Below are 72,089 nucleotides of genomic sequence, written 5' to 3' on the forward strand. Positions count from 1 at the left end.
TTTTTCACTTTCCTATCTTCCCAGAGAAAATGCAACTACAAACCAACAGAGTCCACTAGGGGCTTCTGGGGGAAATTATTCAAGACCATTAGCATGAATGCTTATCTCTAAATTACTATTATTAGTCAGAATCCTTTGATTACAAGTGACATGAACCCCAGCTTAAACAGGCTTAAAAGGATATTACATCTCCCTTAACTGAAAAGTCGGGTGGAGCTCAGGCATAGCTGGATCTAGGTATCCAAGTGATATTGTCAGGAACTTGTCTCTCTCTCTACCTCTTTATTCTGCTTTCCTCGGCATTGGCTTCATTCTTGGGCTGGCTCTTGGCATGTGGTGACAAAAATTATCTCTAGCAGCTCCACGTTGACAGACTTGGCAGAAAAAGAGATCCTCTTTCCTGAACAATCCAGAAAAAGCCTCAGAGCTGACTCTTACTGGCAGGTTAAGTGATGTGCCTATCCCTGAGTAAATTGCTATAACCTGCTCAGTCCTGTATGACATGTCACCCTGGAGGCAGGCCACCCAATCACTTCAACAGAGTAGAAGAGTGATGTATTCGTTTCCTAGGGCTGTCACAATACAGTACCACAAACTTGGTGGCTTAGACAACAGAAATTTATTCTCTCACAGCTCTGGAAGCCAGAAGACCAAAATCAAGGTGTCAACAGAGTTGGTTCCTTCTGGAGGCTCTGAGGGAGACTCTGTTCCATGCCTTTCTCCTGGCTGTTGGTGGTCACCAGCAGTCCTTGGGGTTCTTTCACTTGGAACTGTTGTTACTGGCCAAACTTTGGGTCTGCTTGCGTGCCGTGCAGCAAAGCCAATTTACTGACACCAGGTTATGGTGAAGGAAAATACAGCGTTTATTGCAGGCACCAAGCAAGGAGTTCATGCTCAAAAGACCCGAACTCCCTGATGGTTTTCAGGGAAGCGTTTTTAAAGGCAATATTTGGGGGTGAGGGTGGCAGGATGCGTGACTTTCTTCTGATTGGTTGGTGGTGAGGGCACATGGTGGTGTTCTGGGAATCTCAATCATCAACCTCCTGGTTCCAAGCAGCCTGGAGTCTACGTGCTTCTGCTCAGTTGTCACCATCTTCTACTTTGGGGAGGCGGGGAGGGGACAGGGAATCTTGGATCCTGAAGAATAACTCATAGCTATCTGTCAGATGGTTATGCATGTCTCTTGAGGAGGAACTGGGACTCTATTTGAGCGCTGAACTGTAGTCATTACTTTTCTTTTTTTTTTTTTAATAAATTTTATTTATTTATTTATTTATTTTTGGCTGTGTTGGGTCTTCGTTGCTGTGCACGGGCTTTCTCTAGTCGCGGAGAGTGGGGGCTACTCTTTGTTGCTGTTCACGGGCTTCTCATTGCAGTGGCTTCTCTTGTTGCGGAGCATTGACTCTAGGCATGGGGGCTTCAGTAGGTGGCTCACGGGTTCTAGAGTGCAGGCTCAGTAGTTGGGGCTCACGGGGTCGGTAGTTGTGGCACATGGACTCAGTTGCTCCACTGCATGTGGGATCTTCCCAGACCAGGGCTCAAATCCATGTCCCCTGAATCGGCTGGTGGATTCTTAACCACTGTGCCACCAGGGAAGCCCTGTCATTACTTTTTGAGTTTAACTGCTTCTCCTTTCTCTCTGTACTCCCTCACTTCCCTACTTAGTAACTGCATGAGCCTGCTCTTTGGAACTCAGGGAAGGACTAGGAAACTAAAGCCTTTTTCTACAAACAAGAAACTGGGGGGCACAGAGGGACTTTTGTAGCCAGGAAGGCCCTGCAGGGTCCTGCTCAGCTTCAATCCCCCCTTTTCTTTGATTCTCCTCAATCTTAAGGGGAACAGGTATGGGACAAGAAAGGGAATAAAGTTTTGGATAGAGAGTTTAATCATAAACTCGGCAGAGGAACTCAGTTTTAGGGGGACTCAGTTTTGCTGTATCACTCTATTCTCTGCCTCAGTTATCTTCTATTTGTTTCTCTGTGTCTTCACATGACCGTATAATGACACCAGTCATTGGATTAGGGCCCACCTGATCCAATATGACTTTATCTTAATTATTACACCTGCAAAGACCCTATTTCCAAATAAAGTCACATTCTGAGTGGGAGTCACATTTCCAGGTGGGAGGAGACCATTCAACCCAATACAGGCAATAAACCAGAAGGAAAAATTGGGTACAAATACCAGAAACAACAGGATGCATATGCTTGGCAGGTAAAATCCAAAACCAACAGATATCCATAATACCACATGAGTTACCAATCATCAAATCAACAAAATAGAGGAGATCTTAAGCAAATCTGTTGTCCCACTGCCTAGAAACCACTGGGCCTAGTTAACTGCACGGGGGAAATTCCACAGGGAACCCAGTTCTACAGCAACCAGGAATCTCTTTTTAATGGGAATCCTTCTTAGAAGCAGAGCTAAATTTGTAACAAGCCTAAAGACTGGAATTCTCTTCAGGCAAATTCACAACCTCCCCAACTGTTCTGACTTCACACGTGTCTAAGATGTTGGGAGCCTTACCCTCCAGGGAATTCAACTTCCGGGCCATAGAGCCCAGCTGCGTCTAAAAATGTAAAGTTCCTTTGTGAAGGCAAAAAGTCAACAGTTTCTGAATCTCCAGCTTCAGGAGACATATGCTCCAACATGCCTAAACTGGACCCAACTCCTCAAAATTACCATCACCAAGATTCTAACGCAGTCATGGATTTTACTTCTTTTCCTCCCTGAAGAAGGAAATTCAACTTTCAATTTCTTAGGGGAAAAAAGATCTGGGAGAATTTCAGTTAAACGCTTAACAGTAGTTATCCATCTCTGGATGGTAGGATAAAGGAGGGTTTCACTGCAGTATAAAGTATTTTTAAATAATAAAAAAAAATAAAGGTACTTCTAAATTAAAAATATCTCCTAGTGGTTCTGTTAAACCCACTACAGCATGTTGGCAAGCTAACAACCATTGAATTAGGCTGTCCAGTGAATAAGAAAATTTCTCCCTCAACAACAACCAAAACAAAAAAATCTAAGTGAAAAGAAAAGCAGTGGAAACAGAAAACAATTCCAGCTAAGTGATATTTTCCATTCTCATTTCCTCAAAGAGGCAAAGATTTCCCATTTGGTGCAGTGATACTCCCTGGGTACCTGAGACCCTGCACAGGGGTCCCAAGTCCCAGGTCTGACTCACAACGTTGCCACTTCCCAGCTGTGAGACTCTAAGCAAGTCACTTTATCCATCCGAGGCTCCGTCTCCTCATTTTCTAAAAATATGTCTACTTTTCAACTATATTTATATAGCTGTCATACACTCAAATGGGTCCACCTATGGGCAAGAGCTCTGAAGACCCTATAAACATTATAGGGGATTATTATTAAAATTCCTAATTATTTCAGCATATGTGGCATCCTGCCAGAACCCATTAAAGCACATACACAAATAAAAGGAAATCCTTTTCCTCAAAATGATGGCCTTCTTTGCTTGTTTATTTTAACTTCAGGTGTTCTGAAATCATCTCACTTCTCAGCCCATGGAGTATGATCACCTTGACCCTTGAAAGCTTCCACTCTTAGTATTTATTTATTCCCTTTCAGCTCCATTTCCCACTCCCCTTCGCTTCCTCCCTGCCTCCAGGCAACTATTTTATCCTGTTTAACTTATAGCCTTTCGTACATATTCCTTAAAAGCTGTATATATTTGCCCACGTATATTTTTCATTTACGTAAATGGTGTCATTTAATGTTTCATTTTGCTTTCTAGAGTTCTCATTACGTTCTCAAGGTCCAGCTCTGTTGCTATTGTATATGGGATCTGTTTCCACTATTCGCAACGCTGAACTTCACGTGCACCCATGGCACTTTGCCAGCCTGGTCTTCTAGCTTGATGGACAGCCCCCTACCACTACAAATAACACTGCAGTGAACATCTTTGTTCAGACCTCCAGCTACAGCTACAAGCTGGCTTCCAAGGTATGCACATACTCAGCTTGCTTGTTCTCCAGCCTAACTTCCTCCCAGCAGTGGGGAAGGCACCTGTATTTCCCATCCCCACCACACTTGGCATTATCCAGCTTTCTGAGAGATAGAAAGATATAGTCTAATACACATAAAGGGACATCTTATTGTTGTTTAATTTTCATCTAACTTGTTTCTAATGATAGGAAGCACCTCTTTGTGTGTTTATTACTTGGGGTGGGGGAATTCTTCTTCTGACACTTATGTGTTCATATCCTCTTCCCATCTTGTTAGGAGTTGCTATTTTCTTCTTGTTGATTTGTGGATTTCTTGCATACCCTAGATATATCCTCTCCCATTCTGTCATCTGTTAACTTTGTCCATGGTGACTTGACCAGTGATCCTGCATTTGGGTGTAATCAGATTCATCTCTTTTCTGCCTTGTGGTTTGCACTTTCCACTAGATCTTCCTCACTTCCCACACCTGGTCCCCACATCCCAGCTGGCCCTACACCATGGTAAGTATCCCATCCTGGCAAGTAAAACTCAGCTTGTGGTTTCAACTCTCCTGCTGGCTCAAAGATAAAACCCAAGCACCTTGCTCTGTTATACAGGACCCTTTCCAACCTAATCCTAAACATTCCCACCTCTTTCCTGCTATGTTAGCCATTTCCATCTCAGCGCCCTCCAGCCCCCTCCTACTAGCCTGCCTTGCATATACTGTCCACACATCAATAGACCCACATCTGCCTTCTTAGCAGGCAAATGCAAAGACACTTTCAACTGTTGCTTTTGCTTTTGAGTAGTGGGGGGGGGGGGTTCTCCTATTCAGTGCACCAACAACATTTTCACATTTAACAAATGTGGTTTCCACTTTGGGAGAGAGTCTTAATGGCCCGTGACCTGTTACTGTCAGTGTAGTCATATTCATAGAGTAATGTGTAGAAGAAGAAGGAATGCTCACATCTCCATTTTACAGGTCAGGAAGCTGAGTCTTGTCAAAGAAAAACAGTGCTGGACGTGTGGTACTGATGGCAAGACAGATTTTATTCAGACTACTGCCATAGAGGAGAGAGACTCCAGCATAAACCGAAGTCAACTCCAGCTAAAACAGAGATAATTGAGGTTTTTAAAAGGGGGAACAGAGAGGGAACCAAAAGAGGCAGTTATGGGAAATGAAAAGAGGGACTAGAAAAAAGGGACTAGGTGGGCTGTAGGGAAAAGGAGCAATTACAGAAGGGGGTGAGTGGAGAATTACTGGAAATGGTTTGGCAAGTGGGTTGGGAAAATGTGCATTTTGAAATTTGACAGCACTGCGCTTTTTTGAGCAAGAACTCAGCCCAAGGGCTGGACCACCTTGAGGTGACCTAGCGCAGATGGAAACCGGGCCAAAGCTTCCTAGCTGTGGTATTTGGCCAAGTCCTTTGTGCTACAGGGAGTTCGCTGTCAGGCATCCCAGTGGTTAGGTCAAACACATACGGCTACATAAGCAACAAGACAAAGCCTAGATTTAAATGGAAGCCTGCCTGACCACAAAGCCCAAATTCAACCCTTGTTTCTGGCTGGTATTTGTAATTTTGCTGAGGTGCTGATTTGGAATGAGCCCTGTGGGAGCCTCAAGAGCAGGAGGGAGGCTCTCAGCTGGTAAGGCCGCACAGCTGCCCTCAGCGTCCCGGGTCTCCTCCGGTCCTGAGGTAGCAGGAACTCTTGTGAAGGAACATACAAGCCATTTTTTAAAAATCACTTTATAGAAATGTGCCATGAAGTGGGAGGCACACACACGCACCTCATGGGAAAGTTGGAGTGATTAAGGTGTAAAAAAGTGCGAGAACTATATGCTACTTGATGGGAACGTAATTTAGGAGAAAGCTTGAGCCTTCCTTCACAAACATGGGAACTCTCAGAAGTTTCTAGAAGCAGCCCTCCCAAACACCACCATCCTGAGATACAATGAACTCTCTGAGTAGGTTTTAGCAAAGAGTGCTGTTTTAGGAATCACCTGACATTGGCCACGAGGCACTTTGCTGCAAGCCACACCCTTAGCAAAAAGAGACACCAGCAGCACTGCTTTCTGTGGCGGAGAACATCAGGTTGTAAAACTCGAGTCCCCCTCAGAGTTTAATTTATATAATTATAGTTTGCCTCCTAGGACTCTCCCTGTGGATACAACTGGCTTGGTTGTCATCGTTACTGCTGTTCATCCAAATTACTGGGCAGGGCAGGATTACAAGGCTGAGCCTCAGACAGGGAAGCTCCAGGAGGGAAGGTGGTTTCCTCCATCAGCTAACAAGTCCCTGTCTGACAGGAAGGATTCTTTTGCTCAGAGCACAATGCATCTACATTTGGTGTAACATCATCAGAAAAATGAGAAAGTGCCTCACGTGTTTTTTCCTGTCCATAAGCCTTTGCCAATGAGAGGACCTCTTGCAGTGTCCTGGGACCCCTTGCAGTGTCCGGGGACCCCAGGTTCTCCAGGTTCTAGAACACCGGCTGTCCTGACTCAGAGACGGCATCAAATTAGAAGAACATCTTGTCAGAGCCAGGCTGTGTGGGTCTGAATCCTTGTTCTCTGTGCCGAGCCTCCTGGTCTGTCACGCCTCCCTCCCAGGCAGTCATGAGGAAGAACTGAATTCATGCAGGCACTGCATCAGCTCTCATCCATCCATCCGGGATCTGGCTGCCAGCCTCTCTGAGCTGGGCTGAGGCCAATATCACACGGTCATTACCAATGATAACAGTGGTTAGCGTGTATGTATACCCCTTCACGTCAAGCTGTTATGACAAACTGCAGGCCCTTGGCATGCAGGAGGCCAGGGTGGAGGAGAATGGGCTCCATCACGTACTGGCTGTGGGGTCTTGGGTCACACAAGTCCCCTTTCTGTGCCTCCACTTCCCACACTGAAAAATGTCACAGGTTGAATACCCCCTTTCTTAATTCCCCTACTTCCATTCTAAGACTTCTAACCACTGCCTGGGCCTGGCAAAGGCATTCTTGCAAAATCAGATCTTATAATCATCCCAACTTGTGATGTTTATATCTATTTGGGGAACAAACTGCCTGGAATAAAGACTAAAGTGTGGCACATCAACTATACTTCAATTAATCTTAAAAAATTAAAAATAAATAATAACAATTAATTAATTAATTAGAATAAAAAGATGAAAATATGGTGGTCAGGCCACTCAAGATGGCTGTTCTCTTGCTCTCTGTACATCCCCTGCTTGATCAGTGCCTGCTTCACCTACACCTACCCACCTAACTGACCTTCCTACATACCTGTCCCAAGGCCCCAGCTAATAATTGTTCTAGCTTTAGATCAGAACTCTCCACTATGCTTATCAAAGGGGTGGTGAGGGGTGTGCCCCTCTACCGGTTTCTCTGGTAACCAGCGAGCTAACCTGACCTCAATTCCCCCTATTATAACTGGTAACCTCCCCCTCCCCCACCCACAGGAGCAAAGACTGCCACCATGTCCAGCCTGTCATCCACCACACACGGTGGGGTGTCACTCCAGGACCTTGCTTCAGATGTGTAAGCTCCACCATTCATTAAACCATTGATATCTCCGTTGCTGACTCCCGGCTCTTTCTTCTTTCTTGAAGTTGGGCAAGCGCAGGTCTTGTAGGCATGTGGGGTGCAGCCTAACAGAAACCTAGAAAAGAGGTACCAAGAGACCCCCTATACAGATCTCCAAGAGCCTTACTAAGACTGGGGATAGAGGGACAGGGAGAGGTGAATTCCTCAGGCCATCTGACAAAAGATGAGGGAGAAAGACCCTTGCCAGGAGGCATTCCAGAAATCAGGAATGGAAAGGGGCATTCAAAGGTACTAGGGAACCTGACACCATCACTGCCATAGCCCAAAGTCAGCGCCATAATTCTAAGACCTTTGGTCCCTTGGAGAAGGACTAGCCCTCAGGGCACTAGAAGGTTTCTGACTTACTTGTTCTCAGCGCTGGAAGACTCAATGGTGTGGTCTTCTGGCCCCTTCATGACAACCAGTTTAGACAATCAATCTAAGCATCAGTGAAATCTACTCACTATTGGACTTTGCCCCACCTTCCTTGCCTGGGGGTTGTGGCCTGACAGCAAAGAGGAAGGAATTAGACTATGAGAAGGACAGGGCCAAGGCCAAGGACAGTAGCCTAGAAGCCACCCGCCCAAGTCAGCTGAGGACAGCTGGGGACCTTGAGCTCGAAGGCAGATAACCAGACTTTCAGGTGCATCTGTATCCTGCCTTTCAGTTCACACACAGCAGAAAGAAGAGACAAATGCTTCCAGGCAGTGCCCTCCAGAGAGGAGGCAAGTCTCCTTAGAATGGGAATGAGTGGCCAAGCCCTCACTGGCCAGGGCTGGAGCCTGGGAGGGTGGCGGCGGGGCATCAGACCTGCACACAGCAGGTTGGCAGCCGCCAAAACACGCCACACACACACCTGGTGGCAGCCCTGGGACTGCTCTGCATGTTTCAGCTCAGCTGGGTCCTCTCTGTCCCACCCCAGGGAGAAGAGAACCTGCAGACTTGGAGAGAAGGAATGGCACCCATCCTACCTTCACCCCAGGGTCAGGTCAGTGCCCTCTGGCACCTAGAAATGTGTCCTCAGCACAGGCTCAGCCCTCAACAGATGCTGGAGAAGGAGGGCACAAATGCTCACCAGGATCCTGGTCCTGTCTGCCATCTTGGACAAGGCCCTTTACCTCTCTGAGTCGCAGTTTCCCTCTGAAAACTGTGACAACCACACTTGCCTCTGGGGCATGTAAGAGACAGAATGGGATAATGCAAGGGAAGCTCGGTCAAGAGCTTCACGACAGCAAGAGATAAAAGACTAGAAACTGTCTCCTTCTCATTCCTCTCTAGTATGGCCAGTTATCACCTTTGATGGCTAATCAAGGGCAAAATTCTCTTTTTCTCACTTTCTCCTATTAAAGTGACCACAAACTGGGTTCATCATTAACATACACATACTTCAGACACAGACACACACGTGCTCACACATACACTTTGCCACCTCAGCCCTGCTGCTCCCCTACCCGTGGCCCCCTCTCTCAGTGAGTGGTACCAGCACCCATCCATCCAGGATTCAGCACCCAGGGAGTCCTTACTGACACCACTTCCACCCCCTGGTCCAATTCCACCTTGTGAGTCTATCGGAGCCCCTACAGAGCTTTTAAGTTCCTCCTCCCGCTCTGATCTAGAACACCATCCTCTCTTGCCTGGATTGTTCCATTTGCCCCCAGGCTGGTTCTTCTGCATTTTCTCCTTTACCTATTCTGGCCAGAGTGAACTTTCCAGGAAGCACATCTGATTACATCACTCCTTCAAAAATCCTTCTATACTAGCTGAAGATGGGGTCAGGCAGGGCCTGGGGAGCCTGGCCCCGGCTTTCTCTCAGGCCTCATCCCCTTTTGCTTTCCTGACTGCCGCCCTGTGGGCCTTCCAACAGACCTGCAAAGAAGGGTCCCTCTCCCTCAGATGTTTGCAGACCCTATTCTCACTCTCTCCTTTCTCTACCTGAGAGCTCCCATTCTTCTCTCTGATTCCCATACAAATGTCCTTTCCAGGGAGAATATTTCCCTGACAATGACCCCTGACCCTACTCCATAATTGCCCAACCCTCCAGAGTGGGACCTTATACGCTTCCTCTTTGCCACTTATCACAGTCTTTAATTATATATTTGGGTAATTTTTCTTACCTGGGTCTCCACCTCCAGACTGGAAACTACCGGAGCTATAACTGCATCTATTCTGTTCACCTCTGTATCTTTAGAGTTTGGCTGGGCACATTCGAGGCAATGACTGCTGAATAAATGATCCCACAGGAATCAAAACTAGCTCTATGTCTATGTTAACATTTTTAAAAGCCTTCCCATAATTTTTTTTTTTTAATCTGAATGACCTTTGAGGAAACATGCTGTTTACTATTGATCTAAGGTGGTGGTTCTCAAACATGGCAGCATATTATATCCACAGGGGAGCTTTCAAAATATACAGAAGCCCAGTTCCCATCCCCAGAGAGTTTGTCTTAAATGGTCTTGGGAGGCACCAGGTCCTTGTATTTTTTTTAATTTCTTCCATCTGACTCTCCTGTGCATCCAGGACTAAAAACACTGACCTAAGAGGCTCAAATAAACTCAACATTTGGAACTGGACCAGGAAGTGGATATGGGGGTACAGTTTGGGAGCCCATATGACCTGAAAAGGAAGCCCAACCATCAGAGAGTGGGGATGGGGAAAGAGGATCCGGCCCTCAAATAAGGGGCAAATAAGATCCAGGCAGTTGTCAGCACTCTTACTAAGCAACGGAGAGAGTAGGAACCAGGGCAAAGGCCAAGACCTGTAGAAAGGCTGAACATGGCAAGGGGCAGGCCGGCTACCAGGGAAGAGCACAGCACATGCACACATGCCCTGGCCTCAGCCTCAGCAGAACAGGGCCCAGGAGGCCAGACCAAGTGCGGGCACCCACCTGCTCTCAAGGACAGGGTCCTGATGAACTGCCAGTGCCCTCTGCTTTGGCTCAAGCCCAGGATGTGTCTGACACATCAGCTTGAAATTCTTCAGGGCTTTAAGCCTGCTGAATCTCGGGACAGCTTAATTATGGCCAGAGAAATTCCTCTATAATTTTTGAGCCCATTTAGAGTTTGATACTTAGAAAGCAAACTCTTTATTTGTTCAAAGCTAGAGTGTTAAAAGCCCCCAACAGACAAAAGAGCTATTGATGAGCCTGCCCACCCCCCGACCCCTTCCCATCTTCCGGGCTTTGTTGGTCAGCTCAACGTTTCGATTGTTTTTGTCTGTTTGTGTTTTGTCCTTGTTTTCAGAGTTGGTCCTGTACCCCAGGAAAGAGACAAGATCGACAACTTGAAAAGAGAATGGCCCTCTCCCCTCAGTCCGGAAGGGCCACCATCTCCTTGGCAATCAGCCAGACTGATTTAATGTCCTTCCTAATGATGGGAAAGGGCTGGTGATTAAAAACCCTCAGACAAGACCCCCGTCAGGAGGCAAGGCAAGCCCAAGGGAACTCCAGTGGCTGCATAGAGGGGGCTACCCATCGTTGGCACCCCAAGTGGCCCTCATCAGCGGGGTCAGATTGCCACAAAGCAGCACTACATTCACCCACACCAGGCATCAGCCACTAGACACTGGGGCACAGGCCTGGGGAGGCACTTATGGTAAAACTGGGCTGTACCCTGGGTAGTATGGACAGTAGGGAATACCCAGGGCCTGGTGAAGAAAGGGGGGTGGGTCAGAGGGACCCAGCAAAGACATGTTGCTGGGGAGCTGTATTCCTGACTAAGCTGACAGACAGACAGATTGCAGGTAGAGGGGAGACAGGCTGGAGAGCAGAACTCCAGGTCCACACAGAGGTGAAGGCAGTGTGCAAAATGGAGGAGGGGGAACCAAGGCCGGGCACCCCGCGCAAGCCACACACGTGGCCAGGGGGTGCAGAATGAATGCACAGAAATAGCCTCAGCCTGTCAGAAGTTACCTCCAGGAGGCACTTGGAAGGCAACTATGGAGACTGGCAGTGTCTGACATGCCCCACCACAAGGCACAGCCTTACTTGCAGGTTCTGGCGTAACTCCTCATGGTCTAAAGAGGTTTGTGGATTTTATCGATTTAAGGGAAAAAAGCTACAATTCACTCTCCCTGAGCCCTGCTCGAGGAATGATGGCTCAGCAGGGGGGCGGAGGGGAAGGTGACAGCGTATGCCTGGCTGGGGGAATGGACCCTGGAAGACAGCCTCAGGAAGATGCTTAACCTGCAGGGCCTCGTCTCCTCCTCTGTGCAGAGCGGAGGTTTGACTGAGATTATCCTGTCTTCCACTGGCTCCCAGGTAGCTGGAGAAGAGAACATTCCTTTGGGTACTACCAACCAGGCTTTCCTTTCTCTTTTATGACTTTATGACCCTCATAAGTTGCCTTCGACGTTCATTTCCCTGATTAAACCCTACTTCCCCAAAATAAAATGTGAACGTGTGAAAGGAACCCAGCAGAGTCTGACTTAGACCCAACCCTGACTCACAAAAATTCCTATTATCATGAGCGTCTACTGAGCAGTAAAATCCAATGCCACCTCTAACACCTGTCACAGCCCCAAGGATAAAGAACATTGTTGAGTGTTGACCACAGGCCAGATACACATGGAGGACTGTCAGCCCATTCACTTAATCCTCCCAGCAACCCTTCGAGGTCCGGACTCTTATTTTCCCACCTAACACATGAGGAAAATGGGGCACAGCGCTAACAAGTCTCACAGCTAGGAAGTGTGTAAACCAGATTTTCAACCCAGGAAGTCAAGCCCCTAAAACCCAAATGTATAGCTCCTACTCAATACTGCCTCCCAGAAATCATATTTATATATGATTATATAATGATTATATATAAAATGAAAGAAAAAATTTGTGAGATATGCATATATCACCTAGCTTTTGCTGTGCAACAAGCTACCCCAGAAACCCAGCTTAATGACTAAAACAGTATTTGTTGTTTCTCATGATTCTGGGTGGTCTTTCTGGGCTGGCTCAGCCATGGCTGGGTGGTCGAGGATGGTCTCAACTTCTGGGTCTGGCATTGGCACAATATCAGCTAGGGTGACAGGAGCAAACTCAACACCTGGAAGGCTAGCCGACACCCATTCACGTGGCCATGATCCAGGATTCTCCAACAGGAGAGTAGGCCTCAATTCACAGAAGCTCTATAATGAAATCAGTATAATATTGTAGATCAATTACAATTCAATTTAAAAAAGAAGTTTTAGAAACTATATCACCTAGATCACATTCGATAATGTCACACAGCCAAAGCCAGATTCAAGAGTTGGAGAAATAGATTCCTCGCCTTGATAGGAAGATGAGCAAAGTCATATTACCAACAGGCATACCAGGATGGGAGGAGTTGGGGGCTGTCTACCACATATACCCAGAGGTGAACATGCATGCACACACGCACGCATGCACACACACACACACACACACAGGCTTACGGTGCTCAGGAATTTAATGCAGTGCCTCGTCTAGTAGACACCCAGACAGTTATTTTGATGACAGCCTCTACTGTAAGACTCAAGTTGTCCTGTCAGTTGACCAGACACTTATAAGCCCAAGGATCATATGATTCTTGATATTATTTAGGAGAAAGACCTAGATCAAGATTACAAATTTCTTTAACTTGAACACTCTTCAGTGGGGTAACAGCAGGAGTCACAAAGAAAATGTCCCTTTTTCACTGGAAAGGATCCTAATGCTATTGCTATAATCATGACCATGAAATGCTTATCACTTGCTGCCTCTGAGCTACCTCTCGGCTACCTACGCAACATCTCTCCTTGGCTGTAAAAAGCATCTTAGGTGTATGCACTGTGCCAGTTACCCACTATTCATTCCCCTTTATTCCTTATGACGAGAACCTTGGTTTTGTCTAGGGTGTAGTATGCTCCCCAGACTGCCTTCCCAATAGGGGTGGCTGTGCACACAGTTATGGCCAGCAGGACAGAAGCGGAGGGTCTGGGGGAAAGCTTGCACATTCCTGACACAGGTTCCTGTTTCCTACACACACCCCTCACTGCCCCCTTCCTGCTTCTTCCTGCCTGCAGTGGGGATGGGAAGCTGGAGGGACAGCAACCACCTAGGACCACAAAGCCACAACCATAAGCCCAAAGTGGCAGAGCGGAAAGATGCAAAGAGTCTAAATTTTTCAAAGCACCTTGGAGCCACCACTCCAGCCCTGGACCCAATACAACAAGCCTTGTTACACATGACGCACAAACCCCTCACTTGTTCAAGCCACTGTTTATGGCATTTTTCTGCCACTTTGCAGTGAATTCAATACATCCAAAGCCAAACTCATGATTTCCCCCAAACCTGCTCCTCAGCCAGCCTCTGCACATCTGCAAGCCAGAAATAAGGGCCGTCATGAATTCCCCACCTCCTCATCCTCTGTGCTGAGATGGGTGAATGATCTTATCTCTGTCTTTATCTCCTCCTCCTCCTACAACTGACCACACTCCCCCAAATTCATTTTCTTCCCCATGCCACTAGAGTCATCTTTTCCAAGTACAGATCTTCTCGGGTCATCCCCACTCTTACAGCCCTACTTGAGCACTCCCTGCACTTAAGAGAAAGACCTGCACCCTTCACCTGGCCCCTCATCTCCTCTGCATACCTCTTCCCTTCTGGGCTCCGTACACTCTCACCTTTCAGTTCAGTGGTTCTCAAACTTGTCCCATGTTAGAATCACCTGGGCTCTTTTAATATTTAACTGAATCACAACCTCTAGAGGTGTGGCCCGGGCATCGGTATTTTTTGAGGCTCCCCAGGTGATTCTAGGGTGCAGACAAATTTGGGGACCACTTTTCCTTAGCCAGGTGGTGCTCTCCCCACCCACTCATGGGCTTCACATGAGCTCTTCCTCTGGCCTGGACCCCCCCACTCCCTCCCTCACCCACATCCTTCTCACCCTTCTCGTCCTTCAGTTGACAGTTCAAACGTCACTGTCTCAGGGAATCTTCTTCAAGTCCCCAAACTAGGCCAGGTGTGCCTGTTCCAAACTCTCAGAGCCTGTGACTCTTTCCTCCAGAACGCTCACTGCAGTTGGTCGATATACTTTTGTTTTCTGATGATTCACTCAATGTCCGTTTCCCCCCACCAGGCTTTAAGGTCTCTGATCTCAAGTCCTTTCTGGTTTTCCTTTCCACTGTCCTGGCTCAGTAGCTTTCCAGTACATATCTGTTGAATAAAGGGATGGTCAGTATCACCTCCACCTTGTAGATGAGGACTCAGAGATGCTAAATCTAAGATCCCTCTGTTGGAGTGTAACAAAGAAATACTCAAAGCCAGATGTTAGTACTCTTCTAAGCCAGCAATTTGCAAACTTCTGCTACATCAGTATCACCTGGAGGGCTTGGTAAACACAAATCACTGGGCCTCAGCCCCAGAGTGTCTGCTGCAGTAGGTCTGGGGAGGGGCCCAAGAATTTGTGCTTGGGTCAAGTTCACAGATGCGGATGCTGCAGGTCCAGGCCCTTGAGGACCACGGCCCCAGCTCCCCTCTCTCCTGGCCACTGGGTGCATTCATTGACAGGGAAAAGCCAAAGTGAATTCAAATCCATCTTTAACCTAAGAACTGTCCTTTTTCTCTTTTTCTTTTATTTTCTTTCTTTCTTTCTTTCTTTCTTTCTTTCTTTCTTTCTTTCTTTCTTTCTTTCCTTTCTTTTTTTTTATTTTTTTAATTTTTATACAAAGGTTATGTTCACATCGTTAGAATCTGGTGTTCGTCCCAGCGTTAAGAAGGGCCTCCTTTCTCCCCAAGGCCCTGCTGACAGAGAGATCCCAGCTGTGGCCAAGCCCAGTCTCCCCAGGGGGGCTGGCAAAGGTTCCAAATATACTGGCAGCCAAGTGGCAAAGGGGCCTGGCAGGCCCACTCCAATCCCAGCACACCTGACTCGTGTCCAGAAAAGAGACAAGCATGAAATCCTGCCTGGAGGAAAATGGGCAGGGGCGGTCCTCCCTACAGCAGCAGAGATTGCCAGAAGATTCCCAGAGCCACACTTCCAGACCCCCATCTGTTTAAAATCCCCTTTTCTCCACTTTTTTCTCCCCTTCTGTGTATTCCAACTAATTGTTGTGAACAAGCCTACACATATCTTTAATGCACATTTGGGCGTGTGAAAACAAAAGGTACAGATTTTGTATCATTCACAGCTGGTTTCACCCGGAAAATTAATACTTTCATCCTGTGAGGTTTGTTTGTATTTTGAAGTCCCAAACCACAGATCTGACATGCATACTGACTTTCTTGTCAGAAACAGTGGCCACAAAAAAAAAAAAAAAAAAAAAAAAATCCGTAGTTAATGGCTCATTTCAGGATTGAGATTCCCGTGTCAGAGATATTACAAGTAAAAGGAGTTCCATAGAAAAAATTGAGAAATCTGAAACATTTTGAACAAAACCCATTAGGTAGGGCTGGACTGAGGATGGGGAAGATGCCTGGAGTTAATGTTTTTTCAGCTCATTACTAACCAGAGCTAAGACCCTGTCCAGCACTCATTCATCTGCATTTCACACACCAGAATTTTGGAAATAATTGTGCTGTGACTGAGCTTTACCCCAGTACAACCTGGGAAGAAAGAATTTGTGTCTATTATTCTAACTGCTAATTAACTGTGTCAACAAGATTGTAGTGAAAATGTTTTTAAAGCCTCTTAAGAGTGCAAATACTTTTTAAGAACTTTAGGAATACACAAGGATTTAAATTGGCAATGATAAACAATCACTAATTATAGTCATTCTTAACTGGTTCTCACCAAGGTTCTCTTTATTAGATAACACTTGTTAACCTAGTTTCTACTACAGTATGTATTTAAAGAAGATTAAGTTCAATTTAATTCAAATCTGCACTTACCGAGTTTCCTATAATACGTCAAGTAATGAGACTGATTATTCTGAAATATGCTATCATTCAGGGCCTTCCCCAGTTAGCTAAAAATAGTAAGATTTAACTCTGCTCCAAAAACCTATAACCACAGAAATGTAACTTAATTTACATTGTATTAAAATTGCTAAGATGTCCCATGAAAGGAACGAGGTATCATCTTTGTACCCCAGCACGTAGCACAATGCTTATACCAAAAAAGGTCTCAATACATGTTTGCTGAACAAAGGAATCACAGAAAGAATGCAACCTCCACAATGGATTGTTCCAGAAAATAAAAGGAGTGGAATTCATGTCACCATTTGAAAACAGGACTCACTCTCTTTCATTCCACAATTCCAATGAGCAACATTGAGTTACTCTCTTTAGTTGCTTTTTCTTATTCAAGCCTTAGAACAACATATGAGGCACATTTTCTCAGTGTACCCATTATACAAATGCAAGACTGTGTGGGAGAGAAAAGAGAGCCCAGGTCTGTTGGGCTCCACTTAGATCCCCTCAACCACTGGGCTCCACGCCTCCCATGTGAATCCAGCCCAAACTGAGCCTGAGTCCACACACCCTGGGTCCAGGGTCTTTATCAGTTGTTACAATTTTAGAATGTAAAAGATACTGGAAGTAGCACCAGTTATCAAGAGTGAGGAAGAAGGAAAGCGGAAGGAGCAGGTCAGGGAATGAGAGCCAAAGAGAAGGAAGAGAAGAGCTTTGCGTGAAACATACAAAGGGTGGCCTCACTTTATGAAATTAGAAGAATTTTCTCACACCGTATACAAAAGTAAACTCAAAAAGGATTAAAGACCTATATATAAGACTGGAAACCACAAAACTCTTAGAAGAAAACATAGGCAGAACACTCCTTGACATAAGTCGTAGCAATATTTTTTTGGATCTGTCTCCTAAGGCAAAGGAAACAAAAGCAAAAATAAACAGTTGAGACCCAATTAAACTTAAAAGCTTTTGCACCGTAAAGGAAACCATCAACAAAACAAAAAGACAACCTATGGAATGGGAGAAAATATTTGCAAATGCTATGATTGATAAGGGGTTAATATACAAAATATATAAACAGCTCATATAACTCAATAACAAACAAACAAACCCAACCTGATTAAAAAAGGGGCAGAAAACCTGAATAGACATTTTCCCAATCAAGACATACAGATGGCAAACAGGCACATGAAAAGATGCTCAACATCACTAATCATCAGAGAAATGCAAATCAAAACCACAATGAGATATCAACTCACACCTGTCAGGATGGCTATCATCAAAAAGAACACAAATAACAAACGTTGGTGAGGGTGTGGAGAAAAGGGAACCCTAGTACAATGTTGGTGGAAATGTAAACTGGTGCAGCCACTATGGAAAACAGTATGGAGGTTCCTCAAAAAATTAAAAACAGAACTACCATATAATCCAACAATTCCACTCCTGGGTATATACATGAAGAAAACAAAAACAATAATTTGAAAAGACACACATACCCCAACGTTCATAGCAGCACTATTACAATTGCCAAGATATGGGCGCAACCTATGTGTCCATCAAGAGATGACTGGATAAAGAAGATGTGGTGTGTGTGTGTGTGTGTGTGTATATATACACACACACACACACACACACACACACCATGGAATATTACTCAGCCATTAAAAAGAATGAAATTCTGCCATTTGCAACAACATGGATGAAAAAAGAGGGTATCATGCTTAGTGAAATAAGTCAGACAGAGAAAGACAAATACCATTTGTTATCACTTATATGTGGAATTGAAACACATAAAAAATGAATGAATATAACAAAATAGAAACAAACTCACAGATATAAAGAACAAACTAGTTGCTACCAGAGGGGAGAGGGAAGAGAAGAGGGGCAAGATAGGGGTAGGGAATTAAGAAGTACAAACTACCATGTATAAAACAAATAAGCTACAAGGATACATTGTACAGCACAGGGAATATAGCCAATATTTTATAATAATTTTAAATGGAATATAATCTGTAAATATATAGAATCACTATGTTGTACACCTGAAAATAATATAATATTGCAAATCAACTACACCTCAGTTTAAAAAAAGGATGGCCTTATTTTGCTCTCCTTTGTGTAGTCAAAGTACTGTGCCCATGCAGAATAACGGCCCTGGAAGGAACCCACGTGAGTCCCTTTCTCCACTAAAAAAAAAATGGCTTTCTTGTCATTGTCATGTTTGAGCAAATTATCTGGGTAGGAAATTCCTACTGAGTAGGAAACCAAGCAGATTCCTATACAGATTTCTAGGGGGAAAGCATTCCAGATGGAAGGGACACCAAGTGCAAAGACACTCGAAATTCTGGTGCAACTGATTTAGACTGATTTCAAGAGCCCTTGCTGTTATGCTAGATGCTTTACAGCAATGATCTTCTTTCAGAGATACAGCAACTCTGCGCCACTAATTATTATGACTCCCATTTTATTCACAATTACATGGGAAGTTTGGCCACAGATCTAGAAAATTTTGGATGACCGAGGTGACTGATAGAATTTCCCCAAGCACCGTGCTTTATAGGGGAATCCATCAGTGGAGAAAGGATCCCTCCTGATCGGTGGTAAATATGCCTAGGGGTTAGTAAGCCATGATTTAACTCTATGGTAGTACATTAAAGCAGCTGTCAAATGATATTTAAGAAGAGTTTTCTTGAACAATTTGGGTAAGTGCAATGCCATAGGAAGCAAGAGTATACAGAATTATGTAGATAGAATGAGCTTAACTATAGAAAGTCTGCACAAGAATATATAATGAGATGGAAATATGCCAAAATGTGAGCTTTGTGGATGCCTCTAAATTGTACATTTCTTTAACTCTTCACTTTTCAGTACTTTCCAAATGTGTCTATTATGATAAGCAGATATTTCTTTGATAATCAGGGGAAACATCATGAAAAATATTACATGTGAGATATGCATAGCTTTCTCCTTCATCAGCCCATGCTTGGAGTTTTGACCATGAGCCCATCTGCAGGTGTGACTGGCCACTCCACTCACAGTAAGTCCTCCGTGTCACCCTCCCTTCCTACTCTTGTCCCTTCAGGGAGGCCCTGAGCCAGGCTCAGCCAACAGTCCCCAGATCCAGGGTTTGGCTGGTACTCACCTGGCTGCTAAGGGCGGGTGGCAGGGAATGAGCATGCACTGTCCTCATCCATCACTGGCCAATGGAGTTACACTTGACAACAGATATGAGGGCTGCACTTGCAAATCTTTCAGCACTTCACTGCTATAAATTCTCTTGGCTCTTATTAATAAAATATAATGGTAATTCATAGAATAATGGCCTATTATCCAAAGTCACAGAATGACAGGGCAATCAAAATCAGAATGAATGATAGGGCCCGAGGAGGTGGAGGAAGGGTGGGTAGATTCTGGCTTCTGCAGGAGCAGCATTAAGGCTCATGCAGGAAATCAAAGGAATAATCTCCAAGCCAGTAGTTTAAATTGCTCAAAGAATAATAACGATACGTTTATAAGGCAAACACTAGCCCAGAAATGGATGATGCACCATGTAATTTAGGGGGACATTTGATGGGCTACAAACTGACCCCAACCAGCCACGACAGTTTCATTTTTTGTATTGTGTTTACTTCCTTCTTCTCTTGAAGTGTTTTTATTTTAATTTTGCTTCATCTGAGACTGAGTTCTAGGTTGACAGTTCTGGATATGGTCCCATCTTCCATCAGGTAAAAAATATATTTGACCCAGACCTGATTGGGCCATTTTGAGGGTAAAAGAGAAGTCTCTGAAGTCCAAAAAGTATCCCTCTAAAAGGAGAATAATAGTAACTAGGAGGGAGCTTCCCTGGTGGTGCAGTGGTTGAGAGTCTGCCTGACGATGCAGGGGACACGGGTTCGTGCCCCGGTCCGGGAAGATCCCACATGCTGCAGAGCAGCTGGGCCCATGAGCCATGGCCGCTGAGCCTGCATGTCTGGAGCCTGTGCTCCACAATGGGAGAGGCCACAACAGTGAGAGGCCCACGTACCGCCAAAAAAAAAAAAAAAAAAAAGTAACTAGGAGGATCCAGAGTGAGGGGAGATTTGTAACAGTCTCCCACCACTAAGGGACATGTTGACCACAGAAATCCTTGACATGGATTTGCTGAGAGCACCCAGACCCCACACAGTGAACCTCTTCTCCAAGAGAGGCCAATGCCACCTGCTATGATGAATTATCTCTGGCTCCCCCAAGCAAACTTGGAGATCCTTCTAATTCCACACAGGGGCGGTGATCCCTCTCAGACCATCTGTCACATCTTCACAGTGGTGTGAACGTTCATCATGGTGGCCAGCAAGTTCCTGAACTCCCTTGCTTTATTAGGCTCTAAGGTGATGGGTCTCAACCCTATAAATCTGGGAGTCTTTTTAAAAATCCATGACTAGGATCCACCCCCAAGAGATTATGATTTAATTGTTCTAGACCCTTACTACTCAAAGTATGGTCCTCAAGCCAGCAGCAGCAGCAGCATCACCAGGGAGCTCAGTGGACATACAGAATTTCAGACCCCACTGGAGACCTCATTAATAAAAATCTGTATTTCACTAAGATTCCCAAGTAATTCTAATGCAGAGTAGGGCTCAAGAAACGTTGGTCTAGGGTAAAGCCCAGGATTTTTTTTTTTTTAATTTCCCCAAATGTTAGACCAAGACTAAGAGCCCCCACCCCACTTAAGTTCTATCATTGGTCTTTCCTTCTTCTTGTCAGCCACTGCTAAGCCGAGTCCTAGGCACCAAACCAGCCAATCCCTACTTCATCCCTCACAAGAGGGTCTACTGTTAACTGTGGAAAATTCCCTCATCCCACTCCTGCTTCCCTGAGGTTTATCCCAGCCAACCACGTGTAGGTTGGTCTCCCCCCACCCCAGGAATTTCTTATTTCTTTCCTTATCCTGTAGTTGACATTTCCCTGTCTTGTCTGGGGATTGGGCTCATCCCCAGCTCCAGGCCTCTCTCCGTCATTTTCGTTTCTTAGCAGTTTTCAGTACAAGTGTTTCCACAATAAGAAGCATTAAATGAAAGGAGGGTAGGCTTTTCTTTTTCTTGTCTTGACAGCACCATCTCCTCACCTGCACATGGCTTTCTACATGACCCATGGGTAAGTAATGAATGGTATAAAAGAGGAAGAAGAGAAAACCAGGAGGACATAGCAAATGGGATGCTGTGAGGGAGGCATTATTTGACATCTAAAGATAAGAGCAGCAGTAACTGTTAAATAACAGTTATTGTTTTTAACAATAACAATAAGCTGATGCGAGGGCAAGTAGGAGACAGAATCTTGGGACAAAGGTTGCATTCTAACATTAGGAGATTCCACAAAATGACTCAAAATATTAAATACAATCAAGGGTCCAACACCTAAGATTATCCAATTTCAAATCACAGGCCCAGTGAGAGAAAATAGCCATCTTACAAAAATGACTGAGGCAACTGAGGTTCACAAAGCTCTGATCACCTTTCATGGCAGGTTACAGGAGCAGTAGCCAGGCTGCAGGGATGGCAGGGTCTTTTTGATCCTGGAATACTGGGCATTAAAAAAAGATAGATTGGAGTTTAAAATATGATGCAAATGAACATATCTATGAGACAAAAACAGACTCACAAATACAGAAAACAGACTTGTGGTTGCCAAGGGGGCAGGGGAGTGGGGGAGGGATGGATTAAGAGTTTGAGATTAGCAGATGCAAACTATTCTATATAGGATGGATAAACAACAAGGTCTTACTGTATAGCACAGGGAACTATATTCAATATCCTGTGATTAAACCATAATGGAAAAGAATATAAAAAAAGAATGTATATATGTATAACTGAGTCACTTTGATGCACAGCAGAAATTAAACACAAAATTGTAAATCAACTATAGTTCAAAAAAATTATTTTAAAAAGTAGATTGAGATTGTCCTCTATATTCTGAAGCTAAGAGTAGCCTGAGAAGAGGTCCAAATAGCTTTTCACCTCACCCCATCCCCTCAAATCATCCAATAAGATTAGAATGAAAATGAGGAAATTCTATACTCCTGACAAATCCACTCTGCTTCAAGGTACTCTGGGTTGGTTACGAAGGTCACTAGTTAGTACACTCTCACTGGTGGCCAGCCACAAAAACACCTGGAAGCCAGTAGACAATGAAAAAAGCTTCGCTGATTTCTTTTGGTTTTCATTTGGTCCCTAGAGAGTCAGCCTCTCTCAGGCATCTGCAGACCTCACCTTCTCTGTCTCCTTTGCTCTCTCCAGCCCACTCCTTCTACCCTTACCAGGTCCCAGAGCCATCTCACTCATTCCCAAGGGCCCAGGGCTGAGAAGACTTTGATTCCTGCTTCAACTTTGGGAGGGCACCTCTCAGCCCATAGTACCTTCCATCTCCACCCTGTTCTTCAACAAGAAGCATCTGTAAAATAAAATGACATTTTTCCCCAAAAATGGCATCTCAAAGCATAATTTCAATGCATCATTATGGCAAGAGATCCCCTTCATCCCCTTCCCCTTCAGGCAAGGATGTCAGAGAAATGGAGTTCCCAGGGATGCCATCACCCAGGACTACTGTGCTGGGATACAGGAACACTCCCAATAGATGTCAGTGCTCCATGCAGCCAGGGGTATTTTCAACTGTTTTCCAGAATCAGTAAGTCTGGGTAGAATTTCTGACAGGACACATTATCAGCAAAAAAAGATAGAAGCAGAGAAACTCTAAAGAAAATTCTTAAAAAGTGATGAGATTAGAAATCAATTACAGGGAAAAAAATGTAAAAAATACAAACACATGGAGGCTAAACAATATGTTACTAAATAACCAACAGATCACTGAAGAAATCAAAGAGGAAATTTAAAAATACCTAGAGAAAAATTACAACAAAAACACGACGATCCAAAACATATGGGATTCAGGAAAAGCAGTTCTAAGAGGGAAGTGCATAGCAATACAAGCCTACATCAAGAAATAAGAAAAATGTCAAATAAACAATCTAACTTTTCACCTAAAGGAACTAGAGAAAGAAGAACAAACAAAACCCAAAGTTAGTAGAAGGAAAGAAATCATAAAGATCAGGGCAGAAATAAATGAAATAGAAACAAAGAAAACAATAGCAAAGATCAATAAAACTAAAAGCTGGTTCTTTGAGAAGATAAACAAAATTGATAAACCATTAGCCAGACTCATCAAGAAAAAGAGGGAGAGGATTCAAATCAATATAATTAGAAATGAAAAAGGAGAAGTTACAACAGACACTGCAGAAATACAAAGCATAATAAGAGACTACTACCAGCAACTCTATGCCAATAAAATGGACAACCTGGAAGAAATGGACAAATTCATAGAAAGGTATAACCTTCCAAGACTGAACCAGGAAGAAATAGAAAATATGAACAGACCAATCACAAGTAATGAAATTGAAACTGTGATTAAAAATCTTCCAAAAAAACAAAAGTCCAGGACCAGATGACTACAGAGGTGAATTCTATCAAACATTTAGAGAAGAGCTAACACCCATTCTTCTCAAACTCTTCCAAAATATTGCAGAGGAAGGAACACTCCCAAACTCATTCTATGAGGCCACCATCACCCTGATACCAAAACCAGACAAAGATACTACAAAAAAAGAAAATTACTGATCAATATCACTGATGAATATAGATGCAAAAATCCTCAACAAAATACTAGCAAACAGAATCCAACAACACATTAAAAGGATCATACACCATGATCAAGTGAGATTTATCCCAGGGATGCAAGGATTCTTCAATATATGCATATCAATCAATGTGATACACCATATTAACAAACTGAAGAATAAAAACCATATGATCATCTCAATAGATGCAGAAAAAGCTTTTGACGAAAGAGAGGCATGGACATATATACACTACCAAACGTAAGGTAGATAGATAGTGGGAAGCAGCCGCAGAGCACAGGGAGATCAGCTCGGTGCTTTGTGACCGCCTGGAGGGGTGGGATGGGGAGGGTGGGAGGGAGGGAGATGCATGAGGGAAGGGATGTGGGAACAGATGTATATGTATGACTGATTCACTTTGTTATAAAGCAGAAACTAATTAAAAAAATGGAAAAAAAAAGAAAAAGCTTTTGACAAAATTCAAATTTTTATCATAATTTATTCAATTATGATGAAAACTCTCCAGAAACTGGGCACAGAGGGAAACTACCTCAACATACTAAAGGCCATGTATGACAAACCCACAGCAAACATCATTCTCAATGGTGAAAAACTGAAGGCATCTCCTCTAAGATCAGGAACAAGACAAGGATGTCCACTCTTGCCACTATTAGTCAACATAGTTTTGGAAGTCCTGGCCAAGGCAATCAGAGAAGAAAAAGAAATAAAAGGAATACAAATTGGAAAAGAAGAAGTAAAACTGTCACTGTTTGCAGATGACATGATACTATACATAGAGAATCCTAAAGATGCCAACCAGAAAACTACTAGAGCTAATCAATGAATTTGGTAAAGTTGCAGGATACAAAATTAATACACAGAAATCTCTTGCATTCCTATACACTAACAACAAAAGATCAGAAAGAGAAATTAAGGAAACAATCCCATTCACCACTGCAAGAAAAAGAATAAAATACCTAGGAATAAACCTACCTAGGGAGACAAAAGACCTGTATGCAGAAAACTATAAGACACTGATGAAAGAAATCAAAGATAACACAAACAGATGGAGAGATATACCATGTTCTTGGATTGAAAGAATCAATATTGTGAAAATGACTATACTAACCAAAGCAATCTACAGATTCAATGCAATCCCTATCAAATTACCAGTGGCATTTTTTACAGAACTAGAACCAAAAATCTTAAAATTTATATGGAGACACAAAAAACTCCAAATAGCCAAAGCAGTCTTGAGGGAAAAAAACAGAGCTGGAGGAATGAGACTCCCTGACTTCAGACTATACTACAAAGTTATAGTAATCAAGACAATATGGTACTGGCACAAAAACAGAAATATAGACAAATGGAACAGGATAGAATGCCCAGAGATAAACCCACACACCTGTGGTCAACTAATCTATGACAAAGGAGGCAAGGATATACAATGGAGAAAAGACAGTCTCTTCAGTAAGTGGTCCTGGGAAAACTGGACAGCTACATGTAAAAGAATGAAATTAGAACACTCCCTAACACCATACACAAAAATAAACTCAAAATGGATTACAGACCTAAATGTAAGACTGGACACTATAAAACTCTTAGAGAAAAACATAAGAAGAATACTCTTTGACATAAATCACAGCAAGATATTTTTTGATCCACCTCCCAGAGTAATGGAAACAAAAACAAAATAAACAAATGGGACCTAGTGAAACTTAAAAGCTTCTGCAAAGCAAAGGAAACTACAAACAAGATGAAAAGGCAACCCTCAGAATGGGAGAAAATATTTGCAAATGAATCAACAGACAAAGGATTAATCTCCAAAATATATAAACAGTTCATGCAGCTCAATAACAAAAAAACAAACAACCCAATCCAAAAATGGGCAGAAGACCTAAATAGACATTTCTCCAAAGAAGACTTACAGATGGCCAAGAAGCACATGAAAAGCTGCTCAACATCACTGATTATAAGAGAAATGCAAATCAAAACTACAATGAGGTATCACCTCACACCAGTTAGAATGGGCATCATCAGAAAATCTACAAACAACAAATGCTGGAGAGTGTGTGGAGAAAAGGGAACCCTCTTGCACTGTTGGTGGGAATGTAAATTGATACAGCCACTATGGAGAACAGTATGGAGGTTCCTTAAAAAACTAATAATAGAATTACCATATGACCCAGCAATCCCACTACTGGGCATATACCCTGAGAAAACCATAATTCAAAAAGACGCATGCACCCCAATGTTCATTTTGGCACTATTTACAATAGCCAGGTCATGGAAGCAACCTAAATGCCCATCGACAGATGAATGGATAAAGTAGTTGCGGTACATATATACAATGGAATATTACTCAGCCATAAAAAGGAACAAAATTGGGTCATTTGTAGAGATGTGGATTGATCTAGAGACTGTCATACAGAGTGAAGTAAGTCAGAAAGAGAAAAACAAATATCGTATATTAACGTATAAATGTGGAACCTAGAAAAATGGTACAGATGAACCACTTTGCAGGGCAGAGATTGAAATACAGATGTAGAGAACAAATGTATGGACACCAAGTGGGGAAAGTGGCAAGGGTGGTTGTGGCAGTGTGATGAATTGGGAGATTGGGATTGACATATATACACTGATATGTATAAAATAGATAACTAATAATAACCTGCTGTATAAAAAAATTTTTTTTTAAGTCTTAATGAGGAATGAGGGACTGCAGACTCTCACAGGGCTGGTCAGTCACACAATGAACAGGGGTCTTTGTTAACCCTATTATCTCTCCCAATGGGGGCACCCCTTCTCCAGCTTGTCTTCTCTCTAAGCAGAGAGATGAAGTCCCCTACAATCTTAAATGTACTCAAACACTTAAGCTTTATCTGAAAAGTTCATGCCAATCTTGCAGTCTTACTCTGCATGTTTTCGTATAAAAATAAAATTTAGAATTCCTTACCAGTTAAACTATTAAGCAGACTTCTAGAGCTGGGTATGATGGAGCAACCTCACTCCACTCTGCCTCTCCCAGTGATTGCAACTAAAACCCTGGGTAGGATACATAAAGCAATCATCAGAGAAGTCTGAAAAGGAAATGATAACGGGCAGATGGAGGGAGGATTAACACTCAAGGGCAGATGGACACGGCCAGGAGTCTCTGGTTGTTTCTTTCCTCCTGTATCTCCCATCTCAGACTTGGGGAAGGTCAAATCCCAGACTGATTAACAGTCACGGAGGGAAAAGGATGACAAGAAGTCATCTTTTTATGGTCAGAGGACCAGCAAAGAGGGCCCTGTGGAACAGAATGAGTGAGGAAAACCCACTGTTTTTTCTTTCTCTCTATGTCTTGTCCCTGGGAAATGTCCCAGAACCGTGCTCCCGTGACAGTTGCAGCAGCAGCCATGAAGTCACCTGAAAATCCTCCTTTCTGATCATACGAATGAAAAAGCAGGTGGGAATCATGGCTGCTTTTTTCTCGCTCTCTTCCCTCTTGCTGCTTCACCTTGGAGCCAGACCCAGTCATGGGAAATGCACAACAGCACTGAGAGGTTAAACTCTCACCATTCTAGCCTAAGAACCAGAAAAAGGGAACCCAAATATCTGGGGAGCGTTGGAGGAGTCATGAAGAGAATGGAGTTTTGAGAAATGGATGGCAAAAAGATGTGGATCAAGTTCTACATCCATTTCTGAACTGTGCATATATGGAATTGACCTCAAACAGCATACCAAAGGTTTTGAGAAATGAACTTAGGTCCAGATTATCGCTCAGGTCCCAAACTTGTCCCCAAAATGAACATACGTGCAGCAGGTCAAAAGGGTGCAGCAAACATTTGAAAACTGGACTCATACCCAGAAGACTGTACAGGGTAGCAAAACTATTCTGTATGATACTACAATGGTTGGTACATTTCATTATACATTTGTCAAAACCCATAGGATGTACAACACCAAAACTGAACCCTAATGTAAACGATGGACTTTTGGTGATAATGATGTGTCAGTGTAGGTTCATTGATTATAATAAATTACTGCTCTGGTGCTGGATGTTGGTGATGGGGAAGGCTGTGTGTGTATGAAGGCAAGAGCTACTTAGCAATTCTCTGTACTTTTCACTCAATTTTTCTGTGAACCTAAAACTCCTCTAAAAAATAAAGTCTAGTTAAAAATAAAAAATGACAGACAATCAAAGAAAAAAACTGAGCTAACACTGGAACCATAAGCCATGAGAGACAACTCAAGACTTGAAGCCTAAAACTAAGAAGACGCCTGCCAAAAAAGAAAAAAAAGAGAAAAATCAACATTCTCCAGAGAATTTCAACAGGACACAGAATCTCATAACATTATATTTGAAATGTCCAGGATACAACCCAAAATTACACGACATACAAAAACCATAATAAAGTAATCACAGATGCTAGTACTGAGGTTACCCAATGTTGGAATTATCAGACAAAGATTTTAAAACAGGTATGACAACCATGCTCTAGAAAGTAAGTTAGGACTCTCTTGAAACAAATGGAAAGATAGAAATTCTGGGCAGAAAGGGTATAAAGTATACAAAAGAATCAAAAGAAAAATTTTAAACCATAAAATATAATAACCAAAATAGAAAATTCACTATTTGAGTTAAATAGAAGAATGGAAATGACAGAGTCAGTGAACATGAAGATGCATCAACAAAAGTTGTCCAACTGAACAACAACAAAAATGGTGTTAAAAAATGAAAAGTCTCAGGGCCTCCCTGGTGGCGCAGTGGTTGACAGTCCGCCTGCCGATGCAGGGGATACGGGTTCGTGCCCCGGTCTGGGAGGATCCCATATGCCGCGGAGCGGCTGGGCCCGTGAGCCATGGCCGCTGGGCCTGCGCATCCGGAGCCTGTGCTCCGCAACGGGAGAGGCCACAACAGTGAGAGGCCCGCATACCGCAAAAAAAAAAAAAAAAAAAAAAAATGAAAAGTCTCAAGAACCTGTAGAACAATTCAATAATGTTTAACATATGTGTCATTAGATTTCCAGAAGAGAGAAGAAATAAATTGGTGCAGAAAGAAAATATTTGAAAAAGCATAGCTAAAAACTTCCCAAATATTATGAGGCATAAATTAAGATTTAAGAATCTCAATGAACACCAGACCAGAGAAACTCAAGGAAAACTGTGCCTAGGTACATCATAATCAACCTGATGAAAATCAAAGATAAACGACACATTACACATAAAGGAGCAACAATTCAACAATTCAAGTTACTGAAGATTATTTTTCAAAACAATGTGTATCGGAAGGAATGAAAACATGCTGAAAGAAAAGAACTGTTGATGCATAATTCTCTATTGTGAAGATATGCTTCAGAAAGAAGTATAAAATAAAGATACTCTTAGATGAAGGAAAAGTGAGATAATCATTGTTAGCAGACTTACTCAAAAAGAAATGATAAAGGAAGTTATTTATTCAGAGAAGTGATACCAAGGAAAATGTGGAATTTTGTAAGGAAGGAAGAACAACAGAAATGATAAGTATCTGAGTAATGTATTGAACTATTTTTTCTCTTAAGTTTTTAAAAATATTTATGACTATTAAAAGTAAAAATTATAATATTGCCTGGTGAGATTTTCAATGTATGTAAATATAATGCATATAACAACTAAACTTCAAGTGACAGAGGCTAAAGGGATTTAAATGGTTGTCAGGGTTCCACACTCTACTTGAAGTGATAAAATATTAACTCTAATTCGACTGTAAAAATTAATATGTAATTATCATCCCTAGATCAACACTAAAGAAATCTACACAAAGAGAGAAACCCAAAAAGTTAACAGAAAAAATTTAATGAAAGACTAAAAAATACTCGACCCAAAAGAAAGCAAGAGAGGAAACAGAGGAATGAAAACAATAATAAAAGGGCAGCCTAAATTCAACCATATCAATAATCAATGTAAGTGGCCTAACACACCAATTAAAAGTCAGAAATTATCAGCTAGCACTTAGGAAAGATTTTTAAAGACTCAACTATGTGCTGTCTATAAGAAACCAACTTTAAAGATAATGATATAGATGAGTTAACAATAAACAGAGGGAAAAAGATATATGATGCAAACACTAATCAGAAGAAATTTGGAAGTGACTATTTTAATTTCAGAGGAAGTAGACTTCATAACAAGGAAAATACCAGAGATGAGAAGGGACATTACAGTATATGACAATGAAAGGGTCTATTCAATAAGAGAAAGCAACCCCAAATGAGCATGCACCTAACTACCAGGCCTCAAAATACATGAAGCAACAGTGATAAAACTGGAAGGAGAAACAGATAAATCCACAGATTTGGATATTTTAATACTCTTCTCTCAAAAATCAATAGAACACTAGGCCCAACCTACTGTATAACACAGGGAACTATATTCAATATTTTATAATAACCTATAATAAAAAGAATCTAAGTATGTATATATATATATAAATTAATCACTTTTCTGTACACCTGAAACATTATAAATCAACTATACTTAATAAAAATAAAAAACCAAATGTAAAAAACAACAAGAAGCGTAAAATCAGAAAAATATAGAAGACCTGAACACCAGCAACCATCTTAATTTAATTAATATATAACAGTATTATTCATAATCACCAAAAGTTAGCAACCCAAATGTCCTTCATCATGTAAATGGATAAACAAACTGTGGCACATCCATACAAATGTACTCTATGTAAATTTTTAAATAATAAATTAAGTAACTTTGAAAAACTATTTGGTCATAGTTACTAAAGGCAGACATATGTGTACCCTATCACTCAGCATTTTTACTCCTAGATGTAGATACCCAGTAGAAATGCATACATATATTCACCAAAGAATATGGTCTGTAATGTTCTTAGCAGCACTATGTCAGAGCCAAAACCTAGAGAATACCCATATGTGTATCCACTCTAGAGCAGGTAAATGATGTGTGTGACAGTCACACAATGGAATACTGTACATTAAGGATGAGCAAACTACAACTACATTCAAAACATGGATGAATCCCACAATCAATGTTGAGTGAAAGACCTAGACACAAAAGAGTACATCGCATAAGCTTTCACTCATTTAAAGCACAAACACAGGCAAGACTAACCTCCAGTGTTAGGAGGCAACGTAATGGTGACCTTAGAGGGAGTAGGCACTATTTCTCGATCTGAGTTCTCTGTTACAAGGGTGTGTTCAGTTCTTGAAAACTCAGTGATACGTACATTTTTGATCTGTGTACTTTTCTATAAGTACTTTTCAGTTGATTTTTTAAGTAAAAACGTTATTAAGCATTTATTCCAAAGAATTGAGTCAAGTGCTCCAGAAAAATACCCTGGGAGCTTCAAATAACCTCTGACACACATGAGCACATGTGTTGCAGTTCGAGACATACTGTAGTAATGTTAACTAATCTTCATGATCTTCTGGGAAATGACAGGTTCTTTCCAGTGCTTCATGGATTACCCCGAAACCTCTGGATTCCTAGGGGTTTTTTTTGGTTTTATTTTTTTGTGTGTGTGTGGTATGCGGGCCTCTCACTGCTGTGGCCTCTCCCGTTGCGGAGCACAGTCTCCGGACGCGCAGACTCAGCGGCCATGGCTCACGGGCCCAGCCGCTCCGCGGCATGTGGGATCTTCCTGGACCAGGGCACAAACCCGAGTCCCCTGCATCGGCAGGCGGACTCAATCACTGCGCCACCAGGGAAGTCCCCCTAGTTTTTTTTTTAAAAAACAAATTAAAAATTTTACATCTCTTTTCTGCCAATAGCAAAATAAGGTGTACATGTTATATTGGGGTTGCAAGTGGTTAGGGTAGAAAATTTGACAAGGCAATGATGGTGAGCTTCCTGTGGGGTAGCTTTCTCAGCTACTTATTCTGAATTAGCAATAAAATGAAACAAACTACTGATACATGCAACAGCATATATTAATTTCAGATGCATTATGCCCAATGAAAGAAGCCAGAATCAAAAGGTTACATACTGTATGAATGGACAACCACCACTCCCAAGATCATATATTACAATCCCAGCATACAGACATAAAAACTCTCTCTTTGATCACTCTTCCTTTTCTTGCTTACCCATATTTTTCTTTCTTTCCCTCTGTATCAGTCAGTATAAACTAGATTATGCTGCAGTAATAAACAATTCCATCTCAGTGTCTTTTATTTTATTTATTTTTTCTTTTTTTAGAGTTTTTTTTTAAATTTTTATTTTATATTGGAGTATAGTTGATTAACAATGTTGTGTTAGTTTCAGGTGTACAGAAAAGTGATTCAGTTATACATATGCATATATCTATTCTTTTCTCACTTAGGTTATTACAAAATATTGAGCAGAGTTCCCTGTAGTATACAGTAGGCCCTTTTTAGTTATCTATTTTGTATATAGTAGTGTGTATGTGTTAACCCCAAACTACTAATTTATCCTCCCCTACCCTGTTCCCCTTTGGTAACCATAAGTTTGTTCTCTAAGAAACAAAGTTTTGTTTCTCACTTATTTTATAGTCCACGGTGTATTGGTAGGGGCTCTGCTCATCAGAGCTGCTATGGAGCTCCAGCGGGTTGCCATGACAAGGGGGTAACGAATTCTAGGGGTCTTGTGTATCCTTGAAGTAACCCATGTCAGTTCTGCTCACAACTCTTTGGTCAGAACTATTCAAAGGCTCTGTCCAACCACAGTGGAGCCAAGAAATGCAGTCCTACCATGTGCTCAGAAGGAGAATCAGGAATATTTATTGAACAGCATTATTTACTACCATTCTCTTCTTCTTTTTTTTTTTTAACCATTCCCTTCTAAATTCAAGTTCCCAGGAGGAAAAAAAAATGCAGTTGACTCCATCTGACTGTATTGTCCTCCCCATTTCAATTAGCTAGCTTAGTGACTCCTGGGGAAAGACAAAACTGTACATTTAATATATGTCTAGGAACATGGGATGGATGGGTGAGGATGAGGAAGGCAATTCAAGGGCTCACAGGCCAAGCAAATAAACCATAAGATATAGAAATAGGACCCTTGGGTGTGGATGTGGTAGGGGCAGGACTAATGGATTAATAAGCACAAAACACAGCAGTACAACTGCAAAGATGAAAATGACAATACCCAGAACAGCTAGTGCCCATTACCAAAACTCAGTCTCCAACCAGAGTCTTTATTTCTTCAAGGACATGTTTCAACCATGTACCTATTGACATACTTGCAAGGTAGAAGAGCTTCTTCAGTCTGAGTTAAACCATTATGGGGACTGAGCTAATAAAAGCACACTCTGATTTTTCTGCTCCTCCACTACATAACTTATGTACTAGTCAGACACAGTTTCCATTTAATCAAGAGCTATCTTGTCCAACCTTTCAACTGTGAGTAACTTTGTACAAGATGAAAATAACCAAATCCATCATGATGATAGAAATTTTTCTGTTTCTTCCAGAACCTTACTGCCAAGGAAATGCCAGGGATCTTGCTTCCTTGGATGGTTTATTAAAATGCAGCAGACCCAAATTTCATTAGGGCTGTGAAATAGCATGTGCTGCCCACTAACTAATGCTTGCCAGATGTGTAAGCTCAACCACATCTGCAAGGACCAAGCCACCTGCTCAAAGGAGTGGGCCTCCAGAGCCAATGCAGGGAGAATGCTGCTAGCACTTTATTTGCTCTCCAAATGATGTACCCTGGAGCAAAAATAATAAATTAAAATGGGGAAGGGGGGTTTCCAGGCTGAGATGGCAGTATTCAAAGGGACAGTGGTTTAGATGAAGTTATTTCCCACTAGATTTTTCCAAGCGTATTCCCTGAACTTCTGCATCTATACATTTTGAGACTGAACACCAAAGTTCCCATCCCCACCATGATGACCTAGGGTAAATCCCTTAACCTCCTTGAGTTTTACACTCCTAATAGGGAAAATGGGAACAACTACATGCCCTTGCAGGGCTGCTGTGAGGATGAAATGACATGAAATATATGGAATTGCTTTGCACAGTGAAAGGGATATAAAATTGTTCAATAGATGTCCAGTTCACATATGCATTTTTTGAACATGTAAGTGGGGTCAGAAAACCTGGATCTCTCTCCCATTCTCAAACCATATTACCCTCCACACACATATATTCATCCTTTCTCCCCCCTCCTTCTCCTTCTCCTTCTTCTTCTTCTTCTTTTTCTTCTTCTTCTCCTCTCTCTTTCTCTGTCCCTTCCTCCATCCTCCCTCTCAGCTTTGGCTGGGTGGGACTTCACTATAATGCCAGGGTTGGCATGAAAAGCTGGGCAAGTAGGGCCAAGGTCATTAATTTTTCTGATGGGAGCAGAAACAAGCAGAGAGACTGAATAATAGAAGCTTGATCCCTCCATGCTTGATCTCTCCCTAGCCCCCCAGAGCATAACAAAGTGCTAGCATGAATCACCAGCACTATATACATATCCTTAAGCAACATATTGTTTAGTTTGGAATGTTTTTGAACTTTATATAAATGAAATCATCTTTATCTATTCCTATGTGACTTGTGTTTTGCACTCAAGATTATGTTTTTGAGATTCATTCATGTTGATGCATGAAGCTATAAATTATTCATGTTCACTGCTGTATAATATTCCATTATGTGGCTATACCATTAGTTATTCTATTGTTTATGAACATTTGTGCAGTTGCCAGTTTTTTACTATTACAGACATCACTGCGATGAATGTTCTTATGCTGGTGTACACGATCAAAATATTCCCCAAGGTGGGAGAACACTGCTGGGTCACAGGTTATGCATATTTTCAACTTCAGTCTATAGTTCAAAATTATGTTTCCAAAGAGCTTGCTCCAGTTTACACCTGATTCCCCAATTCTTGGCAAAAACATTGAAAACTACCCTGGAAAACATCATTCCTGCAAGTAGGTGTTGTTGGAGTTTCAGACCATTGGCCAAATTGGTTCCCACACATGCCACTTGCAAGTTCACAGTCATAAACATTCCACCAGGGGAGGGAGAGGTTTTGTCATGTACGTAGTTTCTAACAAAGAGAGTCTTAAGGTGAGTGGTTTTGTGGCCCCCTGGCGTTAGGGATAAACCCTCCGCAGGATGAACATGTACTGTTCAGCCCATGAACAGAACACTCTGTAGCTGCTACTGTTTTTCACATGGGGATGGTGAAAGCTGGCATAAGACTTGATTTCCAAACCACTTTTCATCAACAGACTCCTCCAGCTAGACTGTGATGTCTTTGAGAACAAGGACCACACTTTTCTACCTTGTTTGTGTCTGTAATGCTTAGTATGGTGTCTGTACATCCTAGAGCAGTGGTCCCCAAACCCCAGGCCGCAGACTGGTACTGGTCTGTGGCTTATTAGGAACCAGGCCGCACAGCAGGAGGTGAGCAGCGAGCAAGCAAAGCTTCATCTGCCGCTCCCCATCGCTCACATTACCACCTGAACCTTCCCCCACTGCCTCCGTCACTGGGCCATAGAAAAATTGTCTTCCACGAAACCAGTCCCTAGTGCCAAAAAGGTTGGGGACCGCTGTCCTAGAGGCTCAATTCAACTTCATAAGAGTTAATCATTTTGGCAGACACTGCTATGTGTTGCCAAAATCTGTCTCCTCCACCTTCTGGGCACAGTTCTAGATTATATTTCCCAGCTTCCTTTGCAGTGTGACATGGTCATATGACTTAATTTTGGCCAATCAAATGTGAGCAGAGGGGCTATTTTCCACCTCCAGTCCTGACCTATCAAAACGTCCCATAGGGTCCCCCACACGTTTTCTTTTCCTGGCTGCCAGATGGATTTTCTTTTTTCCCCTTAGCCATCACCTGGATTCACATCACAAAAGGTGGCAATGGCATCTTTTTTAAATCAACCAAGGAAATAAATATGCTTTCTCTTTAAAACAAACAAAGCTATGTGAGAGCCTCTTTGTGTATTTTTAGTGAGACTGTTTGAGAGGGCAGATGGGCACATTCATGATTCAGACCTTCGGGTGGTTTGGGGCTCAGCTGCACAGGCTGATTCTGAATGACCTTGTTGTATTTCTGATACTACGCCATGTATACCAGATTTCCCTTAATGTGTAGCCACTGGTTAAAGACCAGAAACGTAAGGAACAGTGATGTTGAAATCAACAAGAAAATAACAAAGTGTATTAATTATCTATTGCATCATAACAAATTATTCTAAACCTTAGTGGATTAAAATAAAAACACGTATTATCTCACATTATGTCTGTGACTCTGGAAACAGCTTACCTGAGTCCTCTGGCTCAAGATGTCTCACAGGTGCAATCAAGGTGCTGAGGGGGCTGCAGTCATCTGAAGGCTCGACTGGGAAGAAATCCATTTCCAAGCTCACTCCGTGGTTGCAGCAGGATTCTGCTCCTCATGGGACATTGGACTGAGAGCTTCAGATCATTACTAGCTGTTGGCTGGAAGTTGCCCTGGAGGGTGTGTGTGGAGACTTCCTTACAACATGGCAGCCAGCTTCATCAGAGTGAGCAAGTGAGAAGAGAGAGGGAGAGGGAGAGCAAAAGATAAGTCATAGTCCTTTACAACCTAATCTTGGAAGAAATATCCCATCACTTTCTTCATTAGAAGCAAGTCACTAGATTCAGCCCACACTCAAGAAGAAGGGACCATCTCAGAAGCTGCCTCCTACACAAGAAGCTTAAAAATGATAATTCTGCCAAATCACTCCTACATTTTCTGAGCCTAATCTCTAAATTTCATTTATCTAGTCAAAAGCCTTAGTAGCCCTTCAGGCTATCTCCAACATTCCAGAAGCCAATGTTAAAATGAGAAAACTATAATGAGAATTAAATCCATGCTTCTTCCTTTACTGGGAATGAAGCTATCCACTGCACCAATGGGATACTTTAAAGAAATAATGGCAAGTGGCCTATTCTCCTCTTTTATGTCAATATTTAAAAATAAAACTCAAAATTACGCAGCTGAATTTTTTAAGTTGAAATGCAGAAATTCCAAACGTGAGGTTGCAAAATCAGGTCTTGCCTATTTTCAATGCCAATACATAATTAAATTTCCATTTGCATTTTAAAATTGTGTTTCTTGACCAAGTATGATAAACTATGTAATTCATGAATATCTTTGTTGACAAATCATGCTTTTCTTACCTAATTAAAGTAAATAGAACAGCATGCATCCCTTATTAGATGGGAAAAACATGTCTAAAAATTCTTAAATTCAATTTTTGTAACATGCAAAAGTGACAAACTGGGTTTTTTCTTTTAATTCCTATAGGATGAGGAGAGGTAAGAGATTACACATTCCCAGAAGGAGGTTCTCGGTGCAAGATTTGGGGAACCAGCTCTGTGCATCATACACCTTTCTTCCCTCTCCAATGCATGGGACAATGGACAAATCAGACACATTTGAAAAGACCCATCATAATCTGTTTCCATGCCCCTGTGAGTTGCACAGATTTGGAAACATTAGCCCCCAGCAAGCCCACACATTTTAATGAGTCATGGCCAACTGGAATGACGGAATCCTTCAGCCACGTCAATGCTGCCACAGCTGGTCCAGGGAGGCAAAAGATGCCTCCTCCCCAGGGCACCACCCTGTGTCCAGTCACAACCACATGAGACCTAAATACAGAGTCTATTTCCCCATCTGTTCTCAGCGCCCAGGAGAAACTCAGGCTGAGGAGAGAGCAGGGAGCATGGCATTCTAGCCAAAGTTGGACTGTGTTGGAGGAAAGCCCAGCTGAGGCAAGAAACAGGCAGGGAAGGGGGTTAGAGGCAAGAGCAAAAAGGCAAATCTAATCAGCCCAGCAAACTTGCACTGACATTTTAAAGTGTAAAGTCATTCTGAGTTCCAGAACCAGGAACATCTCTAGATGTCAAAATGACTTTTGCTAAATGTCAACTTGGTAAATTTGTTTTTCCTTTGGCTCATTAGTAGAGAATTAACCATTTATCCATTAATGAAGAGAAATACGACCCTCCCAGGGTTTACAAGCATCCACCTGGAGGCTGGCCTGGTCTCTCCTACTGAGCCAATTTTGCTCTTTTATATATATATATATTAGCAAATATTTATTTACCAAGAGGCCACAGGTACTTGAGAAAGTCCCTGCCCTCAAAAGGTTTTCAGTCTGCTGTAGGGACAGACTGGGATGCAGATGATTATGACACAATGTATATGGGGCCCATTCTCCAGAAGTGCTGATCACTACACTACAAAAGCACCTTGCAGGGGACCCTGCCCAGTTGGGGATGGGTGTTTCTGGGTGATAATTAGCTATCATGGCATTGACTATTTAGCTGAGACCTCCAGGGTGAGTGGGAGGGAGCTAAAGAAAGTGAGAAGTAGTTTAAGGTAGAACACTTTTTTTAATAGAGATATTTATTCTTATTACTCAGGTTACAGAAAAACAGTATGCTTGCATTCTAATGTGCCTAGATTTTACACTTTTTTAAAACAGTTTTATTGTTTTATTTTTTCTGAAGTATAGTTGATTTTCAGTGTTTCAGGTGTACAAAAATATGACTCAGTTACACATATATATGTATATATGAATATGTATATACATATATATTCTTTCTCAAATTCTTTTCTATTATAGGTACAAGATATTGAATATAGTTCCCTGTGCTATACAGTAAGCCCTTGCTGTTCATCTATTTTATATATAATAGTATGTATCTGTTAATCCCAATTTATCCCTCCCCTCCCTTTCCCCTTTGGTAACCATAATTTTGTTTTCTATGTCTGCGAGTCTGTTTCTGTTTTGTAAATAAGTTCATTTGTATCATGTTTTTATATTGCACACATAAGTGATACCATATGAAATTTGTCTTTCTCTGTCTGACTTATTTCACTTAGGGTGATAATCTCTATGTCCATCCAACGATGTTTCTGCAACAAAGAAGCAAGAGAAGGTGGCACAGCCAGTGCCAGGCTCTGACCATAGCACGGTGCCTGTATTCATTTATTTTATCCTCAACAACCCCTGGCAACCCCTATTATCTCCAGCTTACAAATAAGGAAGCTGAGGGATGGAAAGGTTAACTGACTTCCCCAAGATCCCCCAGCTAGTGAGTGGCTGAATGTAGTTCAAAATGACTAGAGGGGTGGGGGAGGGAGAGGTGATTGGAGGCCTGGGCTATCCAGAGATAAAAAAGCCAAAAGAGTCCAGATCATTAAGGTCCACATACATCAGGTTCGGAATTTGCAAGCATCTAAGCAACCCCTGAAGGGGTTAGAGTCGGTGATGCTAGGAGCTGCTGTGAGCCCCAGAAAATCCATACCACATGCCTTGTGCAAAATGTATGGGAGGCAAGCGAGCTTGATGGTGGGAGACCCACCATCTGGTGAGATATGATGGGAGCCTGAGCTCAAGGAGCTGCAATGAGGAAGACAGGGACCAGGATGAATCCTGGGACCTTGGATAAGTAGCATCAACTGGACACAGCTGCTGGGATGGGAGAGGATGCGGGGAGGGAGGCACAGAGGCCAACTGCGAGGCTACTGGCTTGGGCTCTGCACAGATGGTGTGGCCACCAGAGGAATTCTCTGAGATCCTAGAATAACAGCGATGGTGACTGGCTGTATCCCTCAACTCCTTGATGACAGCAGGCTAGACACTTGGAAGCTACATCTGCCTTAGAGCTAGGAATGCAGGCTCCCTCTCCTTGGCACACTGTCACTCCTAAACACAGTTTGAGCATTTGAATGAAACAAAAGGACTTTTTAAAAAAGGAATACAGGAGCCAGAGAAGTAATCAGCAGTACCAGAGTCATCACTGACTTGCCACGTTGCTACCCATTGGCCTTATCTTACAGAAGGCCCTTGAAGATGCTCAAAGAACAGATATTCCAAGTGCTAGACTATTGCTTTGTGGATATTTCCAACTACTCTAATATTCATAAGCTGCCTAAATGTCCTGAATTAATCAGTGTTTTTTAGGTTTTGGCCCCATAGGTTGCTATAAGGAAGAGGTCAGTTGATACATCACCTATTTAAGATTAATTTTTTTTTTTGGAGATTTCTCCTCCGTGGGGAAAAAAACCTTAAAAGTCACCCAAAAACAGTAATTTTTATGACTGCTGACACATCTGGGGGTTATGAAAGATGTCTGCATTCTTTCCCTTTTCTTGGCCAGCACTTCAGAGAGCTTGGTGTTGGACTTCTGTGCTGTGCCCCTCTCTCCTTTCTAGAAGAACAGGCCAGACTAGCTTCTGTCCTGTTCTGCTGAGCTATCACCCAGGGCCCACCTCTGAGGCACTTAGTTTATAAACAGTTCTGAGAAGCAAGGATTCAGAGTGGGCGAGGGCTGGTCCAAGGAGGCATTTATAGATGGCAAAATTCAGACAGCAATATACATTCCAAAGAGGGCAGCCCTGTGATGTGTTTTGCAGCTGGACCCAAGGAAAATACACCTGCTCCTCTCAGCTCCAGCCCCTCCCTGATGGGGGTTGTCTCTAACTGGGCCCCCATTGTTCAGGATCTGCCAATGGGTCCACAATGAGGGAAGCAGCTAACAAAGAATTCATCTGGGCTGATATGCAGAGAATGACCATTGATTCCTCTGGGCTTGTTAAGTCAGTATCCCCTAGAAAAAATGTAATCCAAAAGATTACAAGATGAACCAGCTGAAGCCACTGTCAACAAGGGCTCTAGCCATACACTAGAAAAAGGCAAAAAACAACAGGGCAAGAGGCAGTCCATTTGGCATGCCATCTGCCACCTCAATTGCTCCATCTTGTTTTATGTCTCACCTCCTCAGCTCTTACTCACATGGAGACACTGAGAAGGGGGCTTTGACTTACTGCTGTCACAAGCATTAGTGAAGTGTTTCTCCCTTTCTTCCTTCCTCCCTCTCTTCCCCTGCTAGAAAAGTAGCATGGATGCGGCAGGCAGTCTTTTCAGACTAAGGAAGCATTGTCACCATTTTTGTGTTTGTTTGTTTGTTTGTGGTATTTATTTATTAACTTGTGCCCAAGCCCTGCCACATAGAATTTGAGGTGGCTACAAGAAAACCATAAAACAGAAACTGTTAAGTGAAAAGTATCAGAACCACAGAAATATAAATTGGATTAGGAGGTACCGGCTTCCGGTTCAAGATGGCAGCCTGAAATTCATCCACCCAACATCTTCTGTCCCTCCCAAGAATCTCTGAAATACAAATGTAGAAGGATAGAAATGGACATGCCTACATAGTAGCTATGTCACATGGGGACTCTAACGAGCTAGACTTGAACCCATGTTGGTATTGTCCTAAAGCCTTTGAGGCGTCCACCATGCCTAGGGCCCAATGTACAGGAGGAGAAAATTAATTGGCTCAAAAAAGATAAAGCCTATAAACATATCAACAGGGAATGGTGCCTGTTGGCACTGAGTCAATCCACAAGCAATACTTCAAGTAACTCAGCTAACATTTGTGTCAGTGGAAGGGGAGTGTCATCTCTATGCAAATTGAAACAGGCATCATTTAACCAGACCACTGTGCTCAACCGAACATGACGCATAAATTCCACAAGTAGACCCAAAGTCAAGTCACCACTGAGAATTTTTCCTAAGAGGTCCAACGACCAAGATTTTCCCTGGAGATGTTGAAAGAGAGCAGCTTGTGAACAACCAGAAAAACAATATCAAGCAACCCACAGCAGTCAAAGAGGAGGGATGGAAATCAAAGGCCAAGCCAGGCCATTCCACATACTAGACTATCTTCAGGCTAACTAGACTGACCCAGATTCCTCACGTCTAAGGTCCAGTTTTCTCCTCTGTAAATGGCAATGCTAACATTACCCACTCCACAGGGATATTGCGGGGCTCAATCAAATAATGTGCACAATGGCTTAGAACAGCATACACCATGTTGGAAATATTCTATACGCAGCTTTTATCATTATTATTCTTAATATAAAATATTTACAAATTTTATTTTAATTATAATAAATAATAATTAAAGTGCCATAGATACAAAAAAAAAAGTGTTTGTTTGTTTGTTTGAGCCTTGGGCTCTGTGATCTTGCAAGGTCCTGCTGATGTACTATGCCTTCGCCTACTCAGTATATCCCAACCAGGTTCCAGACCCAAGTTCTGGCCAAAGCTGGTTGTCAGTCCCTAAGTATTTTTAGATCCTGGCTGAGTGGTTTCTCTCCTTTTTCAAAAGGGCTGGATGACAGCTTGCCACTAAGAATAGCAGTTCTCCAGTTTAATCAACAAGTCTCCTGGCTTCATAACTGTGCTGGCACTCATGGGAGATCAACTGGCCACGTTCACTTGTAGATCCTGAGCTGCCCATGCAAACACTCGCCAGACCTGCTGCCCTCCCTACACCCTGCTCCCCAAGGGCCTGTCAGGACATGCAAAGGAGATGTAGAAACATCTCTTCTCCCTTGAGACAGAGAAAAAGGGAGAAGTTTGGACCCAGAATCTTTGGCATCTCTTCTGAGATGCTTGAATCTGCAACTAAAAGGATTGTACTACATAGAAAATTCAGGCTCAAAACTCATCTTCAAACTCAGGAATTGGAGGTAGGTCTTCCTTAAGAAGAGCTATGGTCTGAATGTTTGTGTCCTCCCAAATTTACATGTTGAAACTCTGAAGCCCAATATGATGGTATTAGGTGGTGGGACCTTTAGGTGGTGATTAGATAATGAGGGTGGAGCCCTCACAAATAAGATTGGTGCCCTTATAAAAGAGACCCAACAGAACTCCCTAGCTCCCTTCCACCACATGAGGACATAGCATGAAGTTGGCAGTCTGCAACCCAGAAAATGTCCTTCACCAGAACAAGTCCTTCACCAGAATGTTACCATGCTGGCACCCTGACCTCGAACTTCCAGCCTGCAGAACTCTGAAAAATAAATTTCTATTATTTATAAGCTACCTGGTCTATGATATTTTTTATAGCAGCTGGAATGGACCAAAACAGGAGGGTGACTGGGGATTTTATTCAGATGGTCAAGGTCAATTGTTATGAAGTAATCTTCACCCACACAGGTGTTATTACCTCTACTTTATAGGGAGGGCACTGGGGTTCACAGAGATTGTCACCTGCTCAGAGTCACAGAGCTGGTCAGTGAAAGGGCAGGATTGAACCAAGGTGTTCTGATCCACGTCCATGCTCTTTTCAATACTCTAAGATGACTGGGATCTATCACAATCACAAAGCCACTTCTGGATGAGCACAGCAGCTCACTACTAAATCATTCCCACCCAATGCCACATTCTACCCTGCCCCCTACTTGCCCGTCACTCATCTCATGGCCCCAAGGCCAGACCCCCAGTCACTAGCCCTAGTACACCTAGGGGCTCACCATAGACCCTTTAGCTATTCCTGTGTGGTCTGTGCCTCCCAAAAACTAAGAGCATGCCCCTTACCAGACCAGGTGACAAGAAGAAGCAATCCCACCTCAAAATGAAGCTCCACGGTTTGACACGTGGATCAAGAACTCAACTATTCACACCTTTTAATCCAACAAGACTGTTTCTGGGAACACAGGAAAAGAGAACATGAAGAAAAGATTCAAGACAGTCTTCCAAACAGCAAAGGATTGAAACCACCTAGGAACAGGGGAGTCGTGTAGCAAATTTTTGCATATGCACTAGCTACAGTGATATGGTAAGTATTTCAAAACTACGTTAAAGAATATTTATGATGTAGAAAATATATATGATATGTTTATAAGTTGCATGTAAAAGTGTGCATAAGGTAGGATCTCGGTTACTTATGCTAAATATATGAATATGACTATAAAATACGTTCATTCATTAATTCAGCAAATATTTATCACCTACTATGTGCCTAACTGTTCCCAACTGGTCAGTGTTCTCAGTTTATCAGATTTCATTGTTTATATTAGGTATGATACTTTTTAATGTATCCAAACTTCACTGATAACATTAGTCAATCCCATTTACTTTGATAGTAACCTATCAAAGGATGAAAATGCACACACAGAAAGAATGCCCTTCCTTATTTTCTGCTGAATCCCTACAAATCCTTCCTTATTCCCTTGAAATACTACCTTTGTGACAATTTCTTCACATTCCCCTGATTTCCCCACCACCATCACTGCACCCTCCCAGGCTATATTAATTGCTACCTCCTCTATGTTTCAATAGAACTTTCTAGAAACCAATATCATACAACTTACCATATGATTTTCTTATTTTTTTGTCTGTCTTCCCTACTGGAACAAATGCTAATTATTTTACATCCCCAGTTTCTAGCACAGGGTGCTAAAAATCTTGCATATGGGACCCCACTCTCTCCTCCTATGTCTATGGCAGACATGACTAATTATCCATGGCTTTCTTTCCCACTAAGCCTAGGCAGAAATTCAGAATGCTGTTCAACACCAGGCAATCAACGATTAGGGTTGGCACACGAGATGAAGCCTAATTGCCAATCAGACTTAACATAGTGCCTGGAGCCGGGTAGCTGCACCATAAAATTTTGTTGATTGAATAAGTGAAATGAAAAAATTTCATTAGTGAAATGAAAAAATATCATTAGGTTTCTGGAAATAAGAATAGTAAATTAATTAAGTAATACAAATGCCCAACTATGAAAACTAGAACAGGTATCTAAACAACTAATTGGCAAATTCAGACATGGAACAGGAAGATCTTCATGGAATTCACCCAAACTGGCTCAGCCACAATGATGCCACTGAAGTTAGGTCAGACATGTTGCTAAAACCAATTTGACTCATCAACAGTGGTGAATCATGATGGAGTGATAGTTATTATGCCAATATAGGTTGTGTATAGCAGCTGTGCTATAATTTTGGCATGTAAGATCTCACTAGGATCTTACAGTTCACAAATAAGTACAGGTAGATGCATTTATACAGAATGGAAAGCTTCTCTAAACACTCTTAAATAAAGTAGCAACAGCACGTTCTTGGGAAAAGCCCCAAGAACATATCAACTTAATGTTGACTAAAAGGCTAAATATTTTTTATTTCTAACGTAATAAAGCAACTGAAAACTTATTGATAGAGTTCTCCCACTTGGTAAGAATACTAACAAAATCTAAATTTAAAAAGATTTTAGTTCTGACAGAGGCACTAAAAAAAAAAAGTACCAGAGCCTTCTATGCCAATTTATTCCTTTCCATGTTTCCATAGGTTGCTCAGACAATAAGAAGCATCATATTGCAATATTAGCCCCAAATTCATCTTCCAGAGCATTCAGCTGGGGCTGTACATTAGAATCATGTGGAAAGTTAAAAAAAAAAAAATACTCATGCCCAGATCCCACCTGCAGAAATTCATTTCCTTTAGCCCAAGAGGACCCATACATGATATTTTTAATAGATCCCCAGACCTAAGAACCACAAGTCTAAACTGTACAACTATTCCTCAGTATTTGCCAAAGACTGGACCCTAGAAAGCATGTCTGAACTGGAACGTCAAGAGCAAAATTTAATTGTTCTAAGACTACACGGTCCAATACTATAGCCACTAGCCATATGTAGCAGTTAAGCCCTTGAAATATGGCCAATGCTATTGAGGAGTTAAATTTTTTTACTCTGTTTTACTAAATCTAAATTTAAAGACTGATACTCAATTTAATTATCAGAAAACGCTTCTGAAACATCCCGGGTATGTGAATCTACTTTTTCAACTGTAAATTTTGTGAACTCTAAATATAGATCAAGTGTTTCTGGTAAAGTTAATGTCTGAATTGAGATGTGCTGGAAGTATAAAATACACACTGGATTTTTCAGACAAAAAAAGAATATAAATATCTCAATAATTTTTATATTGACTACATATTAAAGTGAAAATATTTTTGACATATTGGATTAAATAAAATATATTAGCAAAATTAATTTCACTTGTTTCTTTTTACTTTTTTAATATAGCTACTAGAGATTTTAGGTTACCTATCTGTGTTCCAGGGAAAATTAACAACTCACAGCCAAACATAACAAAAGACACGTAGAAACAAAGCATTATGTGAATATCAGCAGACACAATAATAGCTGAATCAGACTCACAAATATTTCAGACATTAGAATTTCAGACAGAGTATAAATTTTATATTTAAAGGAATAAAAGAGAAATTTGAAACACAAACAAGAAGTAAAAGACTTTTTAAAAGACCAAGCAAAATTGAAAAGAAGAACTTTTAGAAATGAAAACCATGGCAATTGAAATTAAAACCTCAACAGAAAAGGAAAAACAGCCAAATGGAAAATTAGAGAATGGAAAGATAGATACAAATAAATTATCTAAAATGCAACACTGAGAAACATGTTTGGAAATTGTGAAGCTAACATTAAGAGACCATGGCAGATAGAGCAAGAAGTTTAACAAATATTTACATCAGAGAAAATGGGGTAAAAGCAATATTTCACAACAAAATAATGGGTCGGAATTTTCCACACTTGTTTAAAGACATTAAACTTCAGACACAGGAATTGCAACAAATCTCAAGCAGGATAACCTTTATAAAACATAAAGGGATGGCCAAAAAACAAAAGAAAGAGAAGACCTGGTAAAAGCAGCCACAAAATGAAAATACAACTTATCAAAATTTGTGGAATACAGCAAAAGCAGCGTTTACAGGGAAATTTATAGCATTTAACACATATATGAGAAGACATTTCCAGTAATTAACAGCAAAGTAACAGAAATTTTTCTAAACTATCAATGATGCAATGATGCTAGAAGAATAACTGAATTATATTTTCCATTCCCTCTATAAAAACTAATACTGCAAAATCATTGTCACAGGAACAGGTGATCAAAGACTAGGCGGCCAAAAATGTAGGAGAAATTATTGTAGAGACTTATCAGATAGCTGACTAATACCAATATTAAGTTATCATATTATACATGGTATTTTTTCAGTTTTTTAAAGTTTGTATTATGTTGTGATTTCCAAAAAACAATGAATTTCTTACCTTAAAAATTACATATATTTCTATTGGTCAGTCACTGTTCTCTAAAAGATTTGGGTATCAAAAAGAACACAGAAGTAATTTATTTTAAAAGCAAACAACCCACCCTAGTTTCAATTTTTCACTAATCTGGAATTTTCTTGGGTCAGTCAGTGCTCACTGTGTCATCGTATGCTAGCACTCAACTAGGTGCTCCATATTGGAACTACGTAAAGCAGGATATGCTCACCAGCAAAAACCAAAACTTAGTAGGAACCAAAACTCACATACAACATGGTTTCAGATGCATATTTCATTCCAGGCTCCCAAAAACCCTGTGAGATTTTATAATTACTGGTGAGAACACAAAGTATCCTGTTCAGGATCACACAGCTAGTACAGAGAGGCAACAGCACTTAGACCCAGGTCTTCCAAACCCAAAATCAGAACTCTTCCCACTTCACCACACAGCTTCTCCAGCATAAATCGTATGAGTTAGGAATACATTGTACGTGGCTCTTACTTAACTACAAGCCTCTTCCCTAAACAACTCAGCCCAATTCAGCAGTTAAGAGCATCAGAAGACTCTGCAATCAGCTTCCCTCTACACCTCTGAAAGCTCACACCTTGGCCGAGAGCCTGCGGGGTGACTGGGCCCCAGGGAAACCTGTATCACGTGGGGGTGGGTCTCCACACTGTGTGTTTGCCTGGGTCTCACATGGAGCAGAGCCTGTGAGAAATGCTTAAGGAGTTGCCTTTCTAGGCCCCTGGGGACCAGAGAGCGTCATCGTCTGATTCCTAAACTCCAATAAAAATAAAACCAGAGAACAGCATTCTGGACATCACTAACAAAGCTGTTTCAAAACAGAACATTGAAAGTGATGGGGTGTTGTAACCGATCCATCAGTAGGTCCTTACTGAGAGTCCATGGGGAAGCCAGGTCTGGATTAAGCCCTCTGGAGCCATCAGTAATGAAAGGTCCAATGTTCCAAACTCAAAACATTCAGTTTTCTAGGAGACTTCCCAGGCAAGCTGAGATGGTAAAATGCAGCTTCCAATCATTCCTTTTGGTACAGACCGTGGGAACTCAGGTGCTATGGGTGTCACTTCTAAGTTCAAGTCAGAAGCCACAGGAGCAAGAAGGAGCCTTGGAGAATGTTCAGCATCAGCTGTGGGGCAGCCGGCAGAGGGAGCAAGTTCTGGATTGTTCCACTAGACCCTCTCCTGCTTCCTCCATCCTCAAGGTGAACTCAGACTAAACCTGAGCCCTGGCAGGGGATGCACCAGCTGCACATGTCCTGGTGACAGAGTTTGTGATTTCCTTTTTCAGGACACCAATGGACTTGGGACTTCCTGGATCTCTTTCTGTCCAGGGGTTTACAAAAGGGTGATGGCTCTCTTGGTAGCATGAATAAAGATGTCACTTCTAAACTACTGTACTAATTGACAGGACTTCCCTGGTGGCGCAGTGGTTAAGAATCCGCCTGCCAGTGCAAGGGACACGGGTTCGAGCCCTGGTCCGGGAAGATCCCACATGCCACGGAGCAACAAATCCCATGGGCCACAACTATGGAGCCTGCACTCTAGACCCCGCAAGCCACAACTACTGAGACCGTGTGCCACAACTACTGAAGCCCATGCACCTAGAGCCTGTGCTCCACAACAAGAGAAGCCACCGCAATGAGAAGCCTGCACACCATGAAGAAGAGTAGCCCCTGCTTGCCACAACTAGAGAAAGCCCACGCCCAGCAACGAAGACCCAACACAGCCAAAAATAAATAAATACATACATACAATTTTTTAATAAATAAAATAAAATACTGTACTAACTGAGCCCACAGGAGTAACACACAATGTGCAAGTATAAGTGAGAAGACCCGTGGGTGTACACCCATATCTGTGGGTGTGACTGTGCATGTGGGTGCTCATATTCATGGAAACCCTGAGGGTAAAAATACACTTCTTTGTGGGGAAGGGCAGGGTGGGCATTGTCGTTAATTGAACACCTACTACTTGCCAAGCACAGTGCTGGGAATATCCAGTGAGATCATTTACGTGAAAGCACTTGGTAAGGGAAAATCCTTCCGCAAGTATGAGAAGCTGTATTATGTTACTATATTCTGATGATCAATTTGAAAAAGTGGTAAAGTATGGAAAAGAAAAATGAAAGTGTGGGAAAGGAATTCAGATTATAGAATTTGAAAAGAATGCTTTAGGCATAAAATTGAGAGGATCTACAAAGGGCTTCTTCCTGCCATGGAGAGAGTGGGGCGCCATTTCCCTAAACACTCTCCACCCGGCTCCCTGTGGCTGGGTTCCAACATCATGTCTATGTGATTGCTCTCATGCCCCTACTTCAAACACAGAGACAAAGGGAGTTCACACCGAGGTCCTGGAACCAAGGGCATGATGGAAGAGAGGACTGATATGGCTTCACAGTAGAACATATCAAAAAAATAAATAAATTTGTATATACACATTTGGTCATGGGATTTAGCAGATATTCTTCTCAACATGAGCCAAGAGCAAACAAGAAAGTGACCATACTAGTTTCCTACTGCTGCTTCTACAAATTACCACAAATTCAGTGAATTAAAACAATGCAAATGCAGAGGTCAGAAGTCTAAAATCAAGGTGGTAGCAGGGCTGCATACCCTTCAGAGGCTTCAGGGCTGAGTCCACTCTCTTGCATTTTCCAGCATCTAGAGGCCACGTGCATTCCTTGGCCTGTGACCCCTTCCTCCAGCTTTTCAAAGCCAGTAGCATAACGTCTTCCAGCCTCGTTCTGCTTCCATCATCACATCACCTTTTTCTCTGTGATAGGGACTCTTATGATGACATTGGGCCCACTTGGATAATCCGGGATAATCTCCCCATTTCAAGATTCTTAATTTAATCACATCCGCAAAGTCCCTTTTACCATGTGAGGTAATATATTCACAGGTTCCACGTATTAGGACATAGGCATCTTTAGAGGGCCATTATTCTGTCCACCACAGTGACTATCATCTTAGGATATATCAATAAAGGTATTATGCTCAGGAGGAAGAAGGTGATAACTCCACTCCTCTCCATCCTAGAGTCTGTGCTCACTCATAAGCACTACATATTAAAAGGGACAGAGACCACCTATTATACTGGAAACAGTATTATTTCACTGTAATATTAAACAGTGGAAAGAGTATGAGAAACAGTCTTCCTATGCACAGTTGGAAACAGTATAAATTGCTATAAAACTTTTTGGAGGGCAATCTGGTAACTTACAGAGAACATTTTCCAAATGTTCATGCCTATTGATCCAGAAATTTTATTTCTACAAATTTATCCTAAGGAAGTAATGATGAATACATGTAAATATTTACCTACAAGGATATTCATCAAAGTACTTCCAAAGTAATAGGAAAAAAATTAATTGGAGAAAAAATTAATTCTCTAATTCTCAAGATTTAAATAAACTATGGTACATTTGTTAAAAAAATAAAACCTACTCAGCCACTTATAATAATGTTGTAGAGGAATGTTAAACACTATAAAGAGAGATTTTCAAGAAATGACACCACAGATTATAAATCACTCTGGACAGTATGTTTCATATTTGTAAAATACAATTGTTATCAGTCAAGATCCCTACTGGAAAAAGACGGCACATTCAAATAGGACACCTACAGGAGAATTTATGGATGAAGGGGTGGGAGAATGTAACCATGAGGATAACCAGAGCTAGTAGCAGAAGGTCAAGAGCAGAAGCAACTCTGGAAGCTGCCCTGGAAGGGGCAGTGAACTGCTGAAGGACACACAAGCCCCAGACAACTTCCCAGGAGGAAACAGAGACATAAGCACCTTGACCTCTCTCCTCTGCAAGATCTATGCCCAGAGAACCCCACTGTCCAAACCCACCTGGAATTGACGGGCACAGAAGATCTGCTGCAGGTGTGGTCCACTGAAGGCCACAGAGAAGAGAAGGGAAAGGAGGCAAAGGTCCAGCACAGCCATACATGTGCTCATCTACATACTTGAAAAGAAAAATGAAGGAATGATCACCCAAAATGTCAACAACAGCCATCTCTTGGCAGCTCGATCGCTGGTGAGTTTTCATTTTCTTCTTCTTGCTTTTCTAAATATTCTACAATGGGCATACATTGCCTTAGGCTTCATACATGAAAGCAACCCGAGACGAAAGAAATTCATGAGCCATCTAGGGTATGTTCATAGTGCAACAGTGAGGAAAACCCAAACTGGCTCTACTAGGAAAGGCAGGGGATGTGTTTTGGTATGTAAGAGAGACGTCTTAGCTATTTTCAAAAATTTGGAAACTCTTCTATGGAGGAGGGATTAGATTTGGTCTGCAGTCAGTCCAGGAACAGAAAGTAAAATGAGAGGCAGGCAGAATTCAAATCTGAAGAATCAGATGGGGCTTTGGACTAGATAAACTTTCATGTATCTTCTAGGAAAAAAAGTTAATTATTATTAATTAATGATGATTATTATAACTTCATTTCTTTAATATTGCTTGCTCTGGTTTTAAGGATGGAGTAAGCTAGGAAGATGTGGTGAAATGAATTCTTGTTGGAACCCTCCTACACTGTTGGTAGGAATGTAAATTGGTGCAGCCACTATGGAGAACAGTATGGAGGTTCCTTAAAAAACTAAAAATAGAGTGATCCTGCAATCCCACTCCTGGGCATATATCCGGAGAAAACTCTAATTTGAAAAGATACATGCACCCCAGTGTTCACTGTGGCAAGACATGGAAGCAACCTAAATGTCCATTAACAGAAGAATGGATAAAGAAGATGTGGTATATATATACAATGGGATATTACTCAGCCTTTAAAAAGAATAAAGCATTTGCAGCAACATGGATGGACCTAAAGATTATCATACTAAGTGAAGTAAGTCAGACAGAGAAAGACAAATATAATGTGATATCACTTATATGTGGAATCTAAAAAAATGATACAAATAAACTTATTTACAAAACAGAAATAGACTGACAGACAAAATAAACTTATGGTTACCAAAGGGAAAAGGGAGAGGAGAGGGATAAATTAGGAATTTGATTCTAACAGATATATACTACTATATATAAAATAGATAAACAATAAGACCTACTGTATAGCACAGGGAACTATATTTAATATCTTATAATAACCTATAAAGGAAAAGAATACAAAAAAGAATTTATATATATTTATGTATATATGATATATAATATATATAACATGTATATGTAACTGAATCACTTTGCTATACACCTGAAACATTGTAAAACAATTATATTTCGATTTAAAAAGAAGAGAGAGAAATGAATTCTTGTCATCTGAGATGTTTAGTTCCAAGAGATCTCTGATGAGGACTGTATGAGTAAAGGCAATTCAAGTTTCAAATAACAGAAAACGCCACTAATATTGGCATAAACAAATAGCACTGACTTCAGGCTTCGTTGGATCCAGGCATACAAATGACTCATGGGGATCCAATCTCTCCCTGTCTCTTGGATGATTCCTTTATCAGGTTCTCCCTCATGACAAGATGGATGTCAACAGGTTCACATCCTCACAAGTGCAGTGGAAAAGACAATACTTGCCTATAAGTTGCTCAACCAAAAGTCCCAAGATAAGCTTTATTGGGACTTGATTGGTTAATGGGTCAACTACCCATTCCTGAATCATTTACTATGGCCAAGAGGATGCCACTTTGTCACCACTTCTGGCTCTTTCTGTAGGAAGAAAATATGGAGCTGGGGATTACAAACAGACTCATTCTAAGTTCTGAATTTTTTTTCTCTATATGGGAATTTGACTCAACCATGTTTCAGCTTATAGATTTTTTTCTCCAAATGAAATAAAAAGCAGAGCTACTCTAACTAGAATAATGTAGAGGAGTGGGTTCCCTAGGAAGAACTCCCAGGTGGTTGAAGCCACCTTGGTGGTTCCCACCAAGGACAAAAGGAGAAGCTTCAGGAACCCCCTCTCTGCGGATGCTAAGCAAAACCCTCTATTTCCCCAGCCTGTAGACCAGGCTTTCCTGAAGTGCAATTCACTTGATATTAATTGGTGCCTCTGCCCCACCAAAAAAGATGATGGTTCCCTGGTTCAATTAAGTTGAAGAAGGTTTCAGTTCAACAAAGTCAAAGACGACTTACTCTTGACTATAGGATATTTCAGAGCCTCAAGTATTCAAATGTGTGTTGTGAATCTCCAGAAGAAAACACGACAGGCAGAATTTCCCAAACCTATTTGATCATTAACCTTTTGGAGTATCTCTTGGGACTAGTATTCCACGGAACAGACTCAGAGGCATGCTGTTCTGGAGGAAGTCGCTCATTTTCTGACTCAGCCCCACCTTGCCCTGCCCATCATTTCAGCTGAGATCACAAAGCAGTAAAAGGTTACTGAGGAAGGCTGGTTTTATCCCTCCATCACCTCTCTGGAATGTTTAGAAATGAATATAATAACACAGAGGTAAAACCCATCAAATCCCTGGTTTCTCAAAATAAGTCTTTTCTCCATCCAACCTGTTACATAGTCGCTGGAATCAAATTGCAAAAGCCCTGCACTAACTCCAGCTCTGGGGGGAAAAAGAGACCACTCGCTGGTGGGCTACACTGGAGCACTTATGGCCTCTGTGGGAACTCACGTTCACCTCTGGCAAAACTCTGTCTGCAGCTGCAGAAGATCAAGTCAGGCTCACATCTGTTCCCCAGACACCCGACACCCCACCCCAGCTTCCCCATCCAACAAAGACTGGCCAGGTTTTCACAGTTAATTCCTCCAGGGCCCCTGGCCCATCTCCTCCCTTCGTGCTCCTATGAATTCTCAGACATCAAAGCAGCAAGTTAGCCAAAGCTTTGTTTGCTCTGCATTCAGAGAACACCTTAAATTCCCGGCTTGAAAGAAGGCTGAAAGAAGGTCAAACATACCCCATTGTTGAAACACTTTCAAAAAGCAAGACACGACCAAAGTATTAGCAGAGGAACCTCCGTGATTTCTCTGGGCTTCCAGGTCCTGTGAAGGGAGGGACTTCCCCTGCAAATTTAATATAAGAATCTGATGGGAAGGCAGCCAGAATTTTCCTTGGAGGTCACTCTGAGTTGACTCAGGCAGTACACTGATTCTGAGATGAAAATTGGGAGCTACTGCCACAACCCAAAGGGTCAGCCCTCAAATTAAAATGAGGTCTAAAATGTCCATTCTGGATTCCCCTTCTAATCCATTCAACCCCACGTTCTGGACTGTTCCTCCTCCCCCTAGCTTTTGTTCACAAACTTATGTGACTTTTTAGAACTGAAAGGTCATCTAGTCTGGAGATTTTCAAACTTCTTGGCAGCAGAAAACGGTTCTCCAAACAAAATCTTGAGAGACCTCAATATAAAGCAGAGTTGGGGGCCCTGGGGAGGGTGGGTTGGGGAAAGCCTGGACTTCCACCCACTCAGCCACCCCTCCACCATTGTGGCTTTGGGCTCCCACAGTTGGAATAGTCCCTGATGGGCCCAACCCCTTCAGTTTACACAAATGCTGAGGACCAGAGATGGAAAGGGAGCTGCTGCAGTCTCACGTCTCACATCTTTGTCCTCACTGAGAGCTTGTGCCTTTGTTCTGCATGTTGAAAAAGTCCCCAAAGTGGTCAGTCCTACTTTCAAAACTCCCTTTTTCTGTTCCCATATCTACCTCCCCTACTGGGAAACACCTGGGACACCCCTGCACCATCCGCCCTGCCTACCCCCATCCCCCTGGCTCTTCAGTTTCAAGATCCTGTTTCCTAAACTCAGTTAATCATTAGAATCACCTGGGAGCTTGTTAAAACTATGGATTCCTGGGCCCAGCACTAGACCTAGTGAATCAGAATTTCCAAGGATGGGTCCAAGAATCTGTGATTTAAGTAAGCACCCCAGGTGATTTTGATGACTGGCTAGCTTTGGAGAACACTGTATTTCATGAAGTTGTGTTCCTTCTTCATATCCACCATCAAAGTTTAGGAATTCTTACATGAAATCTCAGCCAGCCCCTCGTTGCTGGTAGGATATGATTTCATATGACTTTTCCTGGACATCCTTTTCAAATAATGGGAGAGAAAAATCTCTACAAGTCCTTTCACTCCAGTATTCTGAAAATATAACCATAGACTTGTGCAAATATTTATCTGTGAGGATGCAAGTGGCTGCACTAATAAAGCAGAAATGTTCAACTATGAGGTGATTGAGTCAATGTCGGTATATATATATATATATATATATATATATATATATATATATATATATATATATATATATATAAAATACATTTACAGAGAAATAATGTTTAGAAGATTAATAACATAAATATGTTTACAATATATGTGCATAAACACAGCATGTTACAAGAACAAATGTACAGTAGGATTCCATTTTTCATATGCATAAAAAACTGGAAGTTATAAACAAGAAAATGTTAATATTATCTCTATAATGGTGGTGGAATTAATGGCAACATTTCTTACTTTTAATCTTCCAAAATTTCTATAGAGAACCTGAATTTTGGAATCTACAAAAAACCAAAAGTTACCTTAAAATGATCTTTGGGAGGGACAGAAAAGCAATAGATGGGATCAAAATGATGATTTAAGACATTCACTACTTACACTGTTCCCATATCTCTAAAAATAATAAAGAATAGTTTTGTGAGTTTTGTTGTTGTTTTTAGAATAAATTCATAAAAGTGCTGAAAAACAAGAAGGCTCTTCATCTATAGACTAGATACAGTAAGAAATTCCTGAAATATAGAAAGCAAATGAGATCCCTAGAGACTTAAGGAAAAGTAACCATGTGAAGTATAAGGATTAAAATCTCTTACTATATAGAAAAAAAGGTAGATTTTTTTTAATACAAGGGAAAAATTAAGACATTTGAAGAATCTATCAAAGAGGCCTAACTTCACTGTGAAGAGAAAAGAGAAAATGAGAAAAGGAAAAAATCAGACAAGTTATAGAAAACATTCTCAGTGGAACAAAGGTGTGAGCATTTAGATTAAAATAGCCCACTGAGTAAAACAGAGTAAATAATATAATACCAAAAAATATATATTAATCTCATTCAAAGTGAGGCACTGGACTAAGTGATTTACATGCAATATATATGTTAATCCTCATAGTAAACCTGAGTTTGGAGCCATCATTTTCCCCATGTTATAGATGAGGCAACTGATTAGAGAAATACTAAAAACCTTTGCCCAATTTCATACAATTAGCATTAATGGAACTATGTGCTTGATGAAATTTTAGTATACCTAAGATCCAAAAAAAAATTCCTTAAAACGTTCATAAAGAAAATTATCTCAATAAGATAAAGAAACAAGAAACAGACTGACATAAAACTCTTCTTCAACAACATTGGATTTTGGAAGACAAAAAAACCAAATGCACAGAGAAAATTATTTTGAATCTTGAAGTCTATATGCAGCAAAACAAATAACCATAAAATAAAGACATTTTTAGCCATTAAAGACTCAGATGAATAGTTGCTATGCAAGGGTAATTGTTTTTTGGTCCCAAAGGCAAACATTTTCAAGCCTAATTCCAATCAAATCTAAGAAACTGTCAAAACCTTTTGTTGAACCAAAATGGAATTTTACTATATTCAATACTTTAAAAACAAATAGAAACTTAACTGAAGAAAAAAAGGAAAAAAAGCAAACCAAAAAAACCCTCAGAATATTTGCATTGACTCCCACTGGGGGAAAAAAAAAAAAAGACTCCCACTGAAATACTAGACAGAAAAATTAAAAATTAATTAAGAAACAGAAAGATGTGCAATTTAAGAATAATGTTTAACAAATAAATGAATAAAGGTTTTAATTTAACCTAAAAAAATACTGAAGCATAATGGAAGAACAGAAAGAAGAGGAAGAAGAAGGAGAAGAAATAGTAAACTCCCTTGGTACTAAAAACATGGGAGGAGAGTGATTAGGAAGAAAAATAAGAAAATTTTAAAATATTAATAAATAAATGACAATGAAGACACATACCAAAACTCACGAGGTATAACTAAGGCAGTTGATAGAGGAAAATATACAGCTCTGTGTGTGTGTGAGTGTGTGTGTGTTTGCATAAAATTCATTCATACCTATGCACACAATTTAAAATTAATAAAGAGTGACATCAGTGAAAACTGTGAAATAAGGACCTCTGAAGTTCCTCCCCTCCACTAAAGAAATTAAAATCTGGCAAGAATTGTTAAAATTAACTTTTCCAGAATTCTGGAAATTAACCAAAGTCTTGTAGCAGTCCATGAAGCAGTTATTTCAGGAAAATGGCTGAATCTCAGTAAGAACAGTGAGTTTTGTGACATTTTAACTTGCCCTATTCCCAACTCCTTCTCCCCAGCCTACTTGCAGTAGCCTTGACAATCAACACCCTTGCAATCACAGTGAGAAACAGAACCCTAGCAGCCACTGGAAAAGACAGAATGAAATTGGAACTCCCCCAAAGCCCCATTCCCAGAGAATTGTCATAATTTGTCCTTTCTGGTCCTCCCCTGGAAAATTCCACTCACAGAGCTTTTCTTTATTTGACCTGACTCAGAGCTTGCTCAGTACAAATAGGATTCCCCTGAGCTTTTATTTAGGAAAAAAACAAAAAACAGCAGCAATTGTTTAACATTATAGCTGCCTGAGGTAGTAATAACAGTTGGGACAAAGAACAATCTGATCAAAAAAAATTTTTAATTAAAAGAAAAAGGTGGGGAGTGAGATGTCCATAGGGGCTTTGAAAATGTCCAAAATATTCCTGGGAATCTCAAAGGCCACATGCATGCATAGGGCTGTGCATGTATCTGTGATTATTCACACATCCATAAAAGACCTGAGAAGGCTGCAAGTTCTCACTTCTGGCTGACTCTGGTGCTCTGCACCAACAAGAGGTGAAGGCTAAGGCAGAGTCATAAACTGCCTGCCTGAGTATTGAAGCATGCTCCCAACACACACACAGAGCACTTTGGCAAATACTGGGAGATTTATTGGTTCCAGACATTTAAGAAGATCTCTATCCAACCATTAGATGACCGCTAAGCTAACTAAGTAGAGACTTCAATGACTACACATAACAAAGAAACCAGACTTTACAGATTTAGATCAGAAAAGTTTCTAAACAAAAAAACAACAATTATTACAAATAGAAAAAAAAAAAAAAACGTTGTGGAGTGGGGAAATCTGATTTCCAAGGTTGCCACATTATATGACTTTAAATGTCCAGTTTTTAACCCAAAAAATACAAAACTATAAACAAATAAGAAATTATGGCCCATTCACTGGAAAAAAAATAATAGAAATTTTCTCTAAGGAAGCTCAGCCTAGAGAAAGATTTTAAATAATCTTTTAAAAATATGTTCAAAGAACTAAAGGAAACCATATCTGAAGAACTAAAGGAAAGTATGAGAATGATGTCCCACCAAGTAGAGAAGATCAATAAAGAGATAGAAAGTATAAAAAGGAGCCAAATAGAAATTATGGAGTTGAAAAGTATAATAACTGAAATGGGAGATTCACTAGAGGAGCTCAACAATAGATTTGAGCAGGTAAAAGAAAGAATCAGAAAACATGAAGATAGGGCAATTGATAACATCTAATATAAGAAGCAGGAAAAAATGAAGAAAAACGAACAGAGCCTCAGAGACCTATGGGACGCCATCAAGTGTACTAACATAAGAATAATGGGACAGAAGGGCAGAGGAAAGGGGTAGAAAGACTATTTGAAGAAGTAATGGCCAAAAGCTTTCCAAATTTGATCCAAAACTTTAATCTGTATATCTAAGAAGCTTAATGAAATCTACATAGGATAAATTCAATGAGAGCCACACCCAGACATATCATAATAAAACAGTCAAAAGACAAAAGAGAATCTTGAAAGCTTCCAGAGAAAACTGACTCATGTACAAGTGATCTTCAGTAAGATTAACAACTGATTTCTTATCAGGAAGTAGGGAGGCCAGAATACAATGGAATGACATATCCAAGGAGCTAAAGGGGTAAAAAAAAAAAAAAACCTCAACCAAGAATTCCCCATCTGGCAAAACTGTTCTTCAAAAATGAAAAACAAATTAAGACATTCCCAGATAAACAAAAAGTGAGAGAATTCTTTACTAGCAGAAATTCTCTAGAGGAAATAATAAAGAGAGTCCTTCAGGCAGAAATAAAATGTCACTAAACTGTAATTCAAATACACACAAAGAAATACAGAGCATTGATAAAGCTAACTACAGATATAAATATAAAAGACAGTATAAATTTAGTTTTCATAAGTCCTTTTTTCTTGTATATGATTTAAAAGACAACTGAATAAAATAATTTATAAATGTTTCTATAAATTATGAAAGTATATTAAAAGTTTATTTTAAAATGATTATAAATGTACTACTCTGATGATCACAGGGTGTATCTAATTTGTGGTAATAGCATAAAGGAGGAAGGAGGATGGAGATATTGCTGAGGAAAATTTTGTATACACTACTATAATTAAGTTGGCATTAATCTGAATTAGGTTGTTGTAAATTAAGATATTAATGGTAAGTCCAGGGCGACAACTAGGAAAATAACTCAAAAAAATATACAGAAAAGAAGCAACAAGGGAATTAAAATGGTACACTAGAATATGTAATTTAATACACCAATAGGAAAATGACAAAAGAATATGAACAAGTAATATTCAAAAAATAAAAATAACTATAAGTGGATGAGAAATACATGAAAAATGACCAACCTCACTAGTAAATTGGAAAATGTTTAAAATGGTGACATATTTTAAATTCATCAAATTAGCATAACTTAAAGACCATATTGACAAAGTATAAGAAAATGAGGATCCTTGCACCATGGATATGGGAATAGAAGTCAGTGCAGCCTTTGCAGAAGGTGTTTTGACTGACTACATAAAAATTTTAAATGCATATGTTCTTCGACCCAGTGAGAACATGACCTTGAACAAGACATATCTCTGAATGTCTTAAAATATTTGTTCTGATAGTTGAGTAAAATGATAAATGTAAAAATACTTTATAAATTCCTAACCTTTATAAACAACAAAAATAACAATGTGCCTTTTTTGTCTTTGTGTCATGGCAGCCAGGAAAAGAATCCTTGTGGGGAGAGACTCACCTTCTCTGAGAAAAAGTGAAAATTTTTTGCTTAAAACCATTAAAGGGGGCTTCCCTGGTGGCGCAGTGGTTGAGAGTCCGCCTGCCTATGCAGGGGACACAGGTTGTGCCCCGGTCCGGGAGGATCCCACATGCCGCGGAGCGGCTGGGCCCATGAGCCATGGTCGCTGAGCCTGCGTGTCCGGAGCCTGTACTCCGCAACGGGAGAGGCCCCAACAGTGAGAGGCCCACGTACTGCAAAATAAAACATTTAAGGGTAGGATCTGAGCTTCTCAAACCTGAATGTGGACAGACATCTGCCTACAGGAGAAAATGTTACAGAGAAGAAGGAGGAAGATAGGAAGGGCAAAATAAAGGAGGGCATACTTTATGATGTGTCCCTTTTCCAAGACTCTTCACCTCCTCTTCCCCTAAAAAATCATCAGCAACATGACTAAACTCATCTGAAACTATGGATACACCACATGTAATTCCTGTGTCCTACCCAAGTCCATATGTATTCCTAGGGTGTAAGCCCATCTCACATGCACACACACAAACACACACACACACACACACACACTGCCCCATGACTCACCCACCCACCCAGCACACATAATATTCTTTCTCTCTTAGTTAATAATCTTACAGTCAACATGGAGTTTTCCAGTGGCAAGGTCGTTCCTATCATATAGAGACGGCCATAAAAATAATGAAAGATCCCTCTTCTGGTACAGGAGAATTCTTTCTTTACTTTCTGTGCTGGTGAATTGTTAAGAGCTATAGTAAATCAACATTGGCTGGCTCCGGAAGATAGGATGCTCATATCTGTGACATCATCCAGGGGCCTTGGGATTGATCCACACCGTAATGCAAGGTCAGGGTCATCTGCACTGTAGAGAACTGTGTGATGCCAGTTCTCACCTGGCTACAAATGGCAGGAACCATTACCTGTTGGACCTTGAATGGGTCACTTCTTTTCTGAGGTTGGGATGATAATGCAATGAAATGAAATGATGTAGGTTAAACAACCTCATGCCTAGTGTAGAGAAGGTGCTGAGGAAAATAAATAGGTATTTGCTTAGTAAACAAATAAGTGATCTACTCAGTAAATTCCCTTAGGACATTGTGTGAAGAATCAAACTGTTGCTGTTAGCACCAGTATCAAAAGGTCTTATCCTGGAGGAAAAAAAACTCTAAGAAAAATTCAATTTTCTTTCAGAAGGCAGGGATTAATCCATCGATTATGGAAATCTAAATTTTGGGGAGGATGAGAGAGGCAGAGAAGAGTGGAAAGAGGAGGAGGAAAAAGAGGACAGAATGGTGGGGGGAAGGGGAGGAGAGAAAAGGAAGAAGGAGACCAAGAAATAATAACACACGAAACATTTCCACAGCACCTCCTGAGTGCCAGGCACTGCTCTAAGTGCCTCACGAATATTACCTTATTTAATCCCCACAATAACCCCATGAGTCAGGGACTCATACTATGTCCATTTCACAGATTGATAAATTGAGGTACAGAGTAGTTAAGTCACCTACCCCAGATGCACACTAAGCCAGAACTTAAACCCCTTCCCTCTAGCACCAGAGTCCAGGCTCTTTGCAACTACACCACTCTGCCTCTTGGGAAAATGGAATATGGAGAAAACGTCCAATTCATCCATTGTTCTACTGGAAGATGAACTGAGTCCCCAACAAAGCTCTCTCTCTTGTGCCTGCTCATTCACGGCTCTGATGGTACTTTATTGGAAATCTCAGCTCACTGGTCCACTTCCCACTAAACTACTTCTCTGCAGGCAGAAATGCATCTTCCATCTGTGAATCAGTATTGCCACAGGAAACTCTTGCCTGCATCATAACACCTGCCATTCATTAGACACTGAATCCAGTGGAGCTGTTGTGGGGTCTGGAGCTCTTTAGATCGCCAGCACATTTCTGGGAGGCTGGTATGTTTGGAATTGTCTTGTCATTCTGCTGGAACCCTGTAGCTTTTCCAGCTGCTCTTGGGGAGTCACCATTCAACAATGCAACACGTCTGCCCCCAATACTGGTGCAGACTTTGTAATTCCTTAGGACAATCCTAATTTCATAAAGCTGACTTTTTCTCAATCAAAGCAATTTACTAAGTGTTTAAGAGTTATAACTGTGATTTGTTATGTCAATATAAGACTTTTTATGTAGATAAATTCGCAAGTAAGAGAAAATCCTTTGTTAGTCCACAGATCTTTTCTTAGCCACTTTGCTAACAATATTCAGGAAGCCATGACCTTAAAAGTAGTTATATATACACACACACGCACACACACACACACACACACACACGTCTGGAGAGAGAGCGGGGCAGACAGACAGAGGAGGGGGAGGGGTGGAAAACACATTTTAAATGTTTTCATTTTTTTGATTACAGAATTAAATTAGAATTAATTAATTAATTTCCTATAAATAGGAAAAAAAACAGAAAATGCAATAAGCAAAAAAGAGAAGGAAAAATATCCTCTGCCAGAAGTAACTGCCTTTAGTGTTTTAATATATACTCTTCCAGATATTTCTCTATACATGCATATTTATACAAAAGTGTGATTATACATGCTGCTTTTAAGCTGCTTTTTCCCCTTAACATTGTGAATAACATTGTTCAAGTTTTCCATGCTTTTTCTCATTGCTCTGACTGTACTTTATTGGACCTTCCCATCACTTTTTATGACCTCAAAGTATTCTATAAAATGAATGTATCCTATTTACTTTACCAATCCCCTCCTCTTGGACATTAGATTGATTCCAGTTTTTTGCTCTTATAAACAATTCCTTAATTGTCCCAACATTCTAAACAAATGCACTCATCTGAAAGAATGGAACCCCCAAACTACACTACCAGCAGTGGTCTGCAATAGTATGGAGTCTACTCTTACCCTGAATTTCATTTTCTCTCTAGATTTTTTATTTTTAGAGTCCTTCTTTCCTACCACCAAACCATTTTAGCCATGCAAACATGCCACTCGTGATCCTTCACTCCCTTCCTGGCTACTCATCTACCGGTTTTTCTGAAACAACTTTTCCTTTTTTATTAACTCCATTTCTGCATATTCTCTCCTTTGCTTTCATCCACTCACCATTTGTCCTTTTGGCTCAGACTACACTTTGAAGACTACTGTACAAAAGCTACATGCAAAACCCTGTGGAGATCAAAGGGTGAATACAGCACATCCCGAGCCCTAAAGGAGGTCAGAGTCTAATTAGAGATGCAAGGTACACAGACACAGTGGTATCCCAGTAAATTGGCTCTCTGGTGGGGGGGAAGCGGGTGGTTGGGGAACCTTGATGTGTAGGTTTGCCAATTTCCATGCTATAAAATATTCCTACCATGGCCAAGCTACCAACATGATGTTACGGAGCCCAGAGGTGGGAAGAGATAGATGGACATAAGCCAACTCCAGGACATGACTGCATGTGCATAAAAAGCTAACACACACATATATGTGTGCATACATATATGTGTGTGTCATATACATGTGTGTATATACACATATATGTATAGATTTCAGCTTTTCATATACATGTAGTCCTGTATGTATGTATATACAACCAGACTAGACAACCAGAGCAGATATTTATGAGTAGGCGGCCATGTCATCATCATCTTCTTCATCAGTAACATTTACTGAGCATTTTTAATATGTCCAGCCCTGCATCCAATGTTTTCTATGCATGGCTTTACAGCACATTCTAGAATGAGTTATCACTACTACTGCCACTTTTACAATTTTACCCTTGCATCATGGCAGGGTTTTTTTTTAACATCTTTATTGAAGTATAATTGCTTTACCATGGAGTGTTAGTTTCTGCTTTATAACAAAGTGAATCATCTATACATATACATATATCACCATATCTCCTCCCTCTTGCGTCTCCCTCCCACCCCTCTAGGTGGTCACAAAGCACCGAGCTGATCTCCCCGTGCTATGTGGCTGCTTCCCACTAGCTATCTATTTTACATTTGGTAGTATATATATATGTCCACGCCACTCTCTCACTTCGTCCCAGCTTACACTTTCCCCTCCCCGTGTCCTCAAGTCCACTCTCTACGTCTGCGTCTCTATTCCTGTCCTGCCCTTAGGTTCTTCAGAACCTTTTTTTTTTTTTTTTTAGATTCCATATACATATGTGTTAGCATACGGTATTTGTTTTTCTCTTTCGGACTTACTTTACTCTGTACGACAGACTCTAGGTCCATCCACCTCACTACAAATAACTAAATTTCGTTTCTTTTTATGGCTGAGTAATATTCCATTGTATATATGTGCCATATATTCTTTATCCATCCATCTGTCAGTGGACACTTAGGTTGCTTCCGTGTCCTGGCTATTGTAAATAGAGCTGCAATGAACATTGTGGTATATGACTCTTCTTGAATTATGGTTTTCTCAGGGTACAGACCCAGTAGTGGGATTGCTGGGTCATATGGTAGTTCTATTTTTAGTTTTTTAATTAACCTCCATACTGTTCTCCATAGTGGCTGTATCCATTTACATTCCCACCCACAGTGCAAGAGGGTTCCCTTTTCTCCACACCCTCTCCAGATTTTATTGTTTGTAGATTTTTTGATGATGGTCATTCTGACTGGTGTGAGGTGATACCTCCTTGTCAAAATTGCAGTCTTGAAGAGGGAAACCATTTGCCCTTGGTTGTTCGATGCAGTAAGTCATGAAGCCAGGATGAAATCAAGGCTCATCTGATTCCAGAGCCCAGGCTCTGATGACTGTCCTCTCCTGCTGCTTCATGTGAGGGAGCCAGGCCTCAGGGCTCCACACTGTGGATTCCAAGAGTTCACATGTCACAGCTAAGGAGCCAGCCTGCCACAACTAAGACCCAGCACAATCAAATAAAAAAAAGAAAGATAAAGAAAAAAAGAAAGAAAATAACTAGTCTCAGTCTCGGTCCCTAGAACACTGATCAGCAATATCTGTAGAAGAATCACCTGAGCAGCTTCTTTGAAATGAGGCACCAACCCCAAATATTTTAATTCCATAGTTTGGGGTGGAGCCTAGGGATCTACATGTTAAACAAGCTGTCAGGGTTCTAATGGTTCTGATAAATTTGGCTCAAGGACCACCAGCTGGGAAATGAGACCTTGGGACCTTGGGTCTAGGTCAACATAAAAGCCCTTCTATGGTTTCCATGTTTGTGTCCCCGCAAAACTGATATGTTGAAATCCTAACTCCCAAAGGTGACGGTATTAGGAGGTGGTACCTTTGGGAGATGCTTAATTCATGAGGTGGGGAAGCCCTTATGAACGGGATTAGTGATCTTATAAGAAAAATATCCCACAGAGCTCCCTAGCTTCTTCCACCATATGAGGACACAGAGAGAAGATACCATCTATGAACCAGGAAAAGGGACTTCACCAGGACACCTTGATCTTGAATTTCTCAGCCTCCAGAACAGTAAGAAATAAATTTCTGTTGTTTATAAGCTACCCAGTCTGTGGTATTTTGTTGTAGCAGCCCAAATGCAGCAGCCCAAATGGACTAACACAAGCCCCTAGGGCCCAGGTGAGATAATAAATAAGTTTGATCCCTGTGCTAATTTCAGTGGGTAGTGGCTTTCCTGAGAGTGATCACAAGATCAGCAGATTGATTAGTGCTGCCTCCCACGGGTGCAGGAATAGGAATAAGGGTCTGCTTGATGTGTATCTGCCGACCCTGATCAAGGGCCAAGATGAGCTTCACAGCTGTTCCATACTGCAAGATATCAGTCTTCTGCAACTTCTGGCAAGAGATCTTACCAAAATAAGCTACACTCCTTCCATTAGACACTGACTATTATTAGCATGCATCACAGAACTTTCCTTACAGCAGTCATTAAGATTGGAGTAGGATTAAAAGCCCAGGTGTTATTGATGGCAAACATCCCAGACCTGCCTTTGTGTTTTTCACAGCCTCTTCTTACAGCTCCCTCACTGATGTCCACAGCAAACCTCACTTTCCTACTGAACGCACATTCAGCAACTCAGCACTGGGGCCTGGGATGCAGTGCTAGTGAGACAGACTTTCTGCTCCTCTTCCTCCTCTGCAGGAATTAGCCCAGCCAGAGGACCTAGACAGACTGAAGTAAGATAAATGCCACAGGAAGTGAGGAGCCGTATCCACCTTGTACACAGCTGTCTGCCCAGTATCCAGTGCACAGCTGAAAGGCTCGGCACACAAAAGACACTGATAAATAGCTATGGGATGAAGGAAGGAAGGAAGGAACAAAGGAAGGAAGGAGGGAGGGAGGGAGGGAGGGAGAGAGGGAGGGAGGAAGGAGAAAATTGGTATTAGACCAACCAAGTGACAAGTGAAAAACAGAGGCTCCAATGAGCCTGGCCCACTGACCCTCATATAAAATGGCTGATGAGTCCCAAATAAGGGTTTTCTCCCACAGCAGAGGATCTAGGGAGACGTTGCAGGTCTACCCCTACACAACCCTGTGCTAATTGAGGGGCCTGGCTTTACTGTTTCTCTGCTTTTTTGAGATCTTGTAGTTGTTTTGTTTTGTTTTCTAGATAATTGGTTTTTGTTTGGTTTGGTTTTTTGTTGTTTTGTTTGTTTGTTTGTTTTTGCCACTCCATGCAGCATGTGGGATCTTAGTTCCCCAAATAGGGATCACACCCACGTCCCCTGCAGCGGAAGCACGGCATCTTAACCATTGGACCACCAGGGAAGTCCCAAGACCTTACGGTTTTTAATGGATGATTTTATCACTAGGGAATTGGATCAGAGAGGAGCATTTAAGACTGATTTGGGGAGTTCTGCTCAGAGGACAAGATGTATGTAAATAATCACCACCCTCCCAGTATCCATAACAACCCCATCCTTTCACCTCCACTCTCCATGCCAACCATATGAGGTCTGCTCTCCCCAGGCCAACTGGGCTTCTAACTGTCCACCCCCTAATTTTTGCTTTTCCCATGCTACTTCATTTTCCATTCCTAGATCTCAGCATCCTTGAATAATGATCATAGTAAAAATTAGAGTAAAATTCACCAAATGCATCTTCTGTGCGGGTACCATACCCCACTTTCCATGGATTCCCTCATTTCATCCTCCCTATGGCTCTGAGAGAGGAACTACTGTCAACCCCATTTTATAGATTAGAAAACCAAAGTTGAGCCTGTCTCCTCCATGAAGCCTGTCCTGACTGCCCCCAGCTGACAGTTTTTCACCTTCCTCTCATTTCCCACCCTTCTCTGGAGCCTGTCGTAGCCACACCCCCAGGCCCCAATGTGTCATTCTTCATCTCTGTCTGAGTATATCTGCGGAGCCCTAGTGACAGTAATGACTAACACATTGCATTAGGGCTGCTGTAACTAATACCACAGACTGAGCAGCTTAAACAACAGAAAGTTATTTTCTCACAGTTCTGGAGGCTGGAAATCCGAGGTCAAGACATCAGCAGGGTTGGTTTCTTCTGAGGCCTCTCTCCTTGGCTTGTAGATGTGTCTTCACATGGTCTTTCTTCTGTCTGTATGTGTCTGTGTCCTAATCTCCTCTCCTTATAAGGACACCAGTCATATTGGATGAGGGCCCACCCTAATGACCTCATTTTACCTTAATTACCTTTTTAAAGAACTTATCTCTAAATACAGACACATTCTGAGGTGCTGGGAGTTAGGACTTCAACACAGAAATTTGGAGGGGACACAATTCAGCCCATAACATATGTGAATCATGATTTGTAGTCCACAGAAAAGAATCACATTTGTTACCTCTTCTGGCTGTACAGTAAACCCAGGCAGTAAGGAGAATAAGCATGATTATTACTGTTGCTGTTATCATCATAATCATCACCATCTTCCCGTCCCTGACCCCCACCTCCCGATATAAAAGTTACAGCTTCACCCAGGGAATAATAGGCAGAGTTGGGGCTGCAGCTTAGGCCTCCTGACACCATGTCCTCTCTTATCTGCATGGCATGGGGACAGAATGGCATTGCTGGTGCCTCCACTTGGTTTTACAAGCTAGCACAGGCGGGTCTCAAGTGTGTCTTTACCTCTGGGCTGTAACACCAAGTCTCAGGGTGGGAGCCGGGCAGGGTCTCTCCAGTCACAGTGTCACAGGGTCATTCTGTGACCCAGCACAGACCACTTCAGCAAACAACTCTTCACAGTGTTTTTACCTGGAAAGCACAGTTCACTCCTGCTGAGGAAAGAGTCACCTGAGGGCTAAGTAAGCTGACCCAGCAAAGTGCCGGGGACAAGCCTACCCCCAGTAGGGGCTCCCATTCCCCCAAAGCATACAGTGCTGCCCTGGAACAGAGCAGGCCTGCACTGCCCAGTGCACAGTTAGCCAGTCCCCAGACTAGAAGTGGAAGAAGCCACTAGGGGCCATCTCCACACCCAGACAAGCACTCATAGCCTCAGCAGGTCAACAGTATTGTTTTTACCTATAAAAGGCAGAAAGGAAAGAGACGATCTGAGGCCCTCACTCCCCTGCGTGTGCCAGGACCTGTGAGTCTCCTCCTTGGATTCCTCCTGGCCAGAATGTTCCGCTCTGACAGTGTCACAGGTCTCCCCTGCCCCACACTGAGGCCTGGGTTGGCCTGCGGGAGGGGTGTGGCTGAGCCAGAAACGGCCTGACAGGAGCCTCTGGGGGCAGATGCAGGCTGCGGCCCGGCCTCCTGAAAGGTACTCTTCTTTCCTCTCAGTTCAGAAGCCTGGGCTCCCTCTGAAGTCACCACACACATGGCAAACCTCTTCTCCCCGAGCCAGCCCAGCGTGGTTCCCTCCAGCACATCAGGCCCTGGGGCCTCTGTGTTTATGCCCTGACCCATGGCTGAGGCCTATTTTCTCTCCCGGGCTGTGACCTGACCTCCCAGGATGCCTGCCCTACGTCTGTTGATTTTTCTCCTTCCTGTCTTCTCACATTTTCCCCATCTTCCCCATCTGCAAATGGCATTTCTGGGGGTGTGAGAGAGGCCCCAGACCACAGGTATGAGTCCTGTCTTTGCTGGGCCGAAGCCCTTTCCAATCAAATGCAGACGCCTGCGGTGACCTGTCCTGGTGAGGAGAGAGGACTGCGTCCTGTCCTAGCAGTGCAGTCAAAGGAAACTTTGTGCTTGGGGGGCTGCTCTCTCCTCCCCCTTCACTACTGTTAGTTCAAAAAGACTACCTCCCCTGTCTGGGGGCTCCCACTCTGCCTGGGGGAACAAGTTAGTGCAGAGCCAGCAAGTGATCTGGACCCCAAGAGCTGTGGGTTCGAATCCTGCACGTCCTTTCTTAGCTGCCTGTAACTTCCCTCCTCCAGAAGGAGGGGAGGCTGCATGTGGATGGCGGGGATACACAGCCACCCCAGCGAGGATCTGGTCAGGATGTGGTGGCGGAGTCTGCGGAAAGGCGCCATGCCTCGGGGGCACACTATAGTGCCAACAGCCTTCCCACCCCACCCCACAGGGCCCAGACCACCATGGGAAAAAAAAGCACCAGGGACCCCATTCATCATGCTCCCACGTGACCTGCCCCTCTCAGTGTGGAGCCCCATCCTTGGGGAGCTGCCCCAGAAAAGAGGCCCCACATCATTCCACATCAACCTCTCACGGCCTGGACTTCTGTTTCTTAACAAAATCACATTGTCACCTTGTGTGTTGAATAATAAGGTCCTCTTTTTAACAAGAGATAGAGATAAATCAATTTGTAAATAAAAGTCAAATTTCTACCCAGACTGGGTACTTTCTACTTTGGGATTTGAAAGGCTCAGAGTCAACAGGATCCACAAAGCCCCTACCTGCTCCTGTTTGCAAGGAAAACTAGACTAACGTCCTCTGTGTAGCCAGGAGGGGCCATATTTTGTTGCTGACACGTGATCCAGGTGGGGTTGCATAAGTATCCCCACCTTAAACATTCCCTCCTTTCCCCCTTCCCCACCCAGTGCATTTCACTAGGCATCTCCCCCCAGTACTCCCTGAGGGGCTCCTGTTGGTGGAAAGAACCCCACTTTTTGAGTTGAAGTCTCTCAGGTTCAAATCCCAGCTCAGTTCCTTATGAGCTGTGTGACTTAGGGAAGCTGCTTAACCTCTCTGAACCTCAGCATCCTCATCTGCAAAATCAAGAGGGCTGGTGGCAACATACTCCTCTTGGGGCTGATGGGAAGATTGGACAGGACGCTGCTCACAAAGATTGTGGTGCAGGATTGGAGCTGAGCAGAGGGTAGCCTCCATCATCACACACTGTCTTCTACCACCACCCCAAACCGATAGACACTGCCCAGCCCAGGTGCTCCAGCAAGGCAGTGCCCCAGGCAGCAGGACCTTCTGGATCCTCTCTAGATGCTGTCTGTCCACCCCAGCAGGGCCTCCCTCAAGTGAGCCCGAGGCAGAACTAGCCAGACTGGGAGGGGCCGGGGAAGGTTGCCTGGGAAGGAGGCTGGTGGGCAGCAGAAGGAGACTGGGAAATAAACTGCAGACCCAAATTTGAATTTTCATTAAATCTTCCCAATTATAAAGGTACCACTTTATGGGAAATTTAGGTTGCTATTATGGAAAATCTACAAAGTACAAATGAAGTAAAATAAATGTTTAAAAGCTTATGACGCCCCCCAGAAATAGAGACACAGATGTAGAGAACAAACGTATGGACACCAAGGTGGGGGAAAAGGGAGAGGGATGAATTAGGAGATTGGGATTGACATATATATACTAATATGTATAAAATAGAGAACTAATAAGAACCTGCTGTATAAAAAAAATAAACTAAAATAGTCTTAAAAACAAAAAAAGCTTATGATGTCCCCACACTGAGAGCAGCCCTGTAGGGGATTGGATCCTTTCCTACAGCTTGTTCACTACTCAGTGACATCCTGTTTGTAACCCAGCTTTGCAGCCTGACCTCGAGCTCGGATAGTCAATGGTCATAAGCAGGACAAAATGATATTACTATTTCCCAATTTTATTGATAAAGGTATTCAGGCTCCAGAGAACTTGGCCAAGGTCACAGAGGTCAAGATCGTAGAAAAGAGCCACTTGCGTTATATCCACCAGCTGCTGGTGATCGTCTCCACCTCTGGAAAATAACCCTAAATAAAAACAGTAGAATTAACAATCAACCCTTGGCTTTGGAACAGGGCTTTACTCTTTCTGAAGGACTTTCATGACTGTTGTTTCTTCCCGTCCTTCCAACACCCCTGCGAGGTATGCAGGAGGGGCTACTATTATTCCCACTTCATAGCTGAGGCTCTAAGAAATTAGTGACTCTGCTGAGGTCACATAGATGGAGGCGGGGATGAGAGCAGACTCAGGTTGTCCCCTTGAAATTCCGGCGGCCCTAGGCTACCCCAGGGAGCTTAGGTGGAGTGAAGGAGGGAGCGAAACAGGAGGGAAGGGCTTCCCTGGTGGCGCAGTGGTTGGGAGTCCGCCTGCCGATGCAGGGGACACGGGTTTGTGCCCGGTCCTGGAAGATCCCACATGCCGCAGAGCGGCTGGGCCCGTGAGCCATGGCCGCTGAGCCTGTGCGTCCGGAGCCTGTGCTCCGCAACGGGAGAGGCCACAACAGTGAGAGGCCCACGTACAGCAAAAAAAAAAAAAAAAAAAAAAACAGGAGGTAAGTGTCCTGAAAGAAAAGGCAGAGTGAGGACCACAGACAACGCATCTCTGCCTCCAGTTCCTCCTCCACTGCAGAGTCCACAGCGAGGTCTCCACACAACAATCTCAACAGATTCTATGCCTCCAGAATAGAAGGGAGCTCAACTCCTCCCTCTCAGGCCAAATATGCCCCGTAAAGCCTTTTTCCAGATGACTGATCATGGGTCAGAACCCTAATCAAGCTCCCATTTCGCTGGAACACCGTGCTCTGAGCCTCCTTTTAAACGCAGGGGGGCTTTACTTTTGAAATAGCGGTTTCCAGGGTGCTTTCCACCCACGCCGTAATGTCCCTGATTCACATTGTGTACCTGGCAGCAAACTTCAACGTGTTGTGTTCGCACCTGACTCTGACCTCCAGCCAGGGACTCTTTGGGAAGGAGACACATCCGATCCAGGCACGGAGAAGGCCCAGCGGGAGGGAGCAGTCTGGCAGCACCCAGCTCCTCCAGGAAGAGCACAGCATCCTCCCCCGCTCACTCCTGAGCGTGAAACGGGCTGGGGAACTGCAGGGACATTGGGCAGAGTCACGACTG

Source organism: Mesoplodon bidens, assembly GCF_964165515.1.
Source record: "Mesoplodon bidens genome assembly, chromosome: 3".
Lineage (NCBI taxonomy): Eukaryota > Metazoa > Chordata > Mammalia > Artiodactyla > Ziphiidae > Mesoplodon > Mesoplodon bidens.